The sequence below is a fragment of the Chenopodium quinoa genome, unplaced genomic scaffold (assembly GCF_001683475.1).
Source record: "Chenopodium quinoa cultivar QQ74 unplaced genomic scaffold, ASM168347v1, whole genome shotgun sequence".
Classification (NCBI taxonomy): Eukaryota; Viridiplantae; Streptophyta; class Magnoliopsida; order Caryophyllales; family Amaranthaceae; genus Chenopodium; species Chenopodium quinoa.
Genome location: NW_018742287.1, coordinates 81,413 through 153,501, shown reverse-complemented (window position 1 = coordinate 153,501; position 72,089 = coordinate 81,413). Strand labels below are relative to the sequence as shown.

Genomic DNA, 72,089 nt, shown 5'->3' with positions numbered 1-72,089 from the left:
AACAAAGCCTTCCTCCTCCTCACAGCTGGATCCTAAAATTAGGAAGCAGACGGCTGGTGACATAACGACTCCTAGGAGGGCCAGGAAACACGTGGCCTCAAGGCCAGGCAGCAACCAACCTCCAAAATCTCCAGCCGTCCTAGTTGGCAGTCGGGCTGAGAAGGAGAAAGAAAAGCAGGCGGATGCTGAAGGTACAAAAGACTTGTTTCCTTTCCATTACCCTTTGAGGGTCAAATTCAATCAGCAGTCGTCTAGCACCTCTGATAGCAGTCGGTCTATTGGCCGAATTTACACCAAGTACTTACAATATATTGATTGTGCAGATGTCTCTCAAAGCCGGATCTTGTCCACCTGGCCAAGTTCATGCTGAAAGCCGTCTCCCTTGAGGACAGGCGGTCAGAGGAGTCGGCATCCTCAACCTAGATGCCATCCTCGCTCTTTTCGCTGAGGTATAATTGTAAAAAAATTTCGTGTCTGTATGGTTTGTTAGCCGCCTGTAACTGACGTCTGTTTTTGGCCGGGTGCAGTCTATATTGCGAGTACACGGTTTTTGACAAAGAGGTTAAGGACGCGAAGGCTCGGGCTGCCTCTGTTTTTGACAAAGCTATGTTCCAGATTGCTCAAAATGAACTTCTGAATACTGACATAATGTTCCAACCTGCAGGTCAAAACAGACGACTTAGAGGCGGCCAAGAAGAGGATCTCGGAGCTGGAGTCGTCCGTTAAAGACCTCAAGGCTGAGCTCGAGCCACTTAAGGAGGCGGACCAAGAAGAAGCCGACCTTTGCACTAGGGTGGACAAGCTCAAACTCCGCCTGCAGAACCAGGAGACCCAGCTTGCCAAGAAATACCTCTCAAGGGCTGATGAAGAAAAGGAGGCCCTGGTCAAGGAGATGATGGATGACAACAGCGCCATCATAAAGATGACATGGGCGACTCTTTTCCCAAAGACCATCTATGAGAATTGGGAGAATCAGTTTGTCGCCTCCTCCAAAGAATACAATGAAAAAATCCTGAACCAAGCCCAAGAGGGCGAGGAAGAGAAGGAGGAGTCGTCTGAATCTACTTCAGGGGAGTCGGATCAGGAAGAGGAGAAGGAGGGGGAGGTTAATGAAAAAGAACAGCGGCCGACTGGGGACTAGAAGGATGCGGCTACTGATGTTGATGTACCCCTCTGGCTGCCTGTCACGCGAGTGACCCAGGTTCGATCCCCGGCAACGGCGCCAAAATTTGATAGGCGGTCGCACACCTAGCAAAAATAACCTAACTAATCCTCCTAATTATGTAGTAGGGCAAGTCAGGGTTGATCCCACAGAGACTATGGTTCACCTGAATTATCTAGACTCAAGTTATCACTAAGCAAGAATCAACAATGGTGGAATAATCTAAAACTAAAGTATGGAAAACTAGAACAAATTGAACGAGTACAATAAATCAAATAACTAAAACATCCAAGATCAAGTATCACCACAATTACGATCGATGCAATTATATTTCTACCCCTAACATACGATTCCAATCAAATGGGGACAAGTAAACCCTAATCAATACCAAGGACCTCTCTCGAGTATCAATGGCTTCCCTAACATACAATCAAGCCTATTCTCATGGTATCATGCAAATTAAGGACATTAAACACTATACTTCACGTCCCAATTATCAACCCAACTATTCTCATGTTGAATCTCAAACCCTAAATTGATCTACCCAATTCCGTTTAAACCCAACTCTCGCTGTGATAGAAACAATGGAATAATAACAATACTAATTATCGCTAATCTAGTATTGGCATAATCACAATCAATTTAGCATAAGCAATTACAAAAGTCATTAGAGAATTTAAAGAATTAATTCATGCATCAATTATAATTGGGCTACCCTAGATTTTGGAATAAGGAATCTACTCACTCATAATGAAATAAACAATAACAAAAATAATTAAGGAAAACATAATTAAGAAATAAAAGAGGAAAGAAAATACCGAATCTTGAATTAAATGGAGAATTGAAAGTAGAAATCTTGAATCTTGAATTACAAAAGCTAAAGCAAAATAATGGAGAGTACTAGGTTTTAACAATGTAAAACTAGACTAATAAAAACTTAATTATGAAATAAAATAATACTTAATGTATTTATACTCCTAGAAAGATGATAAAACGCTCAAAAGACTTGGCGCATAATTCTCCCAGGAGGCACGGACGTGCCTACAAGAAGCACGGACGTGCCTCAGATCGAGTGCTTGTTGCCTTGGCTTCTGACTTCCAGGCACGGACGTGCCTCCCCTGCATCCTGATAGTGGCAGCAGGCACGGACGTGCCTAGGTGAGGCACGGACGTGCCTCTTGACGAGTGTAGATCTGCAGTCTTGGGCACGGACGTGCCTAATGTCGAAGCCCTTTTTCTGGGTAAACTGACTTGGAGGCACGGACGTGCCTCGGCTAGGCACAGACGTGCCTTGCTCCAAAAGGCCCTAAATAGCTCGTTCTTCAACCAACCAGCTTCGTGAAGGTTCGTGGGCCTCGGCTTAGCTTCGTGACTTCGTAAAATATTTAAATTAGCTCCGTTAATCCTGAAATACATCAAAAACAACGAAACTACCCATAAAAGCATCGAATCATCGAAACTAAACCAAATTACACCAAAATAGATTAAAACACTCGACTAAGCTAATAAAACCAACTAAAAATAAGCTAACAAATATGCACAAAACACGACTTATCAATGCGGCTGATGATGTTGATGTACCCCCTCTGGCTGCTTAAGCTTTCCCTTTTTATATCAACTTTTCTTCGGTCCGCGTGCCATTTGTGTTGTATCATTACCCGACCAAAGGGTCGGGGTTTGTTGAAAATTTTAATATTTTTGTCGGTCTCGTGGCTGACTGTTTATATTAAACATCCGACAGTTTTGGCCGGTTTCTCCAAATGGTTTATTGTTTTAAATTTTTGCATGCCATGAATTTTGCTAAGTGTATGTAGCCTGCTTTTTCATGAATGCTTGCTTTATATGCCGACTGTTCTTGCCCCTGGGTGACTAAGCGCCTGGTTTTCGAAGATGAGTTGATTGTCTTGGAATTTTTGATACTTAAAGAGTATGACTAATTTCAAGCCAATCAATCACTATGGTGATTGCCTGAAGCCAGACGTTCAGTCGGCCATTGCGCAGGCGAACTCATAGTATAATCCGGCTCTCGGCCTCCCATTTATTAAGTTTTGTACTTAGTTCTTTTATTGGGTGTTAACTGGGCGCCTGTTATAGTGCCTGCACAGAAGCAGGCGTCAAACGGGATGTACAACCGAAGTAGGTATACCTGTTGGGTCATAGGCGGTTGCTTTGGCAGTTTAGCCAACCCTTGCAAGAGTAGTGGTCGAGTACCTCTGTTTGCTAAAAAACAGGCGGTCTTGTTCGCACCATTTAGGTTCCGTGCTAGGTTGGTGGAGTGACTATGAATTATCCTCTGGGTTTAATCAGTCTCCGTCACTTGACCTTGAGTGAATAGAAGAAACAGTTGGCTTTGGCCGCATGTTGTCTCTCCATTTGGTAAGTTAAAATTATCTTATTACCCAAATAGCTTGCCAAGTTTAGAACTCGGCTTATGCCGACTGTATTGTCCCAAGCAATAACAGACGGTTTCTGACTCGGATTTTAACTGTCTACCGCTTGTTTGAAGTAAGCGGCACGTTTATCTTTGTCTCATGTCAAACGACTGCGAGGTTGTCTAAGAGACATTCGGTAGGGCTGTTTGTTTTAGGTTTATAGAGCAATGTGCCACCCAAATGGGAGATGCTCTTTGCGACGAATTCACCCGGATGGATGTCGTCGGACGCCTGCTCAAGTTTGGGACAGATGTATTAGTTTAATTTTATTAGGATCATTCGGCCATGGGCCTTAAGTTGATCATCCGGCCATTGGCCTCAAGTTAATCATCCGGCCATAGGCCTCATTAGGTTGTTCAGAAAAGAACATTGTTGCCAAGTATGTTAGAGTAGGTGATTAAAAGAAATAAGGCCGACTGTGTATTGCATAGGCGGCTTGCCCCACTAGGAGGAGACTTACAAAATACTGAGAAATAAATTGCAAATTTTATTAATATGCTTTCATGTACAAATAATCTACAAAATCTCAGAAGTAGTACTTTTTCAAGTTGTCTACTTTCCAAGTTCTGGCTAGCTACCTGCTGTCCGGTGTTTCCAGGCAGTAGGTGCCGCCTCTAACTTCTTCATAGATTTGGTAGGGGCCATCCCAATTAGGGGTTAGCTTTCCTAGCTCATTGGCCCTACCGACTGCTTCCATTTTTCGTAACACAAAGTCCCCTACTTTCAAGGGGCGCTTGTGCACTCTTTTATTGTAAGCTCTCGTCATTCTCAGACGGTAGATCTCATGACACAAGGTCGCATTGCCCCTGCGTTCTGGAAGTGAGTCCAATGCTAGCCGCATGGCCTTCCAGTTAGCCTCTTCGTCATAAAGCATGATTCAAAGAGTTGGCTCATAGTGCTTAATAGGCAAAACAACTTCAGCAACATAAGTCTTGAGGAATGGAGTTTCACCAGTCGCCCCTTTTTCAGTCGTCCTGATGGCCCACAGAACATGCGGTAGCTCGTCAGCCCATAGGCCGCCAGCTCTTTCAATTTTCTTTTTGATGCCATCGGAGATTAACTTGTTGAAGGCTTCAACTTGGTCGTTTGCTAGGGGACGGTTGACTGATGCAAAATAGTGAGAGATCTCTTGGTCTCCCAACCAATTCTTGAGAGTAGGTGTCTCAAATTGAGGACCGTTGTCAAAGACCATAGACATAGGCACCCCAAACCGGGTGATGACATTTCTCTAGATGAAGGAGATAACATCCTTTGTTTTAATGCCTTTGACCGCCTCCGCCTCTACCCACTTTGTGAAGTAGTCAACATCAACTAAAATGTATCTCTGTCTGCCTGTAGCAGGCGTATACGGACCCAGAATGTCCATGCCCCATTTGGCAAATGGTACTAGGCTATGGATAGCCGTTAGGTCAGTGGCCAGACGATGGATGAGCTTGCCAAACCTTTGACACTTGTCACATTTTTTCACCATCTCCATGGCGTCTGCTTCTAGGGTAGGCCAGAAGTAGCTTTGCTGCCTGACTCTCTTTGCTAGGTCCTACCGCCTATGTGGGAGGCGTGGAAGCCCGAGTGCAAGTCTTCTAGGACCTCTCGTCCCTTCTTTGGGATAACACATTTTAAAAAAGGTTGGAGATAGCCTTTCTTGAAGAGCTCTCCATTGTGGATTTCAAAATTGGTCGCACGTTTTTTCATTGCGACCATCTCTAGGTAGGTATCCGACAAGGTGTCGTCTGTTAAGTAAGCCTGGATGCCATCCACCCAGGTTGAGCTTCGATCTAGGATTCCAATGGGTTCCTTTTCGATGCTCCTTTTTTCCATTACTTCCCATAAAACTAACCTAGGTGTGTCACAAGAGGCGGATGATGCAAGTTTGGAGAGAGCATCCGCCTGATTGTTTTCGGATCTGGGCCACTGACTTAGATGAAATTCATCAAGTATCCCAGCCTCCTCTTTGACCGCCTGTAAATACTTCCCATAAAACTGACCTAGGTGTGTCACAAGAGGCGGACGATGCAAGTTTGGAGAGAGCATCCGCCTGATTGTTCTCGGATTTGGGCACCTGACTTAGATGAAATTCATCAAGTGTCCTAACCTCCTCTTTGACCGCCTGTAAATACTTAATTGTAGCCGAATGTGTGGCTTCATAGTCACCATGGTATTGGCTAACAATCAATTGTGAATCAGAACAGGCGTCAACTTTCTTTGCCCCAGACGCCTTACACATACGGATGCCAGCTAGTAGGGCTTCATACTCTGCCTCGTTATTTGAGGCTTGGAACTTGAAACGTAGTGCATACTCATACTTGTCTCCTTCAGGAGACTGAAATATGACGCCTACACCACAACCGTTCAAGGTGGAGCTCCCATCCACATATACCTTCCAAACTTGATCAAGGTTTTCAGGATCAGCCGGCCTGGTCATTTCAACAATGAAGTCAGCAAACGCTTGCCCCTTCACTGCTTTCCTTGGCTCAAAAGTTATTTCAAGCCTTTGAATCTCAATTTCCCATCTGATCATTCGGCCGGATGATTCCATGGTTGTCAGTGGCCGCTTGATTGTCTGGTCAGTGTAGACCACGATCGGATGCGCCAAGAAGTAAGGTTTCAACTTCTTAATTTCCATGAAGAGGGCAAGTCTAAAATTTTCAACCATGGGGTACCTCAGCTCTACGTTTCGTAGAACATGACTGATGCAATAGACCGGGAGCTGGGTGCCGTCTCTTTCAGCAAGGAGAACACCACTAAGCGTATGGTCAGAGACAACCAAGTACATGTATAACACTTCCCTTGGCAGAGGACTGACGAGCCTTGGCAAAGAGTGCAAGTGTTTCTTCAACTTATGGAAGGTCGCCTCTGCATTCTCCCTCCATTCAAACATAGTCTTCTTCTTGATTGCCTGGAAGAAATAGAGATACTTGTCGCCTGGCCGACTGAGGAATCTCCCCAATGCCGCCAGACAACCTGTTAATTTTTGAACTTCTTTTACAGTACGGGGCGACTGCATGTCTATGACCGCCTGTATTTTTTTCGGGTTGGCCTTTATCCCCCTTTGATCAATCAGAAATCCGAGGAATTTCCCAGACTTAACTCCAAAAACACACTTCTTGGGATTAAGCATGACCTGGTGCCGTCTGAGTGTGGCAAATGTTTCTCGGAGATCTGTAAGATGGTCCATTTGAAGTTTGGATTTGACTATCATATCATCAATATACGCCTCTACATTCCTTCCAATTTGATTAATGAAGACTGTATTAATCATTCTTTGGAAGGTAGCAGGCGCATTCTTCAAACCAAACGGCTTCACAGTATAGCAGAATAACCCCTGATCAGTGACGAATGTCGTCTTCTCTTGATCTTTCTTCCACAAGGGTATCTGATGAAAGCCTAAATAGGCGTCCATAAAGCTCATCAAGGCATGGCCGGCTGTAGAGTCAACCAGACTATCGATTTTTGGAAGGGGATAGCTATCCTTTAGACATGCCTTGTTCAAGTCTGTATAGTCAACACACATGCGCTAGGTTCCATTCGGCTTCTTTTCAAGCACAATATTAGCAACCCAATCAGGGAAATAGCATTGCCAAATGAACCCATCATCTAACAATTTTTTCACCTCGGCGGCTGCCGCCTGGCTTCGTTCTTCTCCATGGTTCCTCTTCTTTTGCCTTACCGGCTTCTTTTTAGAATCCACAGCAAGCTTGTGGACGGATAGGTCTGGGCTGATGCCTGGCATCTCGTCCATCTCAAAGGCAAACATGTCTTTGAATTCTTTTAACAAGTTGTGCAAGTCTGCACCAAGTTTAGCAAAAGTAGTCGTCCCCACCTTGACAGTTCATTCAAGACAAGAGTCATCCAGTACGATGTCCATGTGCTCACCAGCCAGCTGGGGACGAAGTTCATCCGGCCGTTCACCGGTCAATGATTGTTATTGCTTATCTTTTTTCTCGGCCACCATTTGGTTGGCCTTTCTCTTCTTGTCGGCTACTGTGCAACAGGCGCGGCTTCCTGGACTTGGTCAAGGTCAGTAGTTTCTCCACTGGGGCCGGATGCGACCATAGTGGGTTTGACATCAGAGAGATAACACTTCCTGGCCATCTTTAGGTCTCCCTGAAGGGAGCCGACTGTTCCATCATCCTTCTCAAACTTGAGGAGCATAAGAGAAGGAATGGTAACAGCCTTGGATTCATTTAGGGTGGGACGCCCCAAAATCATGTTATAGGCCGTCAGCTCTTCAACAACTAAGAACCGGACCACCATATGGCGTTCCTCTCCCTTTTCTCCCAGTCAGATGGGCAAGTCTATTCGACCTACCGGATGCACAACTCCACCTCCAAATCCCACTAAGGGATGAGAGACCTTGTGCATGCTCCCAGGCTTGTACTTGAGTTTGGTCAAGCACTTGTGGCTGATGAGATCAGAGGAGCTACCTGTGTCTATCAGAATTTGGCCAACCTTTTGCTTGGCCACTTTGCATTCGATGACAATGGGGTCATCATGCGGCCTCCTAACATTGCCCCTGTCTCCCTCAAAGATGAAAACTTCAAGGAAAGTGTCCTTAGACGCCTGCCCCTCATCGAATGAGCTGACATCTAGCCACCTGATGTAGTCTTTGGTTCCCCAAATGGTTAGGCCGCCTCTAGCATAGCCACCTGCTATTGTATAGATATGTTCTTCGTTAGTATCAGAATTATTAGCAGAGGGAGGCTTCTTCTTAGACGACTGCCCAGGGTTAGTTTGCAGGGTAACCTTGGATCTCAAAATATAAGACTTGAGAACTCCTTTATCAGCCAGACGGTCCAACAGCCGCTTGAGACTAAAGCATTCGTTGGTGTCATGGCCAATATCCTCAAGGTAGTGGCAATATTTACTTTTGTTCTGATTTTTGGCGGAACCTTTCATAGCAGCCGGCTTCTCAATAGATACCCGGTCCTAAATCTCCAAGAGGATGGAGTAACAATCTTTATTGAATTCATACTTTGGAGAGTATGTTTTTGTTTCCTTCTTTTTCTTCTGGGACGGCTGTTCGGAAGTATCAGCCACCCAGACTTCTTTTCTTTTCTTTCTTAGCCGGCTGTAATGGCCGACTCTCTTTTTTGTCAGACTTCTTTAAATCCAACTGTTTACTGATGTTGCAGAGCTCGGTTGCCTGTTATAGGCATCCGCCTCCATCAGCGCCTCTTAGAGGGTAGCAACACTCTTCCTGACAAGATCAAACTTTAAGGCCGACCCGTCTTTCAAATCTTTGAAAAAGTCTATAGAGGCCACCTCATCAGACAGTCCTTGAATCTGAATTTTCATCAGATTGAACCGCCTGATGTATGATCGTAGGCCTTCCTTCTCTCCCTGCTATATAGCTCCCAAGTCAAGACTTGTTTTCTTCGCAGGGATGTTCATTGAGAAGTTGGACGCAAACAAGTATGCAAGCGTCCTGAAATTATTGATGCATCCGGCTAGCAGGTTGTCGAACCTCTGTTGGGCAATGCCCTTCAATGTGGCCGGGAAGCATCGACACCATGCGGCATAATCCAACCCTTGTAGATACATTAGGTTGGTGTATGTCATAAGGTGATCTTCTGGATTGGTGGTACCGTCATAGGTACCTACCAACACATTTTTCACCTTGGCCGGCTAGGCAGCCTCTGTTATTTCCTTGGAAAAAGCAGAGGGTTGTTCCCCCAATCTTAGTAGTCGGAGCTGATAGTCCAAGGGTGGACATTATGTGTCGTTGTCCCCTGAAGAGGGTCGGCTGCATATAAGGTTGTCCATAAGGTATATATGGCTGTTGAGGCGCATACGGGGCCGCATGGAGCATCTGAGGACTAGAGTGGGTAGACATGCCGCCTGTTTGGTTCTCTCGATTTGATTGTGAATACCTCATTGAGGTATTCTGAAAGCTTTCTTGCAAGTTCGACGTTGAAGCCAACTCTGACAGTTGCATGTTCTTCTTCTGCTGGGTCAACATCCGAGCATCAGAATAAGTTTTCTTTGAACCATCTGGCTGTACATACCGGATGGCCTTCCTTTTCCCTATTTCAGGGAAACGGAGTTTAGCCAAATTCATCAAGGGCCTCTGCCCCTCCCTAGGTTTAGGGTAAGGAGTGGCCTCTCGGTCTTTGACCGGCTTATTCCTCCTAGAATGAGAGGGCTTCTTAGCCGACTATTCCCTGGTGGAAACAGTCGTCCGTCTGTCAATCAGGTCCTTAATCTCCCCTTTGAAACTTGTCATGAGAGTTATGAGCTCGTTCCTGGTAATAGGGATGGAACCTTCAGCCACCTGGGGTTGATCAGCCAACTGGCCGACTGGTTCATTAGGGCCCGCCTGTTCATCATTCCACTCCCTCCATTCGATGGGACGGATGCGTCTAGTCCTCAGGGACCCGTCAGGGGCCGTGTGTGTGTCGACTTCATAGTCGTCATCTGTATCCTGGTCTGTATAGACCTGGACATCGGCCATAGGCCGTTTCTCATTAAGAGGCAGTACAGGTTCTTGTGAAGCCATCTTAGAAGTACTCTCCCCACAGACAGCGCCAAATGTTTCAGGGTTTTTAAGATGTCCTGCGGGAGATTTACAACACCAAGATTGACCTCTGGACGCCTGTACTTGCAAAACAACGAAGACTCCTGCGGGTGGGAGTTCCGCCTCCGACGATCAAGTTAGAATGTGTTCGGATGTAAAGATGCGGAAAGTAAAGGGGATCAGGCTCCTCTTGAAAGGGGAGTGATCATCCGATTGCCTGAGACAGTCTCGATATCCGAGCCTTAGCTCTCAAAGAGTGCAATTAATGCCGGGTTTAATGCGCAGCAATCAGTGTAAACGTGTGTTTTGGAATTTTCTGAATGATGTTCCTCAGAGGGAACATCTCCATTTTATAGGGTCTTGAAATGTGTGCCCAGTACTAGGTTTTCAGAAACCTAGGACTAACTGGGCTTGCCTAGGTATTTGGGCCCTTAAAGGCCAATTTCCTAGTTGGCAATCTACCTGTCACGTGTCGTGGCCTGATTGGTCCACCTTGGACCTCTCACGAGGTGACACGTGGCGGGCTCTAGTTGGTCCACATGGATGACACGTGGTAGAGCACCATTGGTCCACGTGGCGGGGAAAAATCCCCTCATCAGCAGGGATTGCATCAGTAGATGCAATGCCTGGTGTGAGCTAATACTTGTATGAAAATCTTCTACCACAAGTAGTGGGGCACTTGTTTACTGTGTTAGCTTTGGTTAATAAATTGAGGTAGCTGATTAGTCTGCTCATTTTCTTTTGGTGTTTAGATTTAACGTAACACTTGTTTTGCTATTGTGGGTCTGCTTCCTACCTCTTGTAATAAATTGAGTCCCAATAATGTTAGACTGATTAGGCAATGCAGCTGATTAATTATACAAAATACAAAGTTGCTTTTCAAAATACAGAACTTCAACGTCACAAGAAATTCTAACCTATATTCATTATTTCGGGATCTTTCATTTTTTGCTTATAGTTTGCCTTACATTGATTTTGATTATTCGTAATGTAGGAAACTCCTCAAGCCACTGCGTATCATAACAAATTCATTGAGAATCGGGACGATATTTGTACTTTGTTTGCTTCGGATAGAGCAACTGATGAAGGAGCTGAGCATGATGATCAGGCTGCTGCTGCAATGGACACCGAAATTGAAGGGGTTAGTACCTCCGAGACTTCTTCCGAAGGATAAAACAAGAGGCTCAAGAGAGATCGTCTAGCAGATGCAGTGAGTTGTTTTGCAGAGTCGTTCAAGGAGTATGTGAGCAGAGTGCAAGGGCCACCGAAACCAAGTTCACAAGAGATCTACGAGGTAGTCTCAAGTGTACTTGGAATCTCGCGTCACCAAGTCCTAAAAACTATGAAAAGGTTCATGAATGGGACGGTTGATGAGTTCGAAATGTTAAAAAAATCTACCGGAAAGGGAAAAATTAGATTGGGTTTTATTATGTATTAATGATTAGCATCTTTATTTAGATGTTTGTGAACTAAAACTACTAGCTAGATGTTGATATGTTGTCTTTTTGTTTAGAGTTTGTTAGCAAAATGTACCTTGGTTTGAAATTTAGGATTTGAATTCCTTGTATTTCCAAACAGCTATTAGAATTTGATATTCGGGATTTGAAATTCTTTGTCTTGCCAAACAACTTTTAGAATTTGAAATTCGAAATTGTAAATTCTTAACTTTCCCAAACATAGGACTTGGAATTAAATTCGAGCAATTGAAATTCTGGAATTGAATTTAACTATTTGAAATGAAATAAGTGTATCCAAACGCAACCTTAAGTATTTTTCAATAAAGGTAGAATAATCAACCATTTCGTAAACAATTTTCCCAACCTAAGTGTGCACATCCCCTAAGCTAGTGACTCCTTACATAGTGCTATACTTGGGGAGAACATTAGATCATACATAGTTCATAGTCCTATCATTTGTCTCCACATAGTGGGAGTCATAAAATCCGATAAATATCTTTGATAAATCAACCCTCCAATTCCTATATATGGGATGATTTAAATAATAATATTTTCTTCGTAAGCAATTTAGTAAACAAAGTAAGTTTACAAACAAGCTTATAAAGCGTTTAAATATGTAAAAGCTCAAACAATCAATTTTATTGAAACATGCTTATAGAATTTATTTTATAAACATTCATAAATCATTGTTCAACATTCAAACATAATTCAAACACAGTTCATCATTCAAAACATAAAACACATTTGTATATAAAATCACATAGTTAAAGATCTAGCCACGAATACGTACCTTGATCTTTGCACACAAGTACGGAACTCCTAATTACGAAAATAGGGAAGGGGGCTGCCAAGGTGGTGCGGCTGGTTGGGCAGCGGCAGTAGGCCGCCGACCAGGTGGAGGGGCGACTGGTGGTGCACGGCCCGGAGGTGGTGGTGTGGAGGAGAGAGGAAAGGGGAAACAAATGGGTTTTGGGGGTATTTTAATTTGCTGAATTTTTGTGGGTAATTTGCCAATGAATTGTGAGGAAATTGTTCAGAATCCTTGCTCTATTTATAGGGAAAATTGGGGATTAAAATAAGATTAAAAATTAAAACTTTGAATTGCAATTGGTTGTTCTTAGAGGTGGAATCTAATGATTGGGAGCAAGTTTGATAATGGTGATGGAGTAGATAAGTTACATGTGGATGGTGAGGGTGAATGTAGTCAGAAATTATAGTTGGGGGAGGTGTTAGTTGGGAAGATTAACTGAAGAAGCTTTAATGGAGGAGTAGAGAAGATGAACGTAGTTTGTGGTGATTGGGGATGAAATTTTATTTTCTTTTTCCTTTTTTTTTATTTTTTAAGTATCAATTGGGCTTGCAAGTACCCATATGGGTTAGGATAAAGAGTTTACTCACCTAAAAACTATGTTCATGAAATAAGGATCATATTAAAATAGTAACTTTATAACTAGAGTTTAGGAAATTATAATTTTCTTATTAAAATTCACTTAAAAGTTGTAATATATTTATAGGAAAATTTATAGCTTAATAATCCAAATATCTTAAGAAAATATTTTATAAGTACATGAAAAAATTATTTGTCCATTTTTCATAAACGGGTTTATAAGACCCGAAATAAGACATACTAAAGCTTAATAATTATAATTAATTATAAACTGGTTTGAAAATTACGGGGTACACAGCAGCCAGCCACCCACGACAGCCGGCACCTGTCGAACCCACTGCTCCCGACGCCGGCGCGCCCAGACTCCCCTTCCCCTGGCTTCAGCGCGCTTATACCCCCCTCCCTCGGCGTCGGTGCCACCCCGACCTCCTTCCCTTCCCCTTCCCTAACCACCGTAACCCCAGCGGCCAGCCCCCACCAATCGAAAACCCCTAAAAGTTGTTGGAAAAGTCTAACTGCCCCTCCCCACACACTCAAAACCCTAGTGTTGGCCTTTTCAAGGAATGGTGGAGGGGCAGCCAGACTTTTTCGGCGAATTTTTTGGGTTTTCGAAGGCTGGAGGTAGGGTTACGAGATTGGTTAGGGTCGGGTTACAAGGGTGGGGTTACGGTGGTTAAGGAAGGGGAAGGGTGGGAGGTCGAGGTGGCACCGGAGGAAGGGATCTAGGAGTGTCAGCATCGACGACGGGCGGCAGTGGGGTTCGGTTGGTGGCTATGTGGGTAGCTGAGTGGTGGTTTAATTTTTTTTATTTTAAAAAAAAAAGGTTTTTTTTTTTAACTTTACCACCAAAAAAAATCAAAAAATTGTTTTTTACCACCAAAAATTCTAAAACTTTTATTTTACCACCAAACAAAAAATTAAAAATTGTTTTTAACACCAGCCGTCAAAAAAAGCGGTAAAGCTAACGGAATTTTTTAAATTCTTCGATTTTCGTGCCAAACACATGGTTTTTAGGGGTTTTGGGGGGCATTTTTGGCACTTAGGTTCCAATTTGAGGTCAGAATTGACAAAAAATGATCGAAAATGCATCATTTTGTGTTTCTAAAAATACCATGATTTGCGTGAAACACGCAAAATAAGGCATCTTCGATCATTTTTTGTCAATTGTGACCTAAAATGCCCCCCTAAACCTATGAAGAACATGTTTTACGCACGAAAATCGAAGATTTTTTTTAAAAAAACTGTTAGATTTAACTGTTTTCTTGACAGTAGGTGATAAAAAACAATTTTTAGAATTTTTTTTGGTGGTAAAATAAAAGCTTTAGAAGTTTGGTGGTAAAAAATAATTTTTTGATTTTTTTTTTTTTTTTGGTTTGTGGTAAGAGTAAAAAAATCCTAAAAAAAATTAAATTACGGTTAATTTTTCAAAACTTGGGTGCCTCTTAAGAGAGTTGGAAAAAAGAGAATCCTTGAGGCAACCATGTAGAATTTTCAATATATATTAGCACAATTAAAAACAATAGAAACATATACCATATAAGAGTTTAATGGAGTGAGATGGTCCGAACCAAGCCTCTTCTTATAATAGGGATGTACATCCTTCTATACATCCCACACAAACCCCCTTCTACATCAATCTATATCCTTATTTTGATGTAGCCGTTTTCCCCCAATTAACACCCTAATTGTTCTCAGCAGTATAATATTCTTTTGTATATCCAACCACATTTAGGAAATGGACATCAAGATCTTTTGTCGAACACTCGCTTTCATATATTCCCTATTCAAATCCAAATTAAAATAAATTAGTGTTTTATATATAAGTAATAATCTAAAATTATAAATAGATTAAACAAAATAAAAATTACTTACACCCATGTAATATATGAAATCGCAACCAAATAACATAGTAATCAATACCGGTTGTTGAACCGTGGCACGTATCAACATTTTTCCTGTAGGAAATAATTTCAAATACCCGAAATCGACACTCTTTCCCCAAGAGAAGGAAAAGAATTTGCCAAGTATTTCCTAAGCCGGAGAACACCATTCAACATGTAGAATTGCAAAGCGAATTCGGGATAACCACCCTAATCGTTATCCAGAGTACATCGATGATCTCAATGAAGCAATGACTTCAGGGGCAAGACCAATTTATTTTCGACAAACTTACTAAATCAGTGGCAAATCTAGCATTTTTTTATTAGCGAGTTTAATCTACATAAAACAAATTATATAATTATTTAATTGTTTAACAAATTACGTGAATATATATAGGGTGAAGTTCCTATTAGAACCATCTTAATATGAAATCTACTCTTATAGTTAGAACCACATAGGGTATATGGTATATAACTATATGGTACATGATAAAAAATGAACAAAATAATTCAAAATAATTTTTTTGAAACATTTCATTATCACATATATACCATATTCCAAGAGAAGCATAACATTCTCAAAATATCCGTTGTTGGACGCAAAGTACTGCGGAAAAGCTACTACAGTTATAAGTATATTTGGGTCAACCAATTCACTTAACTATTGTTGTTATTTGCCAATTCGGTTCACAATAGCGACTAAAGGTTGAAGTGTATGTTGACACATAGCAGCTAAATAGCATAAAGCAATAAGAAATTGCTACCCATAGAAATATAAATGTAAAAAGTAGCACCCACATCGATAACTTCACCACATTATCTATAAAGTTTATTTCAGGAATGATTGACCATCAATTGGCTTTGTCTTTGTCTTTGCCGGCCATCTTGAAACCTGAATTGATGCAAAGGTAATTCAATAAACCAAAAACACATGATAAACCCTAGATTGTGAAAACTATATATATATATATATATATATATATATATATATATATATATATATATATATATATATATATATATATATATATATATATATATTGTATTTTCCTTACTTTAACAAGTAAGCAAGTAAACTACCTTCATGGGTAAGGATCGTCTGTGACATGAATTTTTCTTCCTCAATCGTGATCTAAGGCAAGTAGAAATTCCTCTTACTCAATAGTGGCTAAGGCGAGAAAGTATGATCAATGATCTTCTGCTAATGCTAGCGTCTTTTTCATCTCTAATCTCATTTATGCTTCAGGAAAAAAGTTGTGGAAGTACACAATATAATAAAAAAGGGCTGGCTGCTCTCCTTAATTTCATAAAGAATATATATATATACATATATATACATATATATGTATATATATACATATATATGTATATATTTGCCGGTTTAATCAACATGAAACAAATTATATATATATATTTTTTTTTGAAAAGAAAACGAAGCATAACATTAATAAAGGGACAAAGTGTCCATTAGTACATACGGGGAGACTTCATTTGGGTAGTGATGTTCCCAAACTTAGTCTAACTCGAAAGGTAAAAGCTTAGCGAGATGGTGAGCGGCAAAGTTCCCATCTCGTTTTACATGATTTCAAACAATAGAATTAAAGAATATACTAGACAATAAAATATCGCCCAAGATCGAATCAAGATCCGAAAGGAAAACATCTCCACGAGGCAATCTGATTCCACGATTATGTTGTGCAGGCCATACCTTTTCCCCAATTTTAGAGCAAAATCGAGAGCCTTAGCCTCAGCAATAACAGGTGATGACCAAAAAGCTCTAACCCTTCTAATAGCTACAAACAACACCTTTCCATCACTATCGCGTGTAATAACTCCCATACCTACCCAACCTTCATGAGAGAAGGATGTGTCAATGTTGAGCTTCACAAAACCAGCAGGTGGAGCTCTCCATTTCTTCGCACTAGGCCTCTTCTTGGGGGCAACAGAAGTTTTGTAAATGTAAGAGGCATAGTGTCCGAACTCCTCTACCAAGTGAGCAACTCTGTCCAGAATTATCTTGTGAGGGGTGTCCTTGTTTTTAAACACCATTTGGTTGCGCACAAACCAAATACACTAGGCTAGGAAAACACCTCGCTACACTATCTTGGAATCTGAATCCTTCCAGCCTTCTACCAGGTTGCATATTGAGCCTGCAGCCTCCCATTTTGTCATTGCTGAGCATTCGCTTTCAACCCACAAATTCCTCACCTTGATGTAGTAAAAAAGAGCGTGACCCACTAATTCCTTCTCTCCGCTGCATTATCAATCATATGACGCAAGAAGAGCAAACTCCTAACCGGAAGGGTATTAGTGCAAACACGCCACATAAAGTGGTGTGGCTTTGGATTAACATTCATTCCCCAAACCTCAACAAAACCCTAATGATAATTATCCAAATTGCAACCTTTACCAATCGTATAAGCGGTTTTTACATCATTTGTAAAAGCCCAAGTTATCTTGTCTTCCATTCCTCGCCAACTAATAGGAACAGCAAGAATAGAATTCGCATCTCTGTCATTGAACAGTTCCTCAATGACCTCAATATTCCAGTCCATTCTTGACACATTAATTAAGTCCTGACAGTATGAAAACCCTCCACTTCACTGCTAGTAATGAATTTTCCGTCACCATCCACTATCCAGGGGTCATTCCAGATATTGGCGTTACTACCATTCTCAATCCTCCAAATATATCCCTCTTTAATCACAGCCTTCGCACTCCATACACTTTGCCTAAATTGACTCTGCGGAATCTGTCCAGCCCCAGAAGGCCCTTTTCAATCTCCAAATCTTCCCCTAAATTGGCTATAAGCTCCTTAACATCATCGTCTGATCTGCAATTGAAGGGGAGATGCTTAATGCGAATCCAGAATGGCGAATGGAACAGAGCAACCTGCTCTGGTTGTTCGTCTCCTTCCAGTTCTTTCAAGACAAGAAGCATGTTGTCAAAACACCAAGGCCTTCCGTTCAGAACCTTCTCCTTATCCCTCCAATGGAAAAATTGGAAGGCATATCAATTCGGTCCTAGCACTCGTATCACCAATTTATTAGTTAGATCCCATACCTTCGTCATTGTTGATTTAAATTCTTCGACATTATAGGGTCTCTCAATAACAACCCTCCCAATTATATAATTACATATATGTTTAACAAATTACGTGAATATATATATATATATATATATATATATATATATATATATATATATAATAGGCAAGGGATCCGGTAAGAAAATCTCCCTGTGTAAGAACCCTAGTGTATATAATAACAAATCTAATTCGTAAGTTAAAATGAGATGGACGGTTAAGATTGAAGAAATAAAAATACACAAACTCTCCCCTCAAACCCCTAACCCTAACCCGTTTAAATTCTAAAGCTTTCTCTCTCTACTATCAAACCTTTCTACTTTCTCTTTCTCTCTCGTAAGAATACTTACCTATATAAGAACACTCTTATATATAAGAATAAATCAGGGTTATTTGATCAAATTTAATCCAACCATCCAAAACACAATCTCATCAACCCTCTTTCCATATCAATTCATCTCTATAATTCTCTAACCTTTTTCTTTCTCTCTATTCGTAGTACATGAATTGCTAAAATTATTTTATCAACTCGGTCGGCGGAATTCATCATCATCAAATTGTATTAAGTTCATTAATTTCATAAAATTATTTTGTGTTATTCAATTTATTTTACTGTGTATTGTATGATGTTCGTTTCCCACTATTTTTATTTGTTTTTTTGGGCTTAATTTTTTATAATTTACATACTTTTTTTTTATGATTTTTTTTCCTGATTTTTACGAATTTTATGCGTTTTCTATTTAATTCTTTCTCTTTTTTTGCGATTTTTTCATTCAATTTATGTGCGATTTAACTAGTTTGATTTTTCGCGATTTATCAGTTTGATTTTTTCTTTCTTTTTTTTTTATTTCATCAGTTTGTTTTTTTTTCGATTTTTTCCTATAAAAAAATAAATGAAATTGCGACTTCATCAATTCGAAAATCTGCAATTCATTTGTTCGATTTTTGTTTTATTTCGATTTTAATTCCAGTTTCCTTATTTTTGCTACATTTTGTGTTTTAATTTTGAAATTAGGTTTTTGCATGTTGATGGATTTAGATGATGTCGATCAAAATTATCCTTCTTCCTCTTTTACTCATTCAAGTAATTTTAGTAGTTTTTAATGCTTTAATTTCAGTTTACTTACTATGTTATAAAGTTTTCGTTCTAAAATTTTCCAATTATATTAAAGTTTACCTAAGATTTGTATATATGTTCTAAAGTTTTTTAGTAAACGAATAAGAATGACTTATGTGAAATGTAAATTAGTTAAGTATGCTCTAAATTATTGTTTAGTAATTTATAATGAACATGTTCTAAATTATAATTTAGTATGTTCTAAACTCTTTTTCCACATGTTCTTAATTAATGATTGTAGGGAATATTTCAACACTCAATTTTGAGCCCCACTGTGATCATGCATTAAAGCATGGTGGCGTTCAAAGGGGAAGAAGCTAGAGCAAAAGAGTCGCCAACAAGTTTTAAGAACTAGTAAACCATTCACGGGTGTGAAGGTTACACCCCATTCACGATCACGGAGATCGCTAACTCTATAGTGGTCCGGAACCTTGACTGGATATTCGGGGATGATGGTACGAATCCAACCTAAAAAAGATTGAACCCGCCCTAAATCGGCCTCTACTTAAATTCTTATGATATTCATGTGCGCTTTCCGATTAACATACAATCAACAAGTTAGCCCTAAACCTGTTTAATCTATATTGGTTGACTATTAATGCACAAATAAATCTATTATTGGTGATTACTTGAATTAAAATCATATTAAGCCTAAGACAAAATTATTAATTATCTTATTAGGCGTGATTTCAAGTACAAATTCCCTTTAAACCTGCAGAAAGGGCATGATCAAGCAATAACAATGAAGCATAAATAATCAAGCAACATAATGTTGACACAACAAATCATCATAATAATAAAATCCTCAAAGCATAATATTAGCAAGATCCTAGGCATGATACTAAACGGATTAATAACAAACCCTAGCATGTCACTAATAAATCATAATCAAAGCATTAGCCTAAACATGATACTAGATTGCAACATGATATTAGGAATATTAAAATAACACCCTAACATGATACTAGAATTAATAAAAGCATCCTAACATGATGCTAGGAATCATAAAGACATCTTAACATGATACTAGGAATTATAATAACCTAAGCATGATTTCTATATCAAAAGTAAGGAATAAAGATAGTAAATCTACTCACTTTGATGCCTCGTACCTCTTTCTATTAAAACAATACACGCGTTAGTAATTTCAAGAAAGATCAAATCAAACAATAATATCAATAATAACTGAAATATAGATTTGGGACCAAACCCTCAGAATTATCAACCTTTCACGTCGAGGGCGAAGGCAACTTCGAGCTTGGCTAGGTGTATTAGAGTCTCGCAAAGGACATATGGTGTGTGTTTGTGATGTGTTTAGGCTAATGTTAAGAAAATAAAGAGAGGGAGATAGAGAGAAAGAATAAGCTTATAGAGAGGATTAGATGATGATTGTTGGTGAATGAAAACGGAGGAAATCGTCCCTTATTTATAGAGAAAAAACGACCGAAAAGATCAGAAAACGATCCGAATTCCATCCGGAATAAAACAGGTTTAATCGCGTGGCCAAGGATTCATCGCGTCGCGATGGGGATATCGCTGTGCGATGGATCCATCACTGCACGATGCTTTTCAGAAGATAAGACTCGTACAAAATCCGACTTCCAATAAAATTGGTTTAGTTGAATAATCGTACTTAGATAATTAAAATCTAAAACAACCTTCTAGAATATTTTAGAAGATTAAGATAAATCCTAATGGTTTTAGAAATATAATAGACCTTCCACATGATCATTAGGTCCGCATATAAAGCTCGATTTGGACCCAACTTAGTATTTTGGCCATAACTTCTTCGTTATAACTCGGATTTGGGTTTATAATATATCGTTGGAAAGCTCTTTTCAAGATCCATCCAACTACACAATTATTGGACCCAGATCATGGACCAAAATAAACTGGATTTAATGTTTTCATAAAGAGGACACGAAAAGAATGATTTTAGGACACAAAATGAATTATTTTGGGTTTAAAGGCAAGAAATGAATGATTTTGGGAATGCGAAATGAATTAAAACATTTTAGAAAAGAGATTAGAAACGGAGAAATTCACGAGACTCTTCAACATTTCACCTTACTCGATAATCAAAGACATGAAAGGTGATTAGGGGATTTTGCTCCCACCAATCTAAATGCGCCACGTGGGCCAATCAGGTCCTGCCAAGTGTCCCCCGGTTGGAACTGTCAGGGCTTGCCACGTGGCACACGCTTATTCGTCCACCTTGGACCTATTATGTCATGACACGTAGCATACTCCATGCCTAATGGAGAAACCGGCCACCCAGGCCCAACTTCCGAGGGAAGCCCAATCAGCCCTAGGTTAACCTAAACCTAGAATTGGCACGTTTCCCAAGGTTATAAATACCTCCCTTAAATCCTCATTAAGGGAGATTACATGATGATCACGCTAAAAAAGCAGATTACATACATTAAACACTCTCACCTAGAGAGACCCAATCACTTTAATTTCCGCATTAATTACTCCTTAATCAGGTACTAACTTGACCGTCGGAGGCGGAGCTCCCACGACCAGGAGTCTCCGTTGTTTTGCAGGTACAGGCGTCCGGTTCCAGTCTCGGAATTGTAACTCTCCCGCAGGACATCAGAAAATCCCGAAACATTTGGCGCCGTCTGTGGGGAGAGTACTTCTGAGATGGCATCCAAGTCTGTACCGACTCCTGAAGAGAGGCGTCCCCTAGACGACCCTCAAGTTCAGTCGGACCACGATACTGAGAATGAATTTGAAGTTGAAGCTCACACAGCTTCAGACGGGACCCTAAGGGCCCGACGTACCCGTCATACCGAAAGGAGAGAACGGGAACATCTTCAAACTGGAAGTGAGCCAGCAGGCGCACCGCCTGTTTGGCAGCAGCCGACTGATGGGTCTGCTCCCATCAAAGGAACGAACTCATGACCTTCATGAGGGACTTCAAGGGAGAAATTCAAGAGTTGATCAACAAGAAGCCGCCTGCTCTGGACAAGGAGCAGTCGGCTAAGAAACCCTCCTCTTCACAGAAGAGGAAGCCAGTTCAAGGGCGAGAGGCGACCCCTCATCCTAAATCTAGGAAGCGGGAGCCACCTGCCCTTGATTTCACAAAATACCGTTTTCCTACTCCAGGAAATAGGAAACCTGTTCGTCATATTCAGGCGGACGGGTCGAGGAAAACATACACAGACTCTCGGCTACTGCTAGAGCAGAAGAAGAGTGACCGATTGTCAGAGTCGGCCTCTACTTCAAACTTCCAAGACAGTCTGCGAAATACCTCGATGAGGCATACTCAGTCGTATCATGAGGGTCAGTCAGGCGGCACCTCCCGTCAGTCCGGCTTTCATAGCGACCAGGCGGTACCAAACTTACCGTTTGTACCGCAACAACAGTATTTTTTACAGCCACCTCCGTTTGGTGGACATGCAGTAAAAAATGTCCAACCTATGGACTGGCAGCTACGGTTTCTTAGACTTGGTGAACAGCCGTCGGCCTTCTCCAAGGAAATTACTGAAGCCGCTCAGCCGGTCAAAGTGAAAAATGTATTAGTAGGCGCCTATGACGGCACTACTAACCCAGAAGACCATCTGATGGCATTCACCAACCTGATGTACCTTCAAGGGTTGGATGATCCCACTTGGTGCAAGTGTTTCTCAGCGACTCTCAAAGGAATCGCATAACAATGGTTCGGCAACCTGCCGACTGGTTGTGTAAATAGCTTCAAGACGCTTGCTTACTTATTCACCTCCAACTTCGCCATGAACATCCCTGCGAAGAAGACGACCCTTGATTTAGGAACAATTCAGCAGGGCGAGAAGGAGGGGATTCGTTCTTACATCAGGCGGTTTAACCTGATGAGAATACAGATTCAAGGGTTACCGGATGAAGTAGCCTATACTGACTTTTTCAGAGGTCTCAAAGACGGGTCGACCTTCAAATTTGATTTGGTCCGCAAGAGGGTGGCGACTCTTCAAGAGGCCTTAATTGAAGCGGAAGCCTATATACAGGCGACTGATCTTTGTAGTACGGTAAAACAGTCGGACGGAAAAAGGTTCGACAAAAGAGAAGGACGACAGAAACAGTCGTCAAACAAAGACGAGAAGAGAAAAGAGGTCTGGGCGGCTGATTCCTCTAAACATCCGGCCCAGAAAAAGAAAAAAGAATTCAAACCATACTCCCCAAAGTATGCGTTTAACAAGGATAGCCAATTTATCCTAAAGGAAATCAAGGGACGGATCTCAATTGAGAAGCCGGTCCCCATGAAGGGTTCTGCAAACAACCGGAACCAAAATAAATTATGTGCTTATCATGAAGATGTTGGTCATCACACCAATGACTGCATCAGTCTCATGCGGTATCTGGACCGCCTGGCTGAGCAAGGTGATCTTGACACTTATGTCAAGAAATCTACGGGGAACACTTCCTCAAAAAAGCAGTCGGCCAAAAAGAATCAACAGGCCGACAGCTCCGATACAGATGATGCAGTCGTCTACACCATTGTAGGCGGCTTCTCAGGAGGCGGCCCCACTATTAGGGGCAACAAAGACAATATCAGGCGGTTAGATGTAAATTCCGTTCACCAAGAACGGCCCTCCAAATATTCATTTCCTGAGATTGTCATCACTGAAGAAGATCTAGGAGGGGTAAGAGGGCCGCATGACGACCCTATCGTTATTGAATGTAAAGTGGCCAACCAGAGAGTTGGCCGAATCCTCATAGATACCGGAAGCTCCTCAGATCTCATCAGTAGCAAATGTCTGTCGAAACTAAAATATCATACTGATTGCATACATCCGGCATCCCACCCTTTAGTAGGGTTTGGAGGAGGAGTCGTCCACCCAGTGGTACGAGTGGATTTACCCATCCGCCTGGGCGAAAAAGGGGAAGGACGACACATGGTAGTCCGGTTCCTGGTAGTAGAAGAACTCTCGGCCTACAACATGATTCTGGGACGACCAACCCTGAATAATTCCAAGGCTGTTATAATCCCATCTCTTATGTTGCTCAAGTTTGAGAGGGATAATGGAACAGTCGGATCCCTAAGGGGAGATCAGAGGATGGCCCGAGAGTGCTATCTCTCGGATGTCAAGCCCACTGTTATGGCCACTGGGTCGAGTGGTGGAAAAATAGACCTTGACAATGTCAAGGAGAGTGCGCCTGTTCAAGAAGCAGGCGGCAAGAAGAGAAAGGCATCCCAGGTAGGGGCCGCAAGAAAAAACAGAAAATAGCAATCATTGGCAGAGGAGTGGTCGGATGAATTCCGCCCTCAGCCGGCTGGTGAGCATACGGACCTGATCTTAGATGACTCGCGTCCTGACCGAACAGTCAAGGTTGGGACGACTGCTATGAGAGTCCTGGGTGACGACTTTCACAAACTATTGAAAGAATACAAGGACATCTTTGCATTCGAAGTCCATGAAATGCCAGGCATTAGTCCTGATCTGGCGGTACATAAACTGGCCGTGGATCCGAAAAAGAAGCCGGTAAGGCGGAAGAAGCGGAACCATGGCGAAGAAAGAAGTCAGGCGGCAGCCGCCGAAGTTAAAAAATTACTTGATGCAGGGTTCATTCGGCAATGTTACTTCCCAGACTGGGTTGCAAATGTGGTGCTTGTTAAAAAGCCGAATGGCACCTGGCGAATGTGTGTAGACTACACAGACTTAAACAAGGCGTGCCCCAAAGACAGTTACCCTTTGCCTAAAATTGATAACCTGGTCGACTCAACAGCCGGCCATGCTTTGATGAGCTTTATGGACGCCTACTCTGGTTTCCATCAAATTCCTTTATGGAAGAAAGATCAGGAGAAGACGGCCTTCGTCACTGATCAGGGGTTATACTGTTACACGGTCATGCCGTTTGGTCTTAAGAATGCCCCGGCCACTTTCCAGCGAATGGTAAACACTGTGTTCTTTGATCAAATTGGGAGAAATGTCGAGGCATATATTGATGATATGATTGTCAAGTCTAAACTTCAAAAAGATCATCTGTCGGACCTCCGAGAAACTTTCGCCACACTCAGGCGGCACCATGTCATGCTCAATCCCAAGAAATGTGTCTTTGGAGTTGAGTTTGGGAAATTTCTCGGATTCCTTATCAATCAGAGAGGAATAGAGGCGAACCCTGAGAAGGTGCAGGCAGTCATTGACATGCAGTCGCCTCGTACCATCCGAGAGGTTCAGAAGTTAACAGGTTGTCTGGCGGCCTTGGGAAGATTTCTAAGCCGATCAGGCGACAAATGCCTATACTTTTTCCAGGCAATTAAGAAAAAGGCAAGGTTTGAATGGGGGCCAGATGCTGAGTCGGCCTTCCAGAAATTGAAAGTTCACTTGCATTCCTTGCCGAGGCTGGTCAGCCCTTTGCCCAAAGAAGTACTCTACATGTACCTGGCTGTCTCTAATCATGCGTTAAGCGCTGTTCTCCTTGGTGAAAGAGACGGCTGTCAGCTCCCGGTCTACTTTGTCAGTCATGTACTGAAAAATGCCGAGTTGAGGTATCCCTTAGTGGAGAAATTTGGTCTTGCACTCTTCATGGCTGTTAAAAAATTGAAGCCCTACTTTTTGGCACATGCAGTCGTCGTGTATACAGACCAACCTATCAAGCGGCCATTGACCATCATGGAGTCGTCATGCCGAATGATCAAATGGGCCATAGAAATACAGAGCCTCGAAGTTACTTTCGAGCTTAGAAAAGCAGTGAAGGGGCAAGCCTTTGCTGACTTTATTGTTGAGATGACTCGTCCTCCTGACTCTCAAGTTCCAGACCAAGTCTGGAAGGTATATGTGGATGGAAGCTCTACTTCAAATGGTTGTGGAGCAGGCGTCATATGTCAGTCGCCAGAGGGCGACAGGTACGAGTATGCTCTACGCTTCAGTTTTCAGGCCTCAAACAATGAGGCAGAATATGAAGCTTTACTAGCCGGAATCCGCATGTGCAAGGCGGCAGGAGCAAGAAAAATAGACGCCTGCTCCGATTCACGATTGATAGTGAGTCAGTACAATGGCGAATACGAAGCAACCCATCCGGCCATGATCAAGTATTTACAGGCGGTCCGACAAGCAGTCGGCTCCCTTGAGGATTTCCATCTGACCCAAGTGCCGAGATCAGAAAACAACCAGGCGGATGCACTTTCAAAATTAGCATCATCCGCCTCCTGTGATACTCCTCGAATTGTTTTTTGGGAAGTAATGGTTAGGAGAAGCATTGAGGAAGAACCTATTGCAATCCTAGACAGAAGCTCAACCTAGATGGATCCAATCAGGGCATATCTGACAAATGGTACCCTGCCGGATGATCATCAACAGGCGGCAGCACTGAAAAAACGAGCATCCAGTTTTGAAATAATAAAGGGAGAACTTCACAAAAGGGGGTACCTTCAACCCTTCTTAAAGTGTGTTACTCCAGAAAAGGGACAAGAGATTCTAGACGATCTTCACTCTAGTTACTGTGCTTCTCATATAGGCGGTAGGACGCTTGCTCAACGGGCAAGGCGGCAGGGCTACTTTTGGCCTACTTTAGAAGCAGATGCAATGGAGATGGTGAAAAAATGTGACAAGTGCCAAAGGTTTGGCAAACTAATTCACCGTCCGGCTACTGACCTCACTACCATTCATAGCCCACTACCGTTTGCTAAGTGGGGCATGGATATTCTGGGTCCATATACGCCTGCTACAGGCGGAAGGAGGTACATACTTGTTGCCGTCGACTACTTCACTAAATGGGTAGAGGCGGAGGCTGTAAAGGGAATCAAGATGAAGGATGTAATTTCATTCATTTGGAAAAATGTCATCACTCGGTTCGGGGTTCCCATGTCTATGGTTTTTGATAATGGTCCCAAATTTGAGACGCCTGTTCTCAAAAGCTGGTTGGGTGACTAAGGAATTGCACACCACTTTGCATCTGTCGGCCGTCCACAAGCAAACGGCCAGGTAGAAGCCTTTAATAAAATCATCTCAGACGGTCTCAAGAAAAAGATTGAACGAGCAGGCGGCCTATGGGCGGATGAATTACCACATGTTCTCTGGGCCATTAGGACGACTGAAAAAGGGGCGACTGGAGAAACTCCATTCCTCCTAACTTATGGTGCGGAAGCTGTTCTCCCAATAGAACACTACGAGCCGACTCTTCGAGTAATGCTATATGACGAAGAGGTAAACTGGGAAGCCATGCGCCTGGCATTAGACTCACTTCCTGAAAAGAGGGGCAATGCTGTCTTGCGCCATGAAATTTACCGCCTGAGAATGACTAGATCATACAACAAAAAAGTACACAGGCGTCCACTCAAAGTGGAGGACTTTGTACTTAGAAAAATGGAAGCAGTTGGTAGGGCTAATGAGTCTAGCAAACTAACTCCCAACTGGGAAGGACCCTACCGAATCTGTGAAGAGGTCAGGGACGGTACCTACCGTCTGGGAACACCAGACGGACAACCGTTGCCTCGAACTTGGAATGTAGATAATCTTAAGAAATATTTCTTTTGAATGATGTAAATAATCAAGGGCTACTTAATAAAAGTTTGCACTTAATATTCAATTTTGTACTAAGAGAGGCACGCCTACTAACAAACAGTCGGCTACTCTCCATGTTTAATTTTTATTCTTACTTAAGAGGGGCATGTCGTCTGTACCTTTACAGTCGGCTACTCTCCATTGAGTGTTTTACTCTATCTTCAGAGGGGCATGCCGTCTGTACCTTTACAGTCGGCTACTCTCCATTGAATATTTTTCTCTATCACCATAGGGGCATGCCGTCTGGACATAAAGTCGGCTACTCTCCATAGAAGAGGGCCGACTGGTTCCAAACACACAGCCACCCCCCTTATACTTAGCTAAAAAAGATTAGGGCCTGGCCGACCCTGTGCCTAAACAGGCGGCTACCCTCCTCTTACTTAGCACCTACGTTCACCAAGAACTAACCAAGGAGACAAGCCGAAATGATCAGACCAGGCGCCAAGCCAACTGATCCAATCTTAAAAACTAATACGACCTGTCCCAACATCATAGCAGGCGTCCGGCGGCATCCCTCCAGATGAAATTCGTCGCAGAGAGCAGCTCCCTTTTGGGTGGAACATTGCTCTATAAACTAATTACACGGCACCTATACGACTGTCCCCAAGGGCAACCACGTAGCCGTTTTTGAGACAAGGATAACTCTATCACTAACCAAACCAGTGGTAGCAGTTGACATCTGAGTCAGATGAGCGCCTGTATTACTTAGGATAAATGCAGGGGGTACCTCTTGAGTTAAAAGCCAACAAACATTGGCGAATCAAAAGGATCAGCTGGCCTCCGCCGCCTGGTACCTTTACTACTCAAGCAGGAGTGACAGCGACTGAGTAACACCAAAGTTAACTCATAGTCACTCTCTCAAACTTAGTATGGAGCCTAAAAGGTATGAGTCGTCCGCCTGTTTTTAGCAAACAGGGGCTCTCAACCACTACTCCTGCTAGGTTAACAACTTATGAGTTAAAAGCCAACAAACATTGGCGAATAAAGGGGAACAACCGGTATCCACCACTTGATACCTCTACTACTCAGTTACTTGGCGACTAGGTAACAACCATGTTTACTTGGTCAAACCACTTTCCTACTTGGTTAATTTTACAAATGACAGGACCGCCTGCCTAAAGGGGATCCAGTCTTTAAAATGGTTCGAATACCAATTGGATAAATGGCCTACTGATCGTCTAGCCTGGAAACAGACAACCAGCCGTCCAGGGGCATAGGCGGCGTGACTAACTATCCGTACCTATCTGCAACTATCGGCCATGTAAAACAGTCGGTATAGTGTACAATTAGATATCAGAATATTCAATACTTAAACAAATTTGAAGCAAAACAAAAAATTCATTAAAAAGAAGCCGGTCATCAAAGCCCGGTAAAATATTCAGAGCCCCGGCCCCCTGGCCGGGTAAATACAAACAAATGGCACGCAGGCCATGGAAAGAAGACATAAAGCTTAAGAAGGGGGCAGGTCTTCAATATTAGCAGCTGCCGCCCGGTCAGCACTCTTCTTGCTGGACTCGGCTTCAGCTGCATCCTTCTTTGATGCATTACCCCCAAGCGGCACAAGCGCCACTATCGGCTGCTCCTCCTCCAACGCTTCCTCCAACGCCTCTTCCTCAGCAGCCGCCAGGATCTCTTGATTATATGTATCAGAACACTGGCGGTACGTTTTTTCCCATGAGGCAAAGTCGGCATTGGGGAAGAGGCGGCCCCAAGTCATGCGCTGGATTTTAGCAGAGTCTTCCATCATCTCCCGGACCAGCTCTTTCTTTTCTTGCTCGGCCTTTTCCGAGAGCTCCTGAGTAAGACTCTTCTCCTGGGTCACCAGGCGTACCTTTACGCTCGCCAAGGATTTCTCCAAGGTTTCGTATGAGGACATCTTTTGGCGAAGAGGTCTCAGCTCGGCCTTGAGGTTGTTGATGGTCGCCTCCAGCTCGCTATTCCTCTTCTAGGCCGCCTCTAACTGAGCCCGGATAGCGGCGGTAGCCTGCGCCTGATAATAAAGAATATCAATGGTCAGAACTTCATTTTGGGCAATTTGAAACATTGCCTTATCACAGTCAGAGGCGGCCATAGCTTTTGCAGCCTTTACCTCTTTGTTCTTCCGGTCAAGCGGCTTGCGAAGGCCGTTCACTCGGAGCAGGGCCTAAGTAAAAAGGGAACAGGCGTCAGTTTCCAAACAAAAAAGAAAACGGGCGTCCTGGAATTCAAATACTAAAAAATATGCTAAGTATACCTCAACAAGGACCCCTGCAATCCTGTCTAGGTCAAGGGTGCCGACACCCCTGATCGCCTCCCTTTCAGCTGGAGGAACGGCCTTGATCATAGACTTGGCCACCTCGACCAAGTCAGGCTCCTGAGGGTCGGCTGCATCAAGCATAAACAAACGGATTAGACCTAGTAAAAAAGGGAGCAAGTCTAAAATTTACAAGGACAACTTCATACTTCTAGGCGGCCCAGCTGGAGTTTTAGAAGAAGTGGTCGGCTGTTTCTCAGCCGTCGCATGTTTCCTGGCAGAACCAGGAGAGCTCGCAACAGTCGTCCTCCGGGCCTTAGGGTCCGGCTGTTGGGAAGAAGAAGCTCTTGGAGCGCCCGTCTAAAAAAAAAAAAAGAGTCAGTATATGCATAAACACAACTCCAAAAAAAAGGGTGAAAGGTTCGAAGTCCACCAAGGGTGCCCCCTTGTTGGGGGAGTCGGTTGAAGACTTTTGCATGATGGAGGCCCGCAACATGGCCGCCGCAGTCTTGGAGGCGGTAATTTTGCTCATAGCGTCCGCTGCAAAAACAAATAGCAAAGTTAATAAAAGTCATAACAAGAAATGCATGGAACAACAGAGTATTCGACAGACCGGCTACCTCTTGAGCACCGACTACTGAGGCCACAGGCGGCCAAAAAGTACTCGTCGTAGAGCCATTTGAAGCTCGGGACGCAGTGCAGGGGTACTTGCTCTCGTACCCTGAAGTAGAGTTCACCTTCGACTCTACTTTGAAGAGTCCTTTATTTAGGATCTCTTTCTTAGCCTTGGGGGGAACAGGCGGCATGCTGCGGCCGCCTGCAAGAAGGGGCGGATTCCTGTTCCACCTGTTGAAGCGCTTGTTCAGCTCTGTGTCTGAACTCTCAATGATGAGGAAGGTGCTCCGCCAGTCCTTTCATTTGTTTGCTTTACCTCTCGTCATGAGGTAGCCCCTGTGGCTCGTCAATTGATATCAGCCGGTACCGCCTGTCGTAGGGGTCCGGCTGAGGTAGTTCATGTGGGCGAAAGCCTCGAAGCTCGGCTCCACCCCGTGCAGTTCGCACCCGGCCACATAGCCGAGTACGTTGACCCAGGAGTTCGGGGCTAACTGCCATAACCCCAACTCATACCCATCCAAGATCCGCTGAACAGCCGGATGTAGTGGGAAGCGCAGCCCAGCCTTGATGGCCGCCTCGTAGCAGCCAAAGCAGGCGCTATCATAACTGGTACCAGCCGGCCAGACGACTGTGTCTTCTGGATCCGGCACAAACACTAAAAAGCCGGGGCCCATTGTGTGGTTTGCGATAAAGCTCTCCACTTTCTCTTGCATGGCCGTGATCCGGCCCCGAGGTACCGTGCAGTAGTAGGGGGTATTTTGCTCTCGGTGAGAGGCGGATGGCTCCGCCCAATCGTCCCCCTTCTCAACTGCGTGAGAAAGCCTCGCCTCTTGCAGGCGACTGTTTTTCTCTTCTGTGTCCAGAGAAGCATGGCCAGAAGAGCTAGACTCGGAATCGTCCTCTGACGAGTCCGAAGAGGACGACTCCTCCCCTCTCCCGGAGGGGCCCGCCTCCTCTCCTTTAAAAGGAGCAGGAGAGAATGTAGAATTGTCAACTGTAAAATGGGAAGGGGTCACTTTGACTCCTCCCTCAGAACTGCCGGCTTTCAAGCCGCTTTGTTTCACTTCCACATCTGGCGCCTGGTTAGATGTCTCACTAATCGGCACCCTGTGGGAGGAGCCGTCTGAGTTTGAGATCCTGGCAGTCTTTTTTGTTCTGGCCATCATGCTCCGCATAGACACAGATATAGTCGGACTTTGTATAAAGGGCAAAGATGGGTCCAGAAAAGGGCAGGCGGCACTCCTAGTCCTAGATTCAGCTGTCCCCGGTGACCGGCTGATCACTAACCTAGGTCGTGTCGTGTGCTTCCGTGGTGCCATTTCAAAAAAAGAATAAAGTAAAGAGAAAATTAAGAGTAAGAGAACCGACGGTTACCTGAACGAGTGACGATTGATGAAGTTCTGAAAATCCTTTGAAGTCGGCTTGTCAGAGCAGGCGGTAGGCAAAAAGGGTCCAAAATGTCAGAGCAAGTTCAGGGGTCCGAATGTTCTCTCACAAAGTTTTCAAGTGTGAAAATGACCGAAGTCAACACTCCTTTATATAGGCGAAGTGAGAAGGCGAAGGGTCACTTCCAGAATTCAAAATTTTGGCCGGAGAATCTCTCGGCCTCTCGCCGACTGACACCTGTAGCAGGCCGTCGCCTGTTACAGGGCGATACCTGTCACAGGTAACACGTGACCCGTCACGTGCCACCTATGAGGGGCAAATGATTAGGGGATTTTGCTCCCACCAATCGGAATGCGCCACGTGGGCCAATCAGGTCCTGCCAAGTGTCCCCCGGTTGGAACTGTCAGGGCTTGCCACGTGGCACACGCTTATTCGTCCACCTTGGACCTATTATGTCATGACACGTAGCATACTCCATGCCTAATGGAGAAACCGGCCACCCAGGCCCAACTTCCGAGGGAAGCCCAATCATCCCTAGGTTAACCTAAACCTAGGATTGACACGTTTCCCAAGGTTATAAATACCTCCCTTAAATCCTCATTAAGGGAGATTACATGCTGATCACGCTAAAAAAGCAGATTACATACATTAAACACTCTCACCTAGAGAGACCCAATCACTTTAATTTCCGCATTAATTACTCCTTAATCAGGTACTAACTTGACCGTCGGAGGCGGAGCTCCCACGACCAGGAGTCCCCGTTGTTTTGCAGGTACAGGCGTCCGGTTCTAGTCTCGGAATTGTAACTCTCCCGCAGGACATCAGAAAATCCCGAAACAAAAGGTACTCATCGCTGGGTTTTGGTTTTTTAGGAAGACACGATCAGGTGTCTACAATGATACCCTTTTGTTTTCTTCTTAATTACTAGTGATATTTTCTTCGCTGTCATGTATTGATTGAAAAAGCTAGTGAATTTTTGAAAGAAAAAAAAAATAAAAAATAAAAAATAAAAACCTAGCTTAGTGGATTAGTATGTTGTCTTTTGAAGTAGCTAGAATATTATTGCACCTCAAATATTCAAACCTTTTAAAGTTGACTGGTTGAAATATCTCTTTTATTTGTTTCTAAATTATGAAATTTATTTTTGTCCTTTCTTTCTTGGCGTGTAAGTATAGAGGACATGTATATCTCCTCCACATATACAACTTGGCTGACATGTTTTATATGTATACTTGATGCCTACGGCTATGTGCTATTAGTTATACACCCAATTTGTGATTGAACAAAGGAAGGGCAGTTTTTGTTACTTGGCATTTGTTTGTATAGCTTGGTTAAACTGTCTACTTATACATTATCTTCTACAAAATTCTTTGGATATTAAATAATGTAATCATGACTCTACTATGGTTTAGGTAGTCTAATTGACGTAGTTTTAACTTCTTCGCTTGCTGTGACCTTTTCCTGGTATATCATGTATCGAAGAGAGTGATGTGCTAGTGCTACTAATGACAATACTCTTGACTTTAATTGTTAAGCTTTGATTTGTAGGAATTTTGGGCTTCTATATCCTTTTAAGTGACTCATATTGTTCAACAGAGCCATAATATATATTAATACATAAATTTGAATAAGTATTGTTCTTGAATTATGTCGGTGAGGTAGTTTAATGTAGTGTGAGTAAAGGTTTGGGTTCAAATGTTTATATACATTAGCCTACTAGCTCAATGGGTAAAGCATTGTGCAAATGCACAAAAGATGTGGGTTCGAACCCGCATAGGTTCATTTGTAGAATATAGGAAAAACATAGAACATAATAAAAAAAATTTAAACATAAGTAGAAAAATTTTAAAATATAGGAAATAATTTAAATCATAAGCAGAAAAAATATAGAACATATGTAAAAAAAATTCAAAATATAGGAAAAAAAAACTTTAGAACATAAGAAAAAAAAATTAAAACATAGAAAAAGTTAGAACATAAGCAGAAAAAAAATTTGAATCGACGTAATTTGTTGAGTTTCAAAGATTTACGTCTAAATGGAATGGAAACTATAAATGCAAATAAGGAGTGTATGTATCTCGTCAAAAGAAAATCTGGCAATAACGAGATTCTTGAAAAATTAGAAGCATACTCCTTAGGATTATATTTTACTTATATCATTCCAATTGAAACATATCTGATGTCTAACCACAAGGTAGACGACCAGGAAATATTTAATACGTAGTATATGGCATGACCGCTTGCGCCATCCTGGAAAAAGCATGATGATAAAGATCATTAAAAGTTCAACTAGACATTGTTAAATAAAATACGGATTCCACAATCAAATGAACTTCACTATAAAAAGCTAAGCTTGTCCACTTGGCAAACATATCATTAACCTTTAAAAGGTAAACTTGAAGGTGAAAATATTGCATTCCTCGAAAGAATACAAGGAGACTTTTGCGGGCCAATACACCCAACATGTGGATCGTTTAGATTTTTTCTCGTGTTAGTTGATGCTTCAACACGTTGTCAACAAGTTAGTCTCCTCTCTACCGAGAATGTTGCATTTGCAAAACTTCTTGCGCAAATCACGTGCTTAAGGGCACAATTCCTGGATTATCAGATCAAGAAGATTAGACTAGATGATGTCGGAGAATTTACATCTCGAGCATTTAATGACGATTGTACGTCAATTGTAATAGACGTGGAACACCTAGTAGCCTATGTTCACACACAAAATGGCCTCGTAGAGCATTCATAAAAAGATTACAATTAGTTGCTAGGCCATTACTCATGAAATCAAAACTCCCATCTTCTGCATGGGGACATGCAATAATACATGATGTGGCTTTACTACGACTAAGACCGAGCGCAACGCATGAGTTATCTCCAATGCGGCCAATAGTTAGAAAGGAACCTAGCCTGGCACATTTAAGAACATTCGGATGTGTAGTCTATGTTCTGGTGTTCCCATAGCACCGCCCCAACTTACTAAAATGGGCCCACAAAGAAGGTTGGGAATCTATGTTGGCTACGAATCACCTTCCATTATACAATATCTCTCGAACCACTGACTGGTGATCTTTTCACAGCTTGAATTGTTGACTGTCACTTTAATGAGACAGTCTTCCCAACATTAGGAGGAGATAAATAGGGCCCATGTTGGAAATAAATATCATGGAATACCCAAATTTTATCATACCTTGATCCAAGGTCAAATGCGTGCGAACAAGAAGTGCAAAAAATAATACATATGCTAAACATCGCAAATCAATTGCCAGACGCATATACTGATACAAAAGAAAGGTATAAGAACAACCAAATTTGTCCATGTGTTTTCATCAAAAGGACTAAAAATGATTTTGTTATAATAGCGGTGTATGTTAATGATTTAAACATCATAGGGGCACTTAACGAAATAGAAGAAATTGCTAAATATATGATGAAATAATTTGAAATAAAAGACCTTGGAAGAACAAAATTTTGTCTCGGATTACAAATTGAACATCTAAGAGATGGTATCTTTATTCATCAATCCAATTATGCTGAGAAAGTATTAAAAAGGTTTTTCATGGGCAAAACAGACCATTGAGGTCACCAATGATTGTTAGTTTTCTAAACATTAAAGATGATCCATTTCGACCTCGAGAAGAGGGTGAAGATGTACCTGGTCCAGCGGTGCCATACCTAAGTGCAATAGGAGATGTGATGTACCTGACCATTAACACCAGGCAAGACATTGCATTCTCAATGAACTTTTTAGCAAGGTATAGCTCTAAACCTACAAGCATACACTACAATGGAGTGAAACACCCACTGCGCTATATATGCGGAACAATCGATTTAGGCTCTTCTATCCAAGAAACGGAAATCCTACTCTCGTATGCTGATGCAGGCTACTTATCATATGCTGTAAAATCCAAATCACAAACAGGTTATCTTTTTAGCTTATGACAATATAACAATCTCTTGGAAGTCACCAAGCAGACACTAACAACGACTTCATCAAACCAAGTTGAATTGATTGCCCTATATGAAGTTAGTAGGGAATGTATCCGATTGCGTTACTTTACCCAACAACTACTCGAAAGCGGCATCAAACCAATCGAATAAGGCCCAACTACAATTTTTGAAGATAACACTGCTTGCATTACACAAATCAAAGGAGGCTATATCAAAGGAGATAAAACGAAACACATCGACCCCAAGTTTTTCTCTACTCATGATTTGGAGAAGGAAGGAAAGATTGATGTCAAGCAAATCCAGTCATGTAACAACTTAGCTGATTTGTTCACAAAGGCATTACCACCTAGCAAATTTCAAGAACTTGTGCATATGACCGGCATGCGTCGTCTTTGTGATCTGGGTTAAATTGAAGGGGAGCCCTATATGCGTTGTACTCCTTTTCATTCGTCCTAGTTTTTATCCCACAGGATTTTTCTTGGCAAGGTTTAATGAGGCAGATAAACATATAGGTGCAATAACGGTAATATTTGTTTTTACCTAATGTAAAATTTAGGCAGGATTCATCCTATAGAAATCTGTTTAAGGGGGAGTATTGTAATACGCATCGTATACGTAATATGAACGGATTAAGAATACCGCCAAATATCACCGCTAAACTTTCCCATGCTGAATAAATATTGCCGCTCAGAATCTCATGCTCGATTAGACATTTCACTGCATATTTGATATATCGAGCAAATAATGTTCATGCATAATCCTTTGATCCAGTATCTAAAGCTTTTTTTTTTTTTGATATCTTTGAAATACTTTGTTGTAAAACAGCAACATTATTGTTTTAGTTAATATGACATGAAAAAAATACGTACAGTAATTAATACAATTATTATTATTATCTTAATCTTAAAAAAACCTGCAAAAAAGTAGTCTCTCTTTTTACGCACCAAGAAGCTTTGTTCGTGCTTCTCTCTCTTCCTCTCCTCATTTCCTGGTTGGATCGCTTCGTCGATTAATCAATTGTTACTTTGCCACTTCAATTACCCCCTTCAATTTTTGCTGCTTCAGATAAGGTACGAGTTTTTTGCAATTTCTTCATTTCGCCAAAATTTTAGGGTTTTGTCATTCAATTGAGTTTAGATCTGAGGAATTTTGTTTGTAGAATTAATTTCTAAGACTCCAATTTTGGCTCGTTTGATTTTGTATTTTTGGCGAACATGATTGGAATTTCCATGTGAAAAATTGGGGATTTTTTGGGGGGTTCAGGTGATGGTGATGATTTGTTATTGAAATGGAGGGAAGAAATCGTAGTGGGCGTCATTCGGGTGGTGTGGTGAAGAATAGGAGCTCCTCAGGTTGTTTGATAATTAAGAAAAAGACTGATGGGGTTAGTGGGGTGGGATCTTCGAAAAGCCGAAAGCTCCATGAATCAAAGAAAGAGAAGAAGAGACCTAAGTTGAATGTTAGTGAGCCAGAGTCGAGTGATGAAGAGTTTTCGGAATTCTATCCGAGGCGAGGGGTGAGTGGGGTGAATCAAGTTAGTGGGGGTGGTTCACTTCTTTATGATGATAATGATTTCGATGAGGAGACGGGTTTTGGTAGTAATGGGTTGATGAGGGGGGCAGGGCCGAAACGAAGTAAACTTGATGTTTATGACTTTGATGAGTATGATGATTTGAGTGATGTTGAAATGATGAGGATGAGGCATTATTATGACCGAGGAATCGGCGGTGAGGAGAGAAGGTTTATGGGTGCGATGCCAGGGATGAATAATAGTAGTGGGTTGGATTTTGATAGTGGGTCGAGTAAGGGTGATATTATTTATAAGAGAAGGAATTCATTCCATGGCGGTTCCAGTAGTGAAAAGATTAGTGTGGGTGATGTTTATTCTGGTAAGAGAGGATTTGAAATGAGAAATGAGCTTCCTGTTTCATTGGGGAAAGAGAAACTTGGTGGGTCTGATGAAGCTATTAGACTACAGGGCAAGAACGGCGTACTTAAAGTGAGGGTCAAGCATAAGGAGGAGATTAGTGAACAATTTTCACAAAAGTATACACATGTCAAAGGAAATAATGTAGCTCTTAGGTCTCAAGAACTAGCTGCAAAGAACATTGCCATCCGCACTTCACCATATACAGATAAAATTCTGCCCAAAAAGCCAATTGCAGCAAATAGGCTGGACAAAAATCAACGGAGAAAGCGGAAACCAGCTGAGAGCAGTGAGGAGAGTGATGAAGAAGCCAAGGATAATGACTCTTCTCCAAAGATGCAAATTGAAAGTATGCAAGTTAAGCGGTCCATGAAAAGAGGGAGGAGTGGTGGAAGTATGCAGTCACCTCAAAGTGCTCAGCCAATCAAGCTGAAGGAAGGGAAAGTCAAGCGTGGCAGTGGCACAGAGAAGCAGTTGTTACGTGAGAAAATACGGAACATGCTTCTTACTGCAGGCTGGACAATAGATTATAGACCTAGGCGGGGAAGAGACTACTTTGATGCGGTTTATGTTAACCCTACTGGTACAGCTTACTGGTCAATCATAAAAGCTTATGATGCACTACAAAAGCAACTCGAGGAAGAAGGGAGTAGCATTAAAGCTGGTGATGACTGCTCTTCGTTTGCTCCGATATCGGAGAATGTATTGAGTAAACTGACGAGGCAAACCCGAAAGAAGATTGAGAAGGAGTTGAAAAGGAAGAAAAGAGAGGAAGCAGGGAGTAAAGTAAAGAAAGAATTTACCAGTGGTAGCTTCGAAGAAGATGAGTCAGATACTGACAGTGGAGGCAGTGGCAGACGAGACGACAAGTTGAGTTCATTCATGAAACGCAGTGGTAAATCCCTGAAAGGTGCATCGAAAGAATCCTATAGGGGTAAAAGCAATTCAAATAGTAAGATGCAGGATAGGGGTGAAAAATTCATTCATGCAAGGAAGAGTAAAAAGATTGGCAGGTGTACGTTGCTAGTTCGTAATTCTGGGAAGGGGGTGAATTCTCAGAGTGATGGCTTCATTCCATACACTGGAAAACGTAATTTGTTGTCCTGGTTGATTGATTCTGGAACTGTGAATCTGAGTGAGAAGGTGCATTACATGAACCGTAGATGCACACGAGTCATGCTCGAGGGTTGGATCACAAGAGAAGGAGTTCATTGTGGCTGTTGTAGTAAAATTCTTACTGTTTCTAAGTTTGAGATTCATGCAGCAAGCAAACTTCGCCAGCCATACCAAAACATATATTTAAGCTCTGGGGCTTCCCTGATGCAGTGCCAGGTTGATGCATGGAACAGACAGGAGGAGTCTCTACGTAATGGCTTTAATAAGATAGATGTTAATGGGGATGATCCTAATGATGACACCTGTGCCATTTGTTGTGATGGTGGGAATTTGATTTGTTGTGACAGCTGTCCATCAACATTTCATCAGAACTGCTTAGGCATCGAGGTGAGCTACTGCATTGCTTAATGTTTAAATTTATTCAGGATAAGATTTTAACCTATGGAAGCATTGTCATTAGGCTTCTTTGTAATATTTATTATGTTACCTCTCCAAACTGGTGTTAAAATTGCATGATAAGCTATGTTTAAGCGAAAAGAATTTTAGCTGTTAAATTTGAAGGGTGATTTTTGTAAAATATATATATATATATATATATATATATATATATATATATTTTCAGCATGTGTCCAACATTACTTTGTGCTCTAATGGCTTATGTAGACCAAGTTTTACAACTAATTGTTCAGAGGCTATGATGAGATGAAGAAAACAATTCAGGAATTGAGGTGGCGGAAGGGGTTTGGAACTTGGTCACGTTGTAACCTCCATTTACATTGGATAATTGTTATTCATTTAATCATTATTATTTCCCAAGGGATGGGGAGGTTGTTTGATTTTGAGGGGTTGGACTGTTGGTGCTTTGTCAGATCTTCATTGATTGATAAATTCTGTTCAATTAAGGACTCCATTTGCTTTCTGAACCTTATGCATTTCTTTCATATCTAAGCATATGGTTACTTAGTTTCATTGTTAAATTTTATATATTTTTTAAGACAATATAATGGTGGGTATATCACATAAGCAGCTCATCTCTTATGAAAATGCACTTTTCTTGTAGAAGCTTCCCCCTGGTGATTGGCACTGCCCACATTGTTCCTGCAAATTCTGTGGCGTTGCAGACATGAGTTTCAGTAAGGAAAATGACAAAAGACAGGATGCAGTGCTCACTTGCAGTTTATGTGAGGGAAAATGTAAGTTACCTTTTCTCACGTTTCTCTATTAGTGAAATCAATTAATCGTCCTATGAGCTTCTGGTCCCAGACCAACAATTCATTTTTATTTTATTTTTTTAAAGTTTTTAAATTTTTTTTAATATAACTATTTATATTCTCTAGATCATTGCTCCTGTGCGGAGGACTTTGATGATACTTCTAATTACTTGAACCGCCCTCCTTTTTGTGGGAAGACATGCCAAGAGGTATTTTTTTTTAATTTTTTTTTTAATTTTTTTTTTAATGCTGTCCTTTTGTGCCTATGCTGGTGTATGTCTATTGGTACAATTTTCTCTTTCTTAAAATATTCATTCATTCATTATTTTCCAGGAGAATTTTAAGATTGGGAATTTGGAACTTATATTGTTCTATGATTGACCATATGTTGACTTAGAGTTAGAAAGAGGTGCCTTATTCTCGTTGGTTGACGGGTGATATTTATTTTATGCCTGCTTCTGTTATCATGATTTTGCATCATGTACAAACAATTCTCCTTTTTTTAAAATCATATATATTTTACATATCCATTACGTCCTTTTTTTTTTTTTTTTTTTTTTTTAATAATTGCAACACTTCTCTTTTCACGCTTCTTGGTGCGTTACTTCAATCATTAATATCTTTAATTATCAATATGCAAAAATTATACACATTCGATATTAATATAGTACAAATCAAGACACATGAGTGTAATTTTTGTTAGCTATAAATCATTAAAGCTAGTCAAAGTGAAGGAAATGAATAGTGTAAAAGTCAAATTATTGCTAGTACTCCCTTCGTCTCACAATACAGAGCCTGTATTCCTTTTTGGGTAAACCAAAATACAAAGCCTATTTTTAATTAAAGGTAGTACTTTTTGAGAATATTACTTGTTGAGAAAAAGTCTTAGTAACACTCTTTTTGATGAGTTGTCATCTTTTTTTTCTTTCTCTTTATGTACTAATGATATCTTTTGACATCAATTTCCAACACTTTCTCTTTCCCTCTCTTCAATAATTCCCAACTACCTTTTCTTTCTATCTCTCTCTCTAACCCCTACATGTACAAATGTACTCTCAATCATTAATTTTAAGAATATACAAAAAAACCCAAATAGGCTTTGTATTGTGTGACAGAGGAGTATTGTGTGATTTGGTGTCATGTATTCCTTGATAAAATGTGGTCCAAATGAGGGTAGCATCCTATTTTTTTATTAGTGTGTCAGGGACTGTATACATTTGTTGCGGAATTAAGAATACCATCTGAGAAAATGCACAATGTGTCTTTTATATTGGAGTGTACTTTTGCTTGGTAACAGACCTGTTGAGAAAAAGGTTTAGTGCAGCTCTGCATGCAAGGAAATTAGTCTTGCTTTCCTTCCCTACGTGTTCACAAGTTGCAAACATTTAATATTTGGTTTGCTATATGAAAAGCATTATGTTTTCATCATTTAAGTTGTTAACTTATTTCTGGGTCTTTGTCAATTGGACAGCTTTCTGAGCATTTTCAAAAGCTTCTTGGGGTCAAACATGAATTGGAAGCTGGATTGTGTTGGTCTCTTATTCATCGGACAGATCTAGATTCTGACACCTCTGTTCGAGGCTATCCACAGAGGGTGGAATGGAATTCGAAGTTGGCTGTTGCTCTTAATGTTATGGATGAATGTTTTTTGCCAATAGTTGACAGGAGAAGTGGGATTAATATGATTCACAGTGTTCTCTACAACAGTGGGTAAGAACAAAGAGTTATTGTGCTTGAGTTTTAGCTGCATCTGTATTTTTGTATTTGCATTTCCCTTTAAGTTATGTGCCTTTTTGCTATAAAGATCCCAAGTCTAATCTCCTTGTGTACTCTCTTAAGTTGTCTTGTTATGATGTATGCTAACAGCAGTGTATCCTTTCTTCAAATTAAAGCCCTGATTGATTTTATTTTGCTATCTCCTACTCACAATTCTGATAGTCAATATCTTTCATTGCTTATTACTCCCTCACCAAATTAGTTGCAACACTTTTAGGCATTATAATCATCTTATGTTTTTTTTTGCAGTAGTTGACACTCTTTTTTTTTTTAATCTATTTTTTTAAAAGTAGTTGGTGGGAAATTTAATATTACTTTTCGAGGATGTGCATGAGGTTGTCCCAAAGTAAGTAAGAGAAATAATAAAGAAATTGAGGATTCATGCTTTTTATAGAAGTATTGCTAGTAATTTAGGACTAATTTGAAATAGAAGTGATGTGAGTAATTCGGGATAACTCCCACTATTACGAAATGGTATTGGGAGAACAAGTGTTAGAGATAGTGGGGAATTGTTAATTGCGGAAATATAGTGAAAAAGTAAATGTGATTTGAGATAATGGATAATTTATTTACTTTTTGATATTGAGGTTTGAGAGAAAGAGTAGATGTGATAGGTGATAGTAGGTAAATTAATCTATGAGATAAAAAAAAAAGATGTTTTTCTGAAAGTGTGCAACCATTTTTAGGACGAAGGGAGTATAAATATTTGACATCTTGAGAAATGAGAAAACATTTGGAGATAAGTAATTGAATGGTTGGCAAGATTCTTCAAAAAGATTTTTGGAAATAATAAGATGACATTAGCGTGGTGGAAATGTACCCTAATTCATTTGTATATGAATGAAGGTGACATATGTGACAAGTGCCAACTATCAAGAAATCAAGTATTCAAGATAATGAGTCACATACTCGCATTATAATACTATGGGATCAAGTGATTGAACAAAGGTGAAGGAGAAGTGTGAAGATCAACTCGTAGGTACTAATTTGCTTCATGTTTGAAAGATTAACTATTGAGACCATTTATTGTATGAGACAACCAATAGAGCTAAGTAGAGAACTACCATGATAAGAGGAAGAGTTAACTTGTCTTTCATTGGTTTGGAGAAAGCATATGATAAGGTAAAAAGGGATATTTTTTTGGTGGCTTTAAGAAGGAAAGACATCTCGCTATTTTGTATTGATATAATGATATCATTAATGGTATGTATGGGAGAGATGCACAACTCTTTCGACTACTATGGTTCGAGTACAATAAGGTTTTTATTATTATTTTTTTTTTTAATTTTTTTTATTATTTTTTTTTCTTTCCATATTGGCTTATCGTTTATCTTTTTACCAAAGTCATGGACAAATTGACGAGCTCAATTCAAGATGATATACCACACTCATAACATACCATAATGTATGGTGTTTGCTAATGATATCTTGTTGATATTATGTTAGATGAGACCAAAAAAAAAAAAAGGTGTGGAAGTTAGTGATTTAGAAAAAGACTTTGAAATCTCAAGGCATTAAGTTGAGTTAAAATAAGATAGTGTACCTAGAAAGTCAATTTAACGGAGTTACTCATGTTGGATGGGAGGTTTATCCCAAGGTTATGGTTTTCTCTGCTATTTTGGATATACCACCCAAATGGGGATTGGATAAAGATGTTGCTCATAATTGGAGGAGTGCTAAGAGCATGCCATATCTTGTTAAAGGGAAATTCTATCATTTGGCAATTATACCTGTAGTATTTGGGGCGGAATGTTGGCTTTGAACATTGTCATGCTCTTAAGATGAATGTGGCGAAATGCGTATGCCTAGTTGGATGCATGGACGGGGTATGAGATTATTAGGAATATAGTAGGGTTTTTAATATTACACTATTGAGAATAGGATGAAGGAGATCAAATGATGCACTGGTTATGAGGCTCAAAGGGTGGCAAAGTGATGAGATTGTGAGGGGTAGGGAAGACCTTTAAAAACTTGGAAACAGGTGATTGAGAGTAATATAAATCGATGGGATTGAGGAAAATATGGCATTGGATGACGGATACAACATAATAGAGGAAAAGTAATATACATCTCTTTACTTTTCTTGTTTAACTTTTCACGGATGGTTCCTTGTGATGATTCATTTAGCTGATGGGCCTAAGGATTTGTTGTTGAAAAAAACCATCAAACCTAATCTACAAGATGCTAGAGATAGTTTGGTCCAAACAATCAGACACCTTGAGGGTGGGTGGATGATAATGCAATCCCACCCTCATTTTTCCCCTAGTGGGATTTGAGTTCAAAGGAGATGAAAAGATATGGTCAAAATTTTTCTAACTTCAACCTCAAAATAGCGAACATGATGTGTACTTGTGGGCAGAGAAAATTATATTTTTACATTAAGTTCAAAGTTGATCCATGTCTTCAGTAGAATCCTGGTTCATGTATTGCCCTTCTCTGCATAATATTGGCATGCTAGGAGTTTTCTGTTGCAGTAGATTCTGGAAGAGCTCATGTATTTGTTGATTGAGCATTGGTCAAAGAAACATAATAGGAAAATGAGTCCTTTGAAGGCTTTCATTGTGTAATATTTTCATGCTTTGTATCATGGACACTTCTATGAATATATGGTGACATTTTCATTTTACTCACTAGAGTGCTTTCTTACCATCTATTGCCTTTAAGAATAGGAAGAGACCCAACCAATTGACAGAAATGTAGGATATTTAATTCCCCTTTCCCAGTAAGTTAGGTGGGAGCTGGACTGATTAAGTTGACAGCAACGGTGTGTGGAATTGCAAATGTATCCTCGTCTCCCATCCACTCTGCAATCTGTTTTCAGATTCACTGTCTGCACTCTGCACCTGGCTTTCTGAGGCAGTGAAACTCTTGGATCAATTTCTGAAATAAGCCTGTGTATTGAGCTATTGATCATCTCAAGTTCACGTGCTTTGTTAATAACATGGAAATTTGTTGCTTTTCTTTGATGGATCTGTTGTGATACATTGGTAGAGTACAATCTACAATAGCGTATATTTTTGTATTTGAGCTTCAGTTATATTTGTTCGAAAGAAATATCGCGTAATATACTAGCAAGTTGTCAAAATCGGAGTACCGAGGCTAACTGCTTTTTCCATTATGCAGGTCAAATATCACTAGACTTGATTACAGTGGCTTTTACACTGCTATTCTGGAGAAGGGTGATGAGATTATAGCTGCAGCTTCTATCAGGTATAGTGCTGCAAAATTTCATGGTGGTAACTGTTTATTGTTTGCTATTTTATATTAATAAGTGGTTCTGGATGGTAAGCGAATATCCTTGTATTTGATGTTAGAGCCATAATGCTCATCGTGATTCTCATAGTGGTTCTCGATGTGATTGAGATTGTAACTGAAGATCCCAATTCTGACAAGAATTGAGGTTATTTTCTCAATTGCAGTCAACAAGGGGCACAAAAGTTGCAATTTTGTGTTTGGTTTAACTTCCTAAGCCTACGATAGCCAAGCTCATGTTCAGTTTGGAAGGCTCGTGTTTTATATGAATCTCAGTAGAATAAGAAAGCTATGTCTTATATAAACCAGTACAAGTCATACTGATGAGGCCTCAAAGTATTAGCAAAAATTAAAGTAGGAATGTTTTTATTTGGAAGAATATTGAGGTTATAACTTATTACGGCCTACTTAGGCTATTAGCTGAGCTGCTCTTGTAATTTGTAGGCTCTGCAAGCTTGACCCTATCCCTAATTGTGAGTTGTAATTGGTGAAGGACTGAGCTTCTTTGATCATTCTATTTTCTTTGCTTTGGATCTCTTTCATATTGCTCCGGCTTCATTAAATCCACAAGAACTCTTTCTTAATTCCTCAAGATTTCTTCATTATAATAAATATGTGTAACATTCCTTTTGAAAGAGCTTTCAAGTTTGCAAATTGAGACAAATAACTATGGTATAAATAAAAATCTGAGCTCCCTGCCTTTGGCTTAGTTTGAAAATTCTTGGATGGTCTGAACAGAAATTGATTTGGGGTCTTCTGCTAACATGAATTGTCATAAGGTACCGTCCGAACAAGAAACAATTGCATAACAGATAATCGATTGAATAAAAGTTTGAAAAAAAAGGTTTGTAAAGTGAGAGCCAGAAAGAGTATACAAATTGAATTTGAGAGAGATTTAAAAGAGTGGTAAGGAGATAAAAAGGAGAGGAGAAACATGTGAGTAGAAAACATATAGGTTTGAGAAAACTTTAGCAAAGGAAATAAGTAAAGTTTGCGAAAACACGAGTTGATTAAATAATAAATTTAAATAATTACTAAAATGCTAAATCGTCAATCATCAAGAATCCGACTTGTTGATGCTCGTATATATGGAGACCTCATTATTACCATTTATTCTTCAATCCTTATCTGCCTGTTGTGTTGGCCAATGCAGAGTTTGACTGTGATTAACTTCTGCACTATGACTCCTTTATGCATGCTAGATTCTGTATGCTAATGTCATATTTTGTCTGTCTTCTCATCTGGATTACTTCCATTACTAAATTTGATATTTCTTTCTGCCTGAGATTACATCTATGGGTTTTATTTGCTCAGGTTACGGAGTACACAGTTTGCTGAGATGCCATTCATTGGAACTCGTCACATTTATAGGCGTCAAGGGATGTGCCGTCGACTTTTCTCAGCCATTGAGTCGGTATGGCTGCAAATTTCCCGCTCAATGTATTCTTAAAATTTCATGTTTTATGTGGAAAATCCTGCAATTTCCATCCAAAGGGTATATAACAATAAGGTCGGCAAGCATTACATTAATGTTCATGGAATATTTCCATCTTTGCCGGTGAGATGTGTACTTTTTTCAAGTTTGTACCTGAGTGATTCCATATAGTGTCTGTGTTATTACATGCAGCAAGTTGCTTGCTTCCCACCCACAGGGTGGTAATCTTATTGAGTTCGCGCAAGGATTTTCAAAATTGCAGAGCCATGATGATTCTTGATCATTTAGTTACTGTCAATGAATGGAATTGATATCTGAGGTGTGCTTGCTTATTGTTGAACTTGGAATCTCTGCAAATTGACTTTTGAGCAAATGCCTGGTTACTTCAGCTTCTGAGATTTTATTGTTTGTTGATACACTCCCATACGACTTCTTGATTGCAAGATGCATTGACATTTTTTTTGTAGTACATGCTATCTACATTTGTAATGATGAGGTTTTTTCTTCCATGTCCCAGGCTCTCCGTTCACTTAAAGTTAAGAAACTGCTAATTCCTGCTATCTCCGAGTTGATGGATACCTGGACTACTGTTTTTGGTTTCAGTACTCTTGAGGAATCAGATAAGCAAATCATGAAGACAGGAAACATGTTGGTGTTTCCAGGAACTGATATGCTCCAAAAGAAGCTATTGGGTCAAGACATCAGTAATAGAGACTTAGCAGGTAAACACTTGTTTGAAAGGTGATTTGAATAGTCTTGTACACTGCTTCATTGAGTTTTAATAAATGATGCATAATTTTGTAGTGGCAGGGGCACATTCATTTGAAACTGACCAGAATGCCTCAGTCATGCCTGGTTTAGGAAAGAGATCTGATCTTTACTCCCCTCCCGAGCTTTGTACTGCTGCGGCAGAACCAGAGAAAGAAGAGATGAAAAACATACCTGTTACTGATTTTGGTTATCATGATGCCATTTGCACAGACGATAAATTCATGCATAGTGCTCATGCAGAATGCTGTGACAAAGTTAATCCTTTGCCAACTGAAAATGAGGAGATAAAAGAAAATTCTGCTACTACTAGCTCAGAACTGCAGCTGGATACCAAGCTCAACGAGTCTGTCGGTGATGAGAAGGATCACATTTCTGCTGGTGCAAATGTAGAGGTTGCTACTCCATGTGATTCCAATGACAATAAGCCTTCATCGCATACTGCTTCTGTAGCTGTTTTCAATGAAGCTGAGCCACTAGTTTCAAATGAAGGAATCTTAGAAACTACATGCTCTGAACAGCTGCTGGACACAAAGCTCAATGAGTCCATTGGTGATGTGAATGATCATATTTCTGCAGATGCAAGTGCAGCAACTGCCGCCCCACATGGTTCCTGTAAGCCTTTCCTAGAAACTGATTCTGCAGCTTTGCCTGTGTCAGGTGAAGTTAAGCCACTAGTTTCAGATGAGGGAATTTTGGGGTCTACAGCCACTGGAAAGCAGTTGGATAACAAATTCTATGAGTCTGCTGGTGATGTGAAATTACCTGTAGATGCAAGTGAGGAAAGTTTTTTGGATGATTCCACTGTAAGCCATTATGTAGGGGTATCTGCTGACTGTAAATTGACACAGGGAGCCAACATGGGTGTTGCTGAATCACGGTCACCACCTGCAAATGGTAAATTAGCTGTTACTTCTGATAATGATCTGATAATTGAGTTTCAAAGTAGTGATAATGAATACCAGAGGGATGAGGTTTTATTTTCCGAAACTGAATCTGTTGCTCATGGGAAAGATCACTCTTTATCAGAAGAACCTCATATTGATGTTTTAATGGATAAACCTATGATAGAACCCACAGCTGAAGATATTATTCGTCATCCTCCAGATGTTCAAACAAATGACTTTCATGTAGTCCCAGAGGAAAATGATGTTTGTTCTGGTTCACAATCCTTGCATCATACTGATCTAGATGCAGCTCATGAACCCAAGATCCATGTTTCTGGCTACACAGCTGCTTACGAGAATGCTCACTCTTTTTCGGAAGCATCTCGTGTTGATGTTGTAATGGAAAAACTAATGATAGACCCTATAGCTGAAGATAATATATTCCATCGTCCAGAAGTTCAAGCAAATGATGCTCATATAGTCCCTGCTGAAGCTGATGGTTGTTCTGACTCAAAATCCTTGCATGTTTCCAATAATAATGATTTAGATGCAGCTCATGAACCAAAAATCCATGTTTTTGGAAATTCTGCTGTTAATGGAAAAGATCTCTCTTCATCAGAAGCATCTCATGTTGATGTTGTAATGGAAAAACCTATGATAGAACCTCCTGAAGATAATGTTTCTCATCCTCCAGAAGTTGAAGTAGATGATGCTCTCCCAGCTGAAATTGATGTTTGCTCTGTTTCACAATCCTTAAATGTATCTGACAATATCAATCAAGATCCAGTGCATGAGATCCGTTTTTCTACAAATGTTATGGAATGTAGTCAGAGCATAGAAGCAATGCCTGTTGATGACAGGGCATGCAAATCTCCACAACACGAAGGTCTTAGTACCAGTCCAATAGAGAAGCCTGGGATGGCTGAGCAGCCAACTTTAGAAGGTGAGGTGCAGCATTTGGAAGTTGCTAATATCCAACCAATGGGTAATTTTCCTTGTGAAGTTTCTGTCAATGCTGCTGATGTAAACACAATTAGTAGTGAGGATCCTCCTCTTGTTTCAGATGATGGCAGCATTGGAGTTACGGGCTTGTTGTGCGTCTCTGAGTTCCATGATCAAGGTATTATGTAAATTAGACATCAGATGATAACAGTGGAGACAGGAGTCACCTGTGCTAGAAAAGCATTGAGGTGAGCTTGACATATCGTAGATTGGGCACATGTTGATGCTTAGTTTGCTCCATGTGAACTGTGGATGAAAGTTTGGGAAAAGTTCTGGAATCTGACGACTTTCCATCATTTTCAACGTGGTTGGGGTGTCGTTAATCAACTGGTCTTGAATTCCTTAGTCCACTTGGTTTGGTTATGATATTCTGAACCACTTGGCTGTGCCGCTGAACAACTCAATGTGGCTATGATTTTTCTACATAGAGGGTTCTGTATTCTGGCCCTTAATTAATCAGAGGTTGATCCTGTAAGGTAAGATAGCTAGTCCATATGAGTGCTACAAAATTTTGGAGATGGAGCTTCAGCACGGAATTTTGTCCGTGAACCCAATGTAACGTTGTGTTGATGTGTATAAATTGGCGTATAGATCAAGGGCAGGCTTTATTATATACTCATTATCATGTGTAATTTATGCCGGTTCATCGCATGACAGCAGTTGCTGCTGTTTATTCGTAATGTTAAATTTGATTATGAATTATCATCAATTGATGAAATTAACCGGTAACATGATATACCAATATTCTGAATTTTCAGAACATTGGTTTCCAATAGTATGATATGCGATTTGTTGAATATATACAACAAACCCAATTAACCAATTAAAACAAGTAAACAACAAACCCAAAAACAACACTAACAAAATTTATAAGTACCTCCAAACTTGGTATTGTTCCTAATTACGAAAGTTCAAATTTATTAAAGACGATTGCTTACACTTGTACTTTGAGATTATTAACATGTGAATTGTGATACCTTGAAATTCAAGACCTACTTATACAGGCTTGCTTCTAGTCATAACCATGATACACATCTTATTCAGCAACTGAATTTTCGGATAGTATTTTTTACTGAGACAGAGTTCCGAAGTTCCCCACTTCTAAGCCATTACCTGATCATCACAAGAACAAATTAAAAACTAACAAAATCCAACTTCAGATAATTATCCTTACTAAGAAGCAGTAGAGAATCAAAAACCTACCATCTGGATCAAAGAAAAACACTTGCTTTGTCTTTCCATCAGGTTGAGTTTTTTCAAATGTCTCAATTCCCTTTTCCTGCATATCAGCAAAAACATTATAATCTCATGATTTCGACGTCAACAACAGTTGAACCGTGTACTAAAGTACAGGTTAAATTTTCTCTAAACGCAGGAATTAACAAATTTTTGTTACATTGTCATCAATACATCCTTCCAACACTTATTAAAAAAAAAGTATCATGTGCATCGCTTAAATCTAATATAATTACAATATTCCAAACAATCCAAGGGTGCGTCCTATACTCCTATAATAACTACGAGTAGTAAGGAGTACATTCTAGTAAACCCAACACTATCTCATAATTCGGGTTTACCTACTTACCATGTACATGATACAATCGAGTGTATAACTGAAAGTAACCCAACTATTAAATTATCCATTTAGGGAAAAAGCACTTGAAAATTAACAATTCCTCAGCTCTTAACAAAAATAGATAATCATAAACAAGCAGATTAATCCAAATTTGAAATAGATGAATTACCTTGAGAGAATGAACAAATTCATCGAAATTGGAAACAGAGAAGGAAACATGATGACCTCTAGGAAGGTTCTTAGGATCCTTAACAGCAGAATCAGCACTGTACGGACCTTCTGGAAGTTTCGTAGAAGGATTCCTCTGAATGAGATGGAGAGAGAAAGAAGGGGGTAGCTTCATCCATATCACCTCAAATTCACCGTATTTAGGACTCTCTATCTGCTCAAATCCAAGTACCTGCCACAAATAAATTTAATTCAATAAATCATACTGTACTACTCCCACCGTCCCAAAATAATTAATTCGGAGAACGCAATTTGAACAGATACGGTAGCAATTAAATCCGGACCGAGGGAATATAATATGGAATGAGAAAACAACCTGATGGTAGAAAGTGGCGAGGCGTTTGATGTCAGCGGATTCTCTGGCTATGTGGTTAAGGCATACTCCTTTGGCAAGCGCCATCTTTCGTGAGAATTCTTGCTGCTGATTGGTGCCTTGGATGAAATACTTTTCTACTTGGAACTTGGCTTACAACACAACGGGAATATGTTATATTGATAAATGAAAAATGGAATAATCTCAACTTTTACGTATTCGCTTTAAATAATTTAAATTTTGAATTATTATTATCGCAACTTTGGAGGTGTATTCGCTTTCTTTGGTCCCTAATTGATTACTAACTTGTTATAATAGGTTAAGGTGACACGTGTCACTATTTAATTGGTTGAAATTTAAAAAAAAAATTATAAAAATTGAAAATAAAGGAAAACTTAAAAAATAATAATAAAAAAATGCCAGCCTCCACCCACGAACCACCTTCCCCACCACCACCACAGCTGCCATAATCCTCTTTTCCACCCAAGCGCCGGTCAGAAGCCCCTCCCCTGCGCCGGTAGCTCCCCTTCCCGGCGCCCCTTTCCCCGAAACCACCATCTTCACCACGAACTCCTAAAACCCCTGAAATCTCACCCACGACCACCATCTCCACCACATACCACGACCCCTCCCGAAACCCCGCCAGCGCCAAGACGCGCAATCACCCTCTACACAACTAGCTCCGCCGCGACCAACACTAACCCACAAACACACCAACCACAAATTGCGGAATCGCGGGTTAGGTTCAGTTGATTTTGCAGCAATTCGCAGGTTGCTATGTTAAAGTCAAGAACAATTGGAGAAAACGGCTTAGCCTTGCATTGATTACATCGACAATATATAACATAATACAAAAGAAACCTAACTTGCCTAAAACTCCTAACAAGACAAACCTGACATAAATACAATATTAACATATATAAAACCAACCGACTTCTAATACTCCCCCTCAAGTTGGAGCATGTAGATCACGAATACCCAACTTGCGTAACAAAAACCCAAATTGTTGTCGTCCAAGGGCCTTCGTAAGAATATCTGCTAACTGATGATTCGTCAAAACATATGAAGTAGAAATATTACCCTTCAACAACTCATCACGAACAAAATGACAATTTACCTCAATATGTTTCGTACGGTCATGGAACATTGGATTCTTAGCTATATTCAAGGCCGACTGACTATCACAAAACAACTGCATAGACTTCGAATGTCTAACACTAAGAGCAAACAACAACTGCTTCAACCATTTCAACTCACAAGTAGCAATTGCCACCAGTATTCGCCTTTAGTCGAGGATCGAGATACGGTAGGTTGTTTCTTAGTCTTCCAAGAAACAAGCGAACGACCTAGAAACACAAGATAACCTATCAAGGAACACCGAGTCAAAGGACACCGCCGCCCAATCAGTATCACAAAACGCCTTCAAACGTAAATCCTCATAGGTTGCAACAAGATGCCTTGTCTCAGACTACCCTTAAGGTAGCGCAAGACACGAATAGCCGCATCCCAATGAGAAACCTACGGATCACTCAAAAACTGAGCCAAAACATGCACTGAAAAACTCAACTCTGGTCGAGTGACTGACAAATATACCAACCGTCCAACCAACTGACGATATTGTTTCGGATGAGCAAACGGCTCACCAGAAGCATGTGTAAGACGATGATTCTGCTCCATCAGAGTGCCAATGGGTTTGCAAACCAACATACCTGCCTCAGTCAAGATATCTTAAGCGTACTTTTGTTGGGAAAGAAAGATCCCCTCCGGACTACGAGCAACCTCAATGCCTAAGAAATACTTAAGCACACCAAAATCCTTCATATACTTGGAGTAAGATCAAAACAATCAAAGGGATTTTTGTTTTCGCCTTGAGACTCAGTGTTTGATGCAATTACCCCGTATAGGTATAGAATTCACCAAAAGGCTTGGATTGAATCCTGTAAAGTTTCTATTAAGTTAGAAATGAACCTAAGACTTACAAGTATACTATTTACTATTGAATAGTAAGGGAATAGTGTCTTGTAAGATAACTACGACAAAATTGAATTTCGAAAATGGTCAGAGGCCATAACATCCGAAACAGACTCCATGTTTGAAAATCATGTTTGAAACTTGATTAATTTGCATGAAGGGTAAAGACCCATCAATCGCAAATAAGTTTTCAAGGAGAAAACTAACAAATATGGAAATGTATATGCATACATAGCTAGATTAGTTGAAAAGGTTACAATTAAATTCACGGCGTTGATTTAATAAAACCTATTCACTAATCAGAGTGCTTAAGTCTTTTCGTGATTATTCTACCAAAATTGTGCATATGAAATATGGCAAAATAGATATCGAAACCGCCTTCTTGAAAAATGGGATTTTGGAATATGGATATATTCCAAGGGTTTTGTAAATCTAAATAATGCTAGATTTGAATGCAAGCTCAAGAAATCCATTGGTGGATTGAGGGAAGCATGTAGGAATGGAATGAGTTTTCTCATAAAGTTAATATAAGGTTTGGCTTGTTGAAAAACATGGAAATTATTTTAATAAAGAAGTTTAGTGGGAGCTAAAGTCAATTTTGTAAGGTCTAATAAGAAGTTTACGAACTCTATTGTAAATTAACTATCAAATGCTAAATTCTTAGAACTGAAAGAATTTTTCAATAATGGACCAAGCTAAGACGACACTTAGTATATAGTGGGAATTAAGATCTATTGAATAGACTTAATAAAATGTTTGACGGGTAAAGGAATTTACCGTGTTAAACATGAAGGACCTGAAAAGGCTTTCGACCAATATGTATAAAACTAAGCAAATGTTTGAACAAGTATAAGCTAGGCAAATACTAAGTCAAACAAGAAAGACTCTAGTAGAGACTTTCAACCGTATATATCATATAGCAAACAGTTTATCAAGACTCAGTGAAACTGGATGAGCTAAAAGTCACATGAATGGTATGAAATTGGGAATATTTATGCAATTGAATCCATTATGCTACGATATGGAATCGTCACATGACCTGCATGCTTAGAGCATGACAAGTTCTTGGTACCAATCGACATGAACCTAAGTAATGGATCGTTAGATTATGATCAAGAACATCCAAGGTACTTGGTTAAGTAAGAGGATGAGTTCTTGCTACATGGAAACAAATAAAATTTGAGTACCGATGTTGCGAGCACAACCTTGGCAAGGATTAGATCCTTAACGAAGAAGTCATTTATAAGCACGAGCTTAGATGCGTTGTGGCTTGAGAATGGCAACATGGACTTATGTCCATGTGTATTGTGTGGAAATTTAAGGTAAAATTCCATAATCACAAATGATCCCAAATCATTGTGAACTGGTTGGAGTAAAATCCAAGCATAGCATCATTAAAAAAACTACTGAAATATATGTTGATAACATTGTTGCCTTAAAGGCAATAAAAGGGATGTTGTTCAATGGATAGTTTGTTGTTGAACTTTGATGATTATAGGTTGCCAAGTTGAAGGTCTTAAATCATGAAAATGAGGGGGAGCCATTACTTGGGCAATAAATCATAGATCACATGTAATTCAGAGGCGGCTTCCGATCAGTAATATTAATGTATAATTAATATTATAGCTTGCTCTCGACTGAACCCTTCGGGTCACACCCAATCGTGTAACCGAACCAAGGCAGCGAATTAATCCGGAGGATTATATGAGTCGATAGAGATTTTATGAACTAAGACGTCGGGTCCCGAGCTTAGAGCGTCGAAGCCGAGTGTCGAATGTCGAGTCGTTTTGAGGAATTGACGAGACGAGAAAATAAGTCAAATGACAAGTCATCAGACCTAGCCTCGGATTGGCCAAGCCAACCGAGGACTAGGCTGCATTAGCTAGCATGGCTGTTAGCCATGGACTAGCCTCAGCAGCAGGCCCAACAGCAACGCATGTGCGCTGGCCGAGCTAGCTAGCTAGCAGCACAAGGCCTCGCAAGCATGTGAGCAGGCCGATGCTAGCAGCGCTAGCACCAGCCTGCAAGCACTCGAGCAGGCCTACCGTTAGCTCGCGTGGGCTTGCGGCATGCTAGCAGGCCCAGCTGAAGGCAAGGCCGCATGTCAGGCGAGCCTTGAGGCCCAAGGCATGTGGTCGGTCTTCTCTTAGTTGACTATGGTGAGTTGGCTTTTGCTTGCTCTCCAAGGGAAGGGGTTGTGTTCTTTACCTAACCCCTCCCTTGCATTGCCACTTGTCATTTTCTTATTACTTGTGCCATTTAATCTAATTTAGAATTAAATTAATTAATTCATTTTCTCATTTCAACAACTCTCACATGGAAAGTTGATGGATACTTTAGGGAGCATTTCCCTATAAATACCCACCGTGAATAATGGGATTTCTCAATTGAGTTGAACTCAAAAGGTATCTCCCAAAAGAATGAGAAAGCCTTAAGTTCGTAAAACTCTAGTTTTATTTGGTCTAGCCCTGTCTAAGCTACGGGGTAGGGGCCGGTTTGGGCACGAGCTTGTGAGACATTGAAGGGCTTGCACTTGCGAGTCTCGAGGTTTTCCAAGTCCAAGCTCGTGATACGAGTGACGCACGCATCAAGGGTGAGCTACTCGTATCCTTTCTTTCTCTCCCTTCCCTTTATGTGTTTATGTTTTTTAATAATTGCATGCTATGTTGTTATGTTGTAATTATTATGCATGCGATCCTTTTTTGGGTTTTGTTTCCGAGCGGTCTCGGACACTACAAAACCCAACAGCGTGTTGGGTTTCGTAGCGTCCAACACTACGCGGAAGAGAAACCCGCCCACTAATTAAAGCAACTAAGCATGCTGTCACGTAATTAAATAACAAAAGAAAGAGAAAGGGAAATGACATTCTTACCCTCGACGCGTGCTTCGCTCCTATAGTGCTCGAACTTCAAAGTCTTAGCTCCGCAAGCGCGATAGCCTCCGACGGAGTCCACCCTCGAGACCCGACCCGAACGGCCTCTACCCCGAAGGTTAGTTGGGGCTAGACCAAGAAAAGACTAGAGTATTACGAACTTAAAGGTTTTCTCACCTATAGGGAGATACCTTATTGAGTTCAACTCAAGTGATTTTTCCCAAACCCAAAACTTGGGTATTTATAAGAAAAAGAGACTTGATCTCCCTTCTCCAATCAATGTGGGAGAATTGCATTTTTTGACCAAATTATTTTTATAAAAAACAAATTAAAATGCAAAGCAATCAACAAGCTCCAAGTGCCATATGGAGAGCAAGGGTTGGTGAGGACCACCAAAGGGGGGGATCAAAACACCTTTCTCCCCAAGCCAAACACCAACCAAATGGTCCCCTACCTTGACCGGGTTGACCACGCCACATGGCTGGCTGGTAGCCTGCCTTAGCTGCTTGCTAGCGCCTAGCACCAAGGCTGGGCAGCCCAGCCAGCCAGCACACGCATGCGTGCAGCAAGCAGGCCACTTATACATTGATGCGATGGTGCGATGTTGCTGCTTGGTGCGTGCTACTGTGCGAGAGGCGTGTGCTGCTTGGTGCTGCTACGCTAGCACGCACGCATAGCACACGCACACACAGCACGCTGCTGCGATGCATGTGATGTGCGAGTGCGCTGCTTGGTGTGAAGCTGCGAAGCGCTGGGGCTGCTATGCTAGCACACATCGCCATAGCATAGCACGCATAGCACGCTGCTGCTGTGCTTGAGCTAGTGATGATGTGGCTTGGTGCGTGGCCCAGCACACTAGCACGCTAGCATGCGCTAGTTGCTAGCATGCGCTAGCTGCTAGCATGCTTGCGGCCAGCAGCACCAGCCATGCTAGCATGCTTGGCCTAGCACGCAATGCATGCTAGGCTTATGGCATGCCTTGGGATGCGCTTGGTAGCTCAGGCTAGCCTAGCACTCGCATGGCTAGGCCAATGCGAGGCTACGGCCTAGCTCAAACTTGTCTCTTGCTTGATTTCTCGTCTCGTCGAATTCTAAATTCGACTCGACTTGCGACTCTCGGTTTCGACGCTTTAAGCTCGATATCCGACGTCTTTGTCCGTAATACTCTAGTTACTCATCTAATACTTCGGATTGATTCGTCGCCTCGAATCGGTTACTCGATTGGGGTGTGACCCGAAGGGTTCAGTCAAGATTAAGCTGTAATATTAATTACACATTAATATTACGGATCGGAAGCGGCCTCCACCTAGGCATTCCGATTACTTGACCTCACTGAAAAATTAGCTTTCTAATAATTCCGAACCCTCTAATACACTTGTTGGAAGGACACCATTCCTTTCAATCTCCCACTTGTCCTTCCGGACAAGTGTGCATTTAGTTTATAGCCCATTTCCTATGTCTCTTAATGTCTCTTCATGAACTATAAGGTAAGATTCTCCGTCATCCTTATTAAGTCCAGAAGTGTTTCTCGATTCCCGAGTCCGACTGTCAATAAGCAGATGATTTCTAAAATCCATCTGAGCACGGCCATGCATTTTCACAGTCTCGCTCTTCGAGAGGCCTTGTAAACAACAAAGACATGTTCCCTATTGTTAGTAGGGGGATATTCCCAGTCTTGCATTGTTAGCTTCCCTTACTAAGAGGACCTAGCCGCCAGAGTGTTGCCTTTATAATCCCCATTTACGGCAGAGGTTTGACAACATCAAAACGGACTAGTACTCAAACAAGAGAACTTACAATACTCATGGTCGAGGAAAAGGTTCTGATAGCTATAATGAGAAATATACTTATGACGATTTTAAATCTCTTAAAGAATTCTCATAGGTCGATCCGGTATAGTTCTAAACCAATACCTGTGCAAATGATTTATGACAATCATGTCCTCGTAGCACAAGAAACGATGCTATAAATCATACTACACGCTAATCTCAAGTGGTCATTAATCGTCCATCATTTAAATGACCTTGATTAGGGATAGTTTTCGATTGTAATATTCAATGTTCACTTAACAGGTGTTTCTTTATCCAAGACATGGTCTTGATGCCCTGTTTTGAATATTTTCAGAAATCGTATGGACCTATTATTTAATTCTAAACCATAATTAAATAGTTTGTGGAATTTTATTAGTAAAATTTTTATTCCACCATGAAACTTTTCAACGTTTCATCTTATGATAAATGGTTTTTTCCAAATGTTTTAAGTGTAATACTCTTCACAAAACATTTTTAGAAATCACACCCATACTTAATATGCTTGATTTCTTTCATGCAATTGTGAATGTTGTCGTTCACTTATTGCATAGGTTTAGTTATGATTACTTTGAAAATCTTAGCATCTTCATTATCGAACACTTTAATAATAAGTTGATAAATTTAAGAGTGTTATGGATCATATGTGATTTAGGATTTGTTGTCCAAGTGATGGCTCCTACTCATTTTCATGACTTAAGATCTTTAAATTTGACAACCTACAATCATCATCGTTCGACAACGAACTTTCCATTGAACAATTTTCTTATTATTTCCTTTAAGGCAACAATGTTCTCAACATATATTTCAGTAGAGTTCCTGATGGTGCTTTGCTTGGATTTCTTTCCAAACGGCTCACAATGATTTGGGAGACCCTAATCACTCGTGATTATGGAAATTTACCTTAAATTTCCGCACATTATTCATGGATGCGCGTCCATGTTACCATTATCAAGCCACGACGCATTCCAGCTCATGCTTATAAAGGGCTTCCTTATTAAGGATCTAATCCTTGCTAATGATGTGCTTGCAACATCAATTCTCAAATTACATTTGTTTCCATGCGTCAAGAACTTATCCCCTTTACTTATCAAAGTACTTTGGATTTTTCTTGATCATAATCTAACGATTCATCACATAGATTTAAATTGATTGGTATTTTATACTTCTCATGCTCCAAGCATGTAAGTTGAGTGACGACTCCATATCATAGCATACATGATGTTTTTAATTGCAGAGTTATTCCCAATATTGTTCCATTCATGTAACCTTTTTAACTCATCCAGTTTCACCGAGTCTTGCTAAACTGTTTGCTATGTGATACGGTTGAAAGTCTCTACTAGAGTCTTTCTTGTTTGATTTAGTATTTGCCCAGCTTATACTTAGTTCAAACATTTACTTAGTTTTATACATATGGGTTGAAAGCCTTTCCAAGTCCTTCATGTTTAACACGGTAAATTCCTCTACTTGTTTAAACATTTCATTAAGTCTATCCAATAGATCTTAATTCCCACTATGTACTAAGTATCGCCTTTTGTTTGGTCCATTGTCAAAAATCCTTTCAAATCTAAGCATTTAGCATTTGACGGTCATTTCACAATAGAGTTTGTAAACTTCTTGTTGGACCATACAAGATTGACTCTTGCTCCCACTAAACTTCTTGTTCATAAGAATTTCTATGATTCTCTATGCGCCAAACCTTTTATTAACTTTATGAGAATACGTGTTCCAATTCCTACATGCAATGCTTCACTTAATCCCAAAATGGATTTCTTGCGCTTGCTTTAAAATCTAGCATTATTTAGAATTACAAAACCCTTAGACTATTTCCATAGTCTCTTCCAAAATCCAATTTTATTAAGGCGGTTTCGTTATCTATTTTTCCATATTTCATATGCGCAATTTTGCTAGAATAATCGCGAAAAGACTTAAGCGTTCCGATTGGTGAATTACTTGTATCCTTTTCAACCAATCTAGCTATGTATACTTATGCATTTCCATATTTGTCAGTTTTGCGATTGATGGGTCTTCCACCCTTCATGCAAATGAATCAAGTTCCAAACATGATTTACAAACATGGAGTCTATTTCGGATTTTATGACCTCTAACCATTATTCGGAATTTGGATTTGTCCTAGCTAATTTACAAGACACTATTCCCTCACCATCCAATGGTAAATAGTATGCTTGTAAGTCTTAGGTTTATTTCTAACTTAATAGAAATTTATGGGATTTAATCCAAGCCTTTAGTGAATTCTATACCTATACGGGGTCATTGCATCAAACACTGAGTTTCAAGGTGCTTTTAAAGAACTTTGATTATCTTGATCTTACTCCACCACTTCTAAAGTTTTGTGATGGTTGAATTCTCATTTAAGGCACTTGTGAAGTTCTTTGAGTATTCTTGATCAATCATTCTAATGAAGCCCTTCTAAAGTCTTTGGAGATTCTCAGTTTAAGTTTGTTGCTAATCTCGATGGTCATCGAGTTCATTTTCCTCCCACTTGTCATTTTGGAAATGTGTTACTTTCCAGAAAGACACCACTTAGATTAACAAATACTATGTTATCAATTAGGTTGTGGAAGTAATGCCTGTAGTCTCACTTGAATACTTACAAAGAGACATGTATATTGTCTTTGGGTAAAAATTCGTTGTGAAACAAACAGTTAGCTCCTTCTCGAGCTAGCATAGCTCTTATTGAGCCACTTAGCTCCCACTGAGCCAATGAACTCCCACTGAGCTAAGAGCCCTAGACATATACTTGAAAAGAGGCTAGAAACTATTTCTATCCATAACTGAATATGGTGTCCTTTCTTAGCTTCGACAATTTTTGTTTAGTGTAACACTAGTCATTTGTGCAAATTTTTAAGAACTTTATAGGTAGGGATGTGATCCATCATCATTCGAGTCATTTCCAAATGGCATCGAGGTCTCTATTCAAGACATACTATATTCTTTCTGGAGCTCATTATGAAATTTCAATTTCATAACTTTGATATGATCCCTCTTGGCTCAAGTAAACATCGCTTGATCTAATCTAGACGTTTTGATATCTTGCCAAGTCAATTCTATACTTCATTGAACTTTTGAGCTACTCAAGGTCCAGTTTGTTCACATTTGATGAATATAGCCATATTCTTTCAAATTCTTGTGAGACGTTCAAGTAATGGAATTCTCTTTAGCTTTCGGAGTCAATTGTCTATACCAAGAACAATAGCTCCTTTCTTTGTCAATTTCAACAAGTAATACTTGCTTGTCTTAGAACGATTTCGAATCGATCAACTATCAAGAGTCTATCTAATAGAGCCTTGAGTACGTTCTTGTCGATGTGACATTGCGAAAGATGTTTGGAACACAAATCATGTCCATGACTTGAACCTTGTGAGTTTTCATGTTGGGGAAATGTTTGTTTATAATCTAGCATCTTGACTCATGGCTTAGACAACCATGCCATTCAAATAAAACCCGCAACTATTGCTCTTTTTTTTATTGTGAGTCTTTCCGTGTGTAAACGGATCGTTTGCTGATTATCGAACACAATAACTATTATTCGTTCTAGCCTTGGCTTAAAAGGACTTTAAACAAAACAAATGACCTTACAACTGATGTAGCACTACTTGCTTCATTCTAAGCTTGTAAGTCAATAACTTAGCTTGACTTCAATGGTATGAGGTCACTTTCAAAGTGGAACACTCAAGCAGTATCCAATACTTGTGAAGATAACGGATTGCTAAGTTGACCACAATAACATGAGCTCATGGGTAGAAAAGGAATCTTATTCCTTTCCTTTGTTCCTTGTTTCCTGTATTTCTTATCATACACCATCTCATAACTTTAAGAACCATTTCTTTAAGTGCCTTGACTTTTACACTTTGTTAGGAATAATTAAGCATCCAATGCGCCGTGAAACAAAGTTCCATCTTTTCCTTTAATTTGTACTTGAATTACTACATCAATGAGTCCTACTCATTAGTGTATGAAGCGAAAAGATATGTTGGTTGTCAACTATTCACCATTTGAGTTTTTCAACTCAATATTTCATGTTCATCAAAACTACCTAGTATTTTGAATACATGATATCCAGCCGTCCTTTCGGACTTTATTTATAAAAGTCAATTACGAGAAGTTGTACTTTAGAAATGCCTTTCCTTTCTTTGAGAACCATTCTCAAAACATATCCTTTACCAATCATTGAAAACAATATAATTTGATTTAGAATTCTACAAATATAAGTGCAAAGTATAACCATTTATCAAGTTCATAACATAATAAGTTTGAAATTCAAAGCATACATGCAAACTTTCAATCTTATTACGCGTCTTATCCACGCATTAAAATTTGTCCCTTTTAGGCAAGAATAAAACGATTCCAAGATCCCAAAAATCAGAAAGTGATTAAGCATGCTTTGGCTTTTCTTAACACTTAATATTTTAAGGTAAGCAATCCAATTGCTAATAGCACTAAGCTACTCTTGGTTCGATAAAACGTCGCATCTAATGCTTCCATGACATTTTATCTCCATTTCCACGACATCTAAGGACTCCTTACTGATATCGTTGAGCTTAACCAAGACCAACTTGTATACCTAGTATACCTTACGTTCCTAGGGAAGTAGTGATGCCTCGCTTTGGCGTAGCCCATCATTACGCGCATTAGTTTGGTAAGTGTTGTTCTTGGAATGGCAACTTTGGCTCAATATTATAGGGACCTAGGGTTTCTATGTTGGTTGATTTAAGTGAACTTAATTAATCATCGCAACATTTGAAATCCTAAACATGCATCTATCATACCATTCAATCATATATAAACACAATTATATATATAGAAAAAAAGTAAAAGATGAATTTGGCAACTAGCATGACCCCTTGAGCCTTCAAGTCTGCAAGGGTCTTCGATGCATCCTCTTGGCTCGTCTTCTTAGAAACGCCGTATTGAGACATCTTTGCCAAATATGCAATTACTAGTTACTACGACTAGGATTAATCTAAATATTAAGGTACAAAAATACGCAACGGTACGCAGACCGTATTTAGATTTACAAAAATACATAACAGATCGCAGTCCGTATTTACTATCCTAGTCGGGCCCCACTAGTTGCCATTTTCACAAAACCTGTGATAGAATATACATTACATTCATCCATTCACTATGTGTGAATGGCCCATGCATTTTACAACAAAAAACAAGTAACAATGCATAACACGCGCAAACTAGTAACTAACTTAAGTGGTTAATCCAATTAACACGCCAAATTAAAACTAGTTTAAGTTGTTTATTGATTATGTGATCAAACACAATAAATTAGCTCAAGAAATTAACGAAGCTCCCACTAAATTCCGCATCCAACTTAATTAATCCAATTAATTAAGTCGGTTTACCAAAATTTGCCAAAATATTTTGCAAATGCTGGCAAAACCGAGGCCTAGCCTCGTTAAAATTACCGAGTTATTAAAACGGAAAAATAGCAAACACATAGCCCAACGATGCATTACGATCCCTAAGTGCTTAGTACTAAGGCTTGAGGTGCCTTGCGTGGCTGCACCAGCACAACCGCTTGTGGCCCAAGCACGTGGGAATGATCTCAATGTCGTATACACGTTACACCGGCCACATCAGCGCTTGCACACACACAAGACATGGCCTCAAAGGTCCTAAATTATGCGAGCTTATGTTGCCTAGCAACACATCGCAGCACCAAGGCACCCTTACCGTAGCACCTTATGCGCATCACCTTTGCATCCTCGATGCACCAAACATACACACATCGCTATGCGTGTAGCAACATGCGTGCACCAAGCCCAAAACCGCCACACATTAGCATCACTTCGAGGCATAAGCAGCCCATGCACACCACGGCAGCCACATGTGGGTTGCGTGAGAAGCCCGGCTAGCCATGTGGTGTGCTTTGGCGGTCATTGCCTCGATTTGCATGCTTTTATCTCGGGATTTTAATCCCGATATGTGTGTGACATAAAATTGACTCTAAATTTATTTTAGAACCAATATTGAGCAAGGATGAAAATATAACAAGTCTAACTTAAATAAATTCAATTTTAGTGCACAAACCAAAATTATTCAAGAACCATTCTTTAAATCAATTTTCGGTTTATCATGATGCTACAAAATTGAAGGGCTATACTCACAATTAATTTAACCATACATAAATTAATAATGAGATTTGACAAAATTAAAGAGGTTGGAAAAATAAACCTATTCATCTAATGAAAAATTTCCAACACTAACTTGTGTACAATTGAAAAATTAAATCTTCCAATATGAAGATTAATTAAATTTCAATCACAAGTTTTGAACTTTTAGGACTTTAATCAACTCAAAAATGATTAAATCCAAAAATTAGTTCAACATAGAATTTATAAATCAAAGTTCCAACCAAATAAACAATTAAAGATTGGATCTTTAACACATTAGGGACTTCAAAATTACAATTCACCATAAAAATTCACACTTGAAGCAATTAATTTGCAAAAATGTGTAATTTCAAGTTTATGTGAAAAATAAGCTCACCAAATTAAGCACCAAATATGATTTCATAAACATGCTTAATAAGGTTTATTATTGCAGTAGATTAGGGATGCAACCATACATTTAATATACCTTTAACATGCCATAATTAATCAAGGTTTAAAGATTTAAAATTTTTCGTCAAAAACGAAAAACCCCTCGAGAAACATGTTTATGGGTGGATTTTGGCTTCTGGACAATCCTTAAAAAGGGTCAAAAACGATTTAGAACATCGATTCCACCCAAAAATCACTATTTTTGAGTTGAAATCTGGGTTCGTTGGCCAAAATTAGTATAAATACAAGATTACAACTAATTAAAAAGAGTTTCTAATCTAATTAGAAAGCAAAACCAGAATTTAAATCAATTAAAGCAACTAAGCATGAAATCACATAATTAAATAACAAAAGAAAGAGAAAGAGAAAGAGAAATGACATTTTTACCCTCGACGCGTGCTTCACTCCTATAAAGCTCGGACTTTAAAGCCTTAGCTCCGCAAGCGCAAGAGCCTCCGACGGAGTCCACCCTCGAGACCCGACCCAAATGGCCTCTTCCCCGAAGGTTAGTCGGGGCTAGACCAAGAAAAGACTAGAGTATTACGAACTTAAAGGTTTTCTCACCTATAGGGAGATGCCTTATTGAGTTCAACTCAAGTGATTTTTCCCAAACCCAAAACTTGGGTATTTATAAGGAAAGGAGACTTGATCTCCCTTCTCCCATCAATATGGAAGAATTGCATTTTTCCACCAATTTATTTTAATAAAAAACAAATTAAAATGCAAAGCAATTAACAAGCTCCAAGTGGCATATGGAGAGCAAGGGTTGACCAAAACACCTTACTCCCCAAGCCAAACACCAACCAAATGGTCCCTCCCTTGACTGGGTTGACCACGTCATATGGCTGGCTGGAAGCCTTCCTTGGCTGCCAAGGTTGCCAGCTGGTGCCTAGCACCAAGGTTGGGCAGCCCAGCCAACCAGCACACAACTAGCCAGCACACGCATGCGTGCAACAAGTAGGCCACGCATGTATTGTTGCGATGCTACGATGCTGCTGCTTGGTGCGTGCTGCTGTGCGAGAGGCGTGTGCTGCTTGGTGCTGCTACGCTAGCACGCACGCATAGCAGAGGAACACACAGCACGCTGCTGTGATGCATGTGTTGTGCGAGTGCGTTGCTTGGTGTGAAGCTGCGAAGGGTTGGGCCTGCTATGCTAGCACACATCGCCATAGCACAACACGCATAGCACGCTACTGGTGTGCTTGAGCTAGCGATGATGCGGCTGGGTGCGTGGCCTAGCACACTAGCACGCTAGCATGCTTGCGGGCAGCAGCACCAGCCATGCTAGCATGCTTGGCCTTGCATGCAATGCATGCTAGGCTTGTGGCATGCCTTACGATGCGCTAGGTAGCTCAGGGTAGCCTAACACTCGCATGGCTAGGCCAATGTGAGGCTACGACCTAGCTCGAACTTGTCGCTTGCTTGATTTCTCGTCTCGTCGAATTCTAAATTCGACTCGACTTGCGACGATCGGTTTCGACGCTCTAAGCTCGATATTCGACGTCTTTGTCCGTAATACTCAAATGACTCATCTAATCCTTTGGATTGATTCGTCGCCTCGGATCGGTTACTTGATTGGGGTGTGACCCGAAGGGTTCAGTCAAGATTAAGCTGTAATATTAATTACACATTAATATTATGGATTGGAAGCGGCCTCCACCTAGGCATTCCGTTCACTTGACCTCACTGAAGAATTAGCTTTCTAATAATTCCGAACTCTCTATCGGAATAATACACTTGTTGGAAGGACACCATTCATTTCAAAGCGTTATAAGAGCCTCTTGCATTTAATTTTTACAACTAAAAATTAATTAAATTGATTTAAAATGGATTTAAATTTCTAGATTAGCAACCTAATTAGATTAGGTACTGGGTTTTAATTGGATTAAAATCGTATTATTGCTAATTTATGACTATGAATCCAGATTTCGACTCAAAAATAGTGAATTTTTGGTGGAATCGATGTTCGAAATCATTCTTTACTCACAAAGTGAAAAAAATGACCTTCCAGATGCCAAAATTCACCCAGTGGTTTTTTGAGGGGTTTTTCGTTTGGAACGAAAACTTTTAAATCTTTAAACCTTGATTAATTATGGCTTGCAATTGTTGGATTATGTGTTTGATTATACCATTAATCTTCTGCAATTTTACTCCTTGTTAAGCATGTTTATGATGTAAATTGGTTGCTTAATTTGGATACTGTGATTGAAAAATATGATTTGGTAGCTCATGAATGGTTTGCTTATCTGTTCAAGATCAAGCATCTCTAGATACTAGCCTATTTTAGGGATTTATTTATGGGTGGTTTGTTAAGATCTACCTATAGATCTGAGGGTGAAAATAATTTTTTTTGTAATTTCATAAATCCTCATCTTTCATGTGTTGAGTTTCTCCTTTGGTACGAAACAACCTTAGATGCACAAAGGAATAAGCAAGATGAACAGAATAGACTGAATAAGAAAATGCCTAAACTGATTACTCCATTAAAGTTAGAGAAGCATGGTTCTTCAGTTTACACTCGTTCTATTTTCTATGAATTTCAACAAGAATGCGAGGCTGCTTGTTTTTCTTGTGGTGTTGAAAGCTGTAATTCTACTTATGATGATGAAGTTGAGTTTTATATTGTTGTAGATAATGAATGTCAGAGGAATTTTGATGTTACATTTGATTTATCTACACTAGAGTGTACTTGTACTTGCAAGATGTTTGAGAGTCAGGGTGTTTTGTGCAGACATATATTATTCATTATGAAAGATAAATCAGTATCTGAAATCCCTAAACATTATGTTTTGAATCGTTGGAGAAAATATGTTAATAAGAAATCTACATCAGTGGATGAGGCTTCTAACTTTGACAAAAAGAAGCAACTAATCTCTGATATGTGGTAAAAAATGTTCTCCTATGTTAGTCTAGCAGAGGGTTGTGAGGAATATTTGTCTGATTTTGTTAAGTACTTGTCTTCATTTGAGGAAGAACTTATCAAAAAGAACAATGGTGAAGGTATGTTAATTTTAACTTTGTTTTATTTACTTTTATTTAGATTTTATTTACTTTACTACAATTTATATAGTTTTTGAATCTCAGGTGTAAGTTTCAAAGAAGGCAAAGAAGCTGATATTCAGCTCTTTGTTGGATCTAATGCTGTTGATGTAGATATATTACCTCTAAATCAATGCCTCAACAAAGGGTTTGCTAGAAGTACTAAACGCTTGAAGAGTGCCAAAGAGGTAGTTGTTGAAGAAAAATGCAAAAAAGGAAGAACTTGCAGTGCTTGTGGACAATCAGGTGTTTCTCATGACAGTAGAACTGTCCAAATAAGTAGTTCTCAGGTATGTTACTTTTAACATTGTTTTATTTACTTTTATTTGATCTATTTTTACTTTATTACAACTTATGTACTTTTTGTTAATTTATTTCAGGTTCATCTGGGATAGGTAGGATTCATTATTGGATTGATGCAGTTGATATTAAATATGCCTTGAAGTTAAAAAAATATTAACTTTTTTGTAATACCTTTTTTTTTTTTTTTAAAAAAAAAATTATTATAATACACTTCACTAAAGTTACTTTAAGCAATTTTTTTTGAACTTTGTAATACATTTCATTTACTTTAATACAGTTCATTTAGTTTTTTATATTATTTTGTATATAATAGAATTGGGTAATAGAATTTCTTAATTTGTCCTTAGTTATATACATTCATCTTAAAGTTATGTTACAATCATTTTATGTATAATTTATTTAAAATCTCAAAGTTAGTGCAAATAATTTTTGTTTACTTTTAACAATTTGTTTTGAGAACCTATTGTTTGTAGGCGAAACAAAAGGATTAGAGGTCATTTGAAAGAAGAAAGGCTGCTACAAGACATCAAAATGAATTTTGGACAAAAACTCCAAATCCACAACTTATTTTGTAATAAAATTATAGAAATGTAATGTTTTATTAATTTTTGGTGAGAAAAATGATATACAATTAAGACAATTTTTTAGCTTATTTGTTTGTTGTTGATAGCTTATATAATCATATAGATGGCTGATATAGAAAACAAGTTATATGTTTCAGTTGATAGCTTATATATAATATTTTATCTGATAAGAAAGTTTAGTAAGCTTATATTAAATTTTTGTTTGCTGATATGTATTGTTTTATTTTCTAATCTAATAAATACAATTAGAAGTAATAATAACCTTTGTTGATAATGACTGATGGAAGTTAAAAAGTCAATATAATATTCATCTCCTCCTAAAAAATATTGGCGCCCTTTCATTTATTCTCTTCTATTATGAAACGAAACTCAACCATTTTTAGAACTCAAAAGAAGGCAATTACTCGTTTGTTGGTGCGATTTCAACCATTTTTAGAACTCAAAAGAAGGCAAATTCTAGGATTTAGTAAGGTACATTCGTTATTCTTTTATTGTATGTTTAAGAATCATATAAGCCAATAATAAAATTATTTAAGTTAACATAAAGGATGTTTGATGATTCTTAAATGGTTTTTTTTTTTTTTTTTTTTTTTTTTTTTTTTTTTTTTTTTTAATTTTTGTTTTTGTTATATAAGCCACGAATAGAATTATATCAGTAAACTTAGGGTTTATGGTTTTGTGATCAAATGAATTCTTTTGTGAAATGGTTGTTTGTTATTTGTAAACAGGTTGTTGATAAACTTAATTTCAAAGGATGAACAATGGCTGATCTTGATGAACTTCACCCAACCCTCTCCATGCTTGATATATAGCAATTTAACGTTTTACCTCGACTTAGAGACCCAATGGACAGTGATTGTGTGACGAGTGTATGCATGTGTTGGAGAAGGATAGCCCGATACGGTGTAGAACAAGCACATCCAGTTCTAGAAATGGATGACATTATGTGCAGGAATATATTTCCTTGACTTGAGTCATGGGATTCAAATGAAGTGAATTGTGTGCAAGGAATGGAAAAGGATATGGAGGAAGGTGAGTTGGGTTCCTGAAACACAAGACCTTGACAATTCCAGCAAAAAGTTGGCTCTGAATGCTGTGTTTGCTAAAGAAAAGTTCATTGTTAAAAAGTAGGATAAAAAGGTAGGGTAGTTGTAGTATTTTGGTCATAATTATAGGAAAAAACCTATGGATGAATTACGCTAGTTTTTCTATTTGATTTTGTAACACAATGTCATATCAATGACAAAGATTTATAATGAATTATAATTATTATGTATATTAATATTAGTATTTGAGTGTTATTCTTTGTAGATAGTTTTAAGATGAATGTTATTTAAGACAACAATAGGTTCATATAAGCCAACACAAAAAAAAAAAAAACAAAGTATACAACAAGAGATTCATATAAGCGATAACAAAGTAAACAACATTAGATTCATATAAGCCAACTATAAAATCATAACAGCCAACACAGATAACACATAAGTCATAATTAGATTCACATAAGCCAACAATAGATTCATATATGCTATGAAACAATGATATTAGCCATCTTAAGTGTCATGTAAGGTAACAAAAGATTCATATTAGCCAACAATAGAATCATAACAGCCAACACAGATAACACATAAGCCATAATTAGATTCACATAAGCCAACAATAGATTCATATATGCTAATAAGAGAATGATGTAAGCCAACAAAAGATTCATATAAGGCAACAACAAATAAATATAAGCCAATTAAAGAATCATAACAGCCAACCAAGATAACAAAGTAGACAACAATTGATTCATATAAGGGAAAGTTATATTATCAGCCAACACAGATAACATAGAAACCGTAATTAGATTCATATAAGAATCATATAAGGCAACAATAGTATCATTTAAGCCTACATTGAATAATATTAACATCAGCAATAATTAGGCAACACATAACTATCATATAAGCTAAAGGTAAAATATCAGCAATTTAAAATTCTGTATACACCAAAAAAAAAAATCTTATAAGCCATTAAATGAAATCAATAATCCATAATTAGCCAACATAGATAACAAAGTAGACAACAGCCAACTATAGAATCATATATATATTAGGCAATTATATAAGCTAACTATAGAATCATAACAGCCAACATAGATAACACAGAAGCCTTAATTAGATTCACATAAGCCAATAACAGATTCATATATGCTAATAAAAGAATGATATAGCCAATTTAAGTATCATGTAATCCAATTTAAAAGATTCATATAAGCCAATTAAAGAATCATAACAACCAACAATAGATTCATATAAGCCAAAGAAAGAATGATATTAGGCAATTTATGTATCATATAAGCCAAAGGAATGATTTCAACAATTTATTAAAGTATTAAATAAAATATCTTTAATAAAACATTATTATTATTATTAAAAATATCTTAAATAAAATATTAATATTATTTAAAATATCTTAACCTAAACCAAACGACACATTGTTTTGAAAAAAAACCCTAAACGACATATAACTTGACGCCCCCTTATATAAAGGACACTTTTCTTTATCAAATTTCATTTAAAATATATCCTTTTGTACCCACATCAAAAACCCTAGATTTAATTTTTTTTTCTGCAAAAGTGGAAGACGGAAAATCATCATGAAATGAAAAAAAGAATGATTCGGTTGTTAAGCAAATGCAGGAAATAAAACAACTAGAGATCCAATTGGGCTATCTCAAGGGTCAACTATAGGAAGTCATTGATCGATGCAAAGCTGAGGATAAGCTTTTTATTGATCTAACAATGGAAGTGAACAAGATTGAAAACCTCGTGAAAGAGAAGAAGAAAAAGGTGTGGGAAGATGATATTGCCGCTGCTATAGAGGAAAGTGAAAGAATTCGGGAGGAAATGCAGAAGAATAAGAGGGAGCCCGGACAATCTTCAAAGTAGTTATCCTTCATATGATATAAGATTAATGTTTTTTCTTAAAAATGTATTTTCATATCTAGAAAAATGTTAGATATATTTAATAAAATTTACTTCGTTATCTACAAAGTAATAGAAATCATTTTATTTCGTATTCAATTTTTAGAAGACTTGATTCCTGATATAAATTATCATATAAGCAAACAATAAAATCATAATAGCCAACAAAAAAGAATCATATAAGCCAATGAAAGAATGATATTATCCAACATAATTATCATATAAGGTATTATAATAATTTCAACAATTTATTAAATTTTTTAAGGGAAAAAATTAATATATTAACCAATCTAAGTATAAACTATAATTCATATCATTTAAGCCAACTTAAGAATAATATAAGAATAATATAAGCCATAAAGAGTAAAATTTAAGCTAACATAGATAACATGAAATTCAAAACAGGTAATATATCAGTCAACAAAATAATAAAATTAGCCAACTCAAAAGAAACAAATTAGCTCATGAACGATATAAGCCAACAAGATAAATATTTAAGTAGACTACACAGATTAAATTATTTTTTTGATATTGATGAAACAATGCTGTTGAAATTACTTTTGTACTATTGTATTTTTATTTAATGATAATGATATATGACATAATTATTTTAGATAGATTTATATTGAATGTAATATAAGCCAACAATAGAATCATATTAGCCAAAAATAGAATTATATCAGCTATTGAAAGATTGATATTAGTATATTTTAGCCTTAACATATAATAACATGAGCAAGCATATAAATCATATAAGCAAACAATAAAATATATT

General features: G+C 39.4%; 3 protein-coding genes across 6 annotated transcripts; 2 read left to right on the top strand and 1 right to left on the bottom strand.

Annotated features, from left to right (window-relative positions):
- Positions 1–36,565: 36,565 nt before the first annotated feature.
- On the top strand, positions 36,566–49,802 carry LOC110684883. 4 transcript variants are annotated; one of them, XM_021861330.1, is made up of 9 exons: positions 36,567–36,769; positions 36,963–39,129; positions 39,803–39,935; positions 40,080–40,162; positions 41,425–41,663; positions 44,853–44,939; positions 46,296–46,395; positions 46,934–47,138; positions 47,221–49,802. In XM_021861330.1, the coding sequence occupies exons 2-9, from the start codon at positions 36,988–36,990 to the stop codon at positions 49,200–49,202; spliced, it is 4,971 nt and encodes a 1,656-aa protein (XP_021717022.1). In that variant the 5' UTR covers positions 36,567–36,769; positions 36,963–36,987; the 3' UTR covers positions 49,203–49,802. The 4 variants fall into 4 exon arrangements, with proteins under 4 accessions (XP_021717029.1, XP_021717032.1, XP_021717022.1 ...); XM_021861337.1 differs by having other exon boundaries at positions 36,566–39,129; positions 39,806–39,935; XM_021861340.1 differs by having other exon boundaries at positions 36,566–39,129; positions 47,227–49,802.
- Positions 49,803–49,939: 137 nt separating this feature from the next.
- On the bottom strand, positions 49,940–51,404 carry LOC110684905 (uncharacterized protein YwkD). Its single transcript, XM_021861345.1, has 4 exons — positions 51,194–51,404; positions 50,819–51,049; positions 50,277–50,352; positions 49,940–50,186 (listed from the first exon to the last, which is right to left on the bottom strand). Exons 1-4 carry the CDS (start codon positions 51,275–51,277, stop codon positions 50,143–50,145), a joined length of 435 nt encoding a protein of 144 aa, XP_021717037.1. The 5' UTR covers positions 51,278–51,404; the 3' UTR covers positions 49,940–50,142.
- Positions 51,405–66,881: 15,477 nt separating this feature from the next.
- On the top strand, positions 66,882–67,307 carry LOC110685516 (protein FAR1-RELATED SEQUENCE 9-like). The gene has a single exon (XM_021862057.1). The coding sequence runs from the start codon at positions 66,882–66,884 to the stop codon at positions 67,305–67,307; it is 426 nt and encodes a 141-aa protein (XP_021717749.1).
- Positions 67,308–72,089: the final 4,782 nt, after the last annotated feature.

Bases quoted from the DNA above. Each gene is read 5' to 3' on its own strand.
- LOC110685516 (XM_021862057.1), top strand. From the start codon at position 66,882: ATGCCTAAACTGATTACTCCATTAAAGTTAGAGAAGCATGGTTCTTCA.
- LOC110684905 (XM_021861345.1), bottom strand. From the start codon at position 51,277: ATGGCGCTTGCCAAAGGAGTATGCCTTAACCACATAGCCAGAGAATCC. The intron at 50,353-50,818 runs GTAATTCATCTA...GCTGATATGCAG, and splicing joins AATTTGTTCATTCTCTCAAG to GAAAAGGGAATTGAGACATT. The intron at 50,187-50,276 runs GTAGGTTTTTGA...TGTGATGATCAG, and splicing joins GTTTTTCTTTGATCCAGATG to GTAATGGCTTAGAAGTGGGG.
- LOC110684883 (XM_021861330.1), top strand. From the start codon at position 36,988: ATGGAGGGAAGAAATCGTAGTGGGCGTCATTCGGGTGGTGTGGTGAAG. The intron at 39,936-40,079 runs GTAAGTTACCTT...TATATTCTCTAG, and splicing joins CAGTTTATGTGAGGGAAAAT to ATCATTGCTCCTGTGCGGAG. The intron at 40,163-41,424 runs GTATTTTTTTTT...TCAATTGGACAG, and splicing joins GTGGGAAGACATGCCAAGAG to CTTTCTGAGCATTTTCAAAA.